Source organism: Choloepus didactylus, chromosome 1, assembly GCF_015220235.1.
Source record: "Choloepus didactylus isolate mChoDid1 chromosome 1, mChoDid1.pri, whole genome shotgun sequence".
NCBI classification, from domain to species: domain Eukaryota; kingdom Metazoa; phylum Chordata; class Mammalia; order Pilosa; family Megalonychidae; genus Choloepus; species Choloepus didactylus.
The window spans coordinates 67,789,313-67,861,401 of NC_051307.1; positions in this window are offsets into that span (position 1 = coordinate 67,789,313).

The window sequence follows — 72,089 nt, forward strand, 5'->3', positions numbered from 1 at the left end:
AGCAGAACAGTTTTGTCCTCCCAAAATGATCCTTCATGCCATTTACAGTTAATTGCTGTACTCATCCTCAGCTCTAAGCAAAAACTAACCTTTTCTTTTGTCTCTATAAATTTGGCTTCTCTAAACATTTCATATAAATATAATATGTGGTCTTTTGTGACTAACTTCTTTCACTTAGCATGATATTTTTGAGTTTCCTACATTTTGGTAGTATGTATAGTATGTTCCTTTGTATTGGTAAATATCCTACATTTTGTCAGCTCTTTACCAGTTGATAAAATTGTTTCCAGTTTGGAGCTATTATGAGTAATGCTTCTATAAATATTTGCATGAAAATCTCTGCATGGATGTAAGTTTTCATTTCTCTTGGGTAGATAAAACAAGTAGAATTTCTGGGTCATGTTACAGTTGTTCATTTATCTTTTAATAGTTTAGAAACTGGTAAACTGCTTATTAAAGTGGTTGGTCATATTATGTTCTCAATGTCTGAGGCTTGCTATTTCTCTACATCCTTGATAACATATCTTACGGTCTGTTTTATTTATTACAGCTATTCTATTGGGTGTGAAATTATATCTCACTGTGGCTTTAAATTGCATTTTCCTAATGATGATTGTTATTGACCACCTTTCCCCCAAGCTTATTAGTCATTTATATGTCTTCGTTTTGGAAATGTCTATTCATACTTTTTTCCACATTTTAATTGGTGTGTTTGACTTATAATTGACTATAAGTGATCTTGTAAATTCTATATACCAGTCCTTTTTGGATATATGTTTCACAAACTTTTAATCACTGTCTGTTGCTTGATTTTTCATTTTCTTAATGATAGCTTTCAAATTTTGATGAGTTCCATTATGCTATTTTTTCTTTTCTTTATTGAACTGTGCTTTGGGAGGCATATCTAAGAAATATTTATCTAACTGAAGTTCTTAAGGGCTTTGTCCTCTTTTCTTCTAGCCTAAAGTTTGGTTGTTTTAGCTCTTACATTGAGTATGTATTCCATTTTAGGTTAATTTTTTTGATATGTGGAGGTGGTGTCCTATATTAATTGATTTCTGTATGATAAACCAACAGTACATTATTGAAATAAATCCACACAGTGTTGTTGTATAACGCTTTTAATATGTTATTGGATTTAGTTTGGCAACACTTTGCATCTATATTAATGAGTAATATTGGTTGGTAGTTTTCTCAAAATTTATTCTTCTGGCTTTAGTATCAGGGTGATACTGGCCTCATAGAATAAGAAATTATTCTTTCCTTCTCTAAATGCTAGAAGAGTTCATTGAGAATTCTGTTATTTTCTTGTTTATTGTCTAAATATTTATAAAATTTACTAGTGAAACCATCTAGCACTGGGCTTTTCCATATGGACAGATTTTACTTACTAATTCATTTTTTCTATGTAATATGTGTAGTCTGAATTTCTATTTATTTTTGAGCCAGTCAGGTGATTTGTGAATATCTAGAAATATACCCATTTCATCTAAATTGAAAAATTCATTGTTCATAGTAGTCACTTTTAATCTGTTAGTTTCTAGCAGATCAGTGGTAATGACCCCACTTTTATCCATAATTTTTGCTTCTTCTTACTTTTTTTCTATGTTGGTCTAGCTAAATATTTGTCATTTTTTATATATTTTCAAAGGCACAAGTTTGGTTACATTAATTTTTTCCATAATTTTTGTTTATTCTATTTCCTTAATTTCTTCAGCAATCTTTATTGTTTTCTTCCTTCCTCTTGCTTTCCATTGGTTTGCTCTGATTTTTCTAGATTTTTTAAAGTAAAATTTAGGTTATTGGGTTGAGGTTTTTCTTCATTTCTAACAGAGGAATTTAAAGCTATTAATTTTTCTCTATCTGCTGCTTTAGCTGCATCTCATAAAGTTTGACACATGGTGTTTTTATTTGCATTCAGCTATTTATGTTTTACTTTTCTTGTATTTTTTTTTCTTTTATCTTTTGGTTATTTAGAAATACAGTGTTTAATTTTCAAATATTTGTTAATTTCCCAAATGTCCTTTTGTAATTGATTTCTAATTTAACAACATTGTGGGTGGAGGCCATATTTTGTATTATTTTTATTTGTTTAATTTAGTAAACCTTGTTCTAAGGCACAACCTATCCTCTATTCTGGATAATGCTCTATGTGCATTTAAAATTGCATATTCTTCTGGTTTTTTTGAGTGGAGTGCTCTATAAATGTATTTCAGTTCAAAAAGAACAACCCAAAAATCCCCCCTCCCACCTTATTTTTCATTTGGTTTTTGTCCCCATTTTTCTACCTATCCATACATACACTGGATAAAGGGTGTGTGATCCACAAGGCTTTCACAATCACACTGTCATCCCATGTAAGCTACATTCTTATACAATCACCATCATGAGTCAAGGCTACTGGGTTGCAGTTTCATAGTTTCAGGTATATACTTCTAGCTATTTCAATGCATTAAATCCTAAAAAGGGTTATCTATGTAGTGCATAAGAATGCCCACCAGAGTGACCTGTTGACTCCATTTGGAGTGTCTCAGCCACTGAAAATTTGTTTTATTTTATTTCACATCCCCCTTTTGGTCAAGAATATGTTCTCAGTCCCATGATTCCGGGTCCAGATTCATCTCTGGAAGTCAAATCCTATGTTGCCAGGGAAATTTACACCACTAGGAGACAATTCCCACAGAGAGGGGGAGGGCAGTGAGTTCACCTGCTGAGTTGGCTTATTTAGAGAGAGAGAGGGCCACATCAGGGTAACAAAGAAGCACTTAGAGGGAGACTCTTAGGCACAAATATAAGCAGGTTTACCCTCTCCTTTGCAGTAATGAGCTTCATAAGTGCAAGTCCTGAGATAGAGGGCTTGTCACACAAAGCCACCAGTCCTCAATGTTTGTGAGAACACTAGCAACAATCCATGTGAGGAAGCCCAACACCTCAACATTTTCCTGCAGCTCCTTAGGGGGGTCCTGCATATGTATTTTTATTCTCTGCCCAAATTACTTTGAGATGTGTTGTTATTTCACATCAACCTTTACAAAACTAGCAGGTCCCACTTCCTACTAAAAGTTCCATGTAATTATGGTATTTGAAAGAACTGTAAGAGTTAAATTGTTCAAGAAATACAGATCCTGCACCAATAAACATCTCTTCCCTTGGTCTCACATGGAAGTTGAAGTTTTAAAACACAGTCAGTATTGTCCTTTACTCTTTGGCCTGAATTGCCCTAGTCCTAACCAAATCTGCTTCATACATATCTCTAATTGAAGTCTGGACTCTTTTTCACCTTTTTTTTAACAGTTGCTGTATGTGCTAATACTGACATCCATATCTTCTGAGTTCTGGCTCTGAGTTTCAGGTGTCACACAGATACCCAAAGTTCCAGGGATCAATCAGGTTATGCACAAATTGATCAGTATCTCAGAATCGAGATAGCCATTACACTTCAAGAATAGATGTGACTGCTGTAAGAGCTTACAATCTAGGGACAGTATTCCCCTGATAAGCTGTGCTCTAAGGTTCAATTCTGAGTTTATATATTGTAGTTAGTCCATATTGGTGAGGCATTTTAGTGTTTGCCTTTGTTTCTAGTGTAGTTCACACAAAATGCTGTCTACAGGATCCATTCACCTCATTGCTCATCTCACAGCTTCACTCCTTCTTGCAGTTGTTCAATATTCCATTTTTTGTACACACAACAGTTCACCATTCTGTTCCTCAGTTGATGTATGCTTAGGCCACCTCCACCCCTTACAAATTATGCATACTGTCTCCATAAACACCAGTCTGCAAATGTCCATTCATGTCCCTGTTCTCAGATCCCCCAAGTATATGCCACCTAATGAGGTTGCAGAACCTTATGGCACCCACATACTTAGCTTCTTGTGGAACCATCACACTGTCCCCCAGTAAGGCTACGCCATTCTGCCTCCTAACCAACAGTAAATATGCACATTCCTCTATGTTTCTCCAGCACTTTCATCCCTGTTTATCTTTTCCCTACAATTTTATAGAGCTGTATTCACATACCATATAATTATCCACAGTGTACAATCAGTTGTTGATGGTATCATCATATAGTTGTGCTTTATCACCACAGTCAGCACATTAACGTATTTGATTACTATGAAAAAAAGTTTTTTTTTAATGAATAATAAATAATGAAATAAAAAATAAAATATCATACAATACAATGTAATAGTAGGGTCAGAAAACAACATCACTACCAAGAATCCCATATCCCTCCCTTATATCCCCTTCTCATGTATATTTAGCTTTGAATATTGCCTTTGTTCCATTTCATGGAAGCATATTACAATGTTACTTTTGACCATAGACTCCAGTTTGCTTTGATTATATTATTCCCCAATACCACCCACTTTCCAACACTCAGCATGGTTGATATTCATTTGTTCTCCCACATGCACAAACATTTGTATATTTGTACATTTAGTCACAATCATTGACCACTCCTGATTTGCTAAGTTAAACTGTCCCAGTTTTTATCTTCTATCTTTATTTACCTCAGGTGCCATTTCAGCATTACTCATGGACGTCTTTGTTCAGTGTACTTACAATATTGTGCTACCATCACACAGAATTATGCTATTTCTGGATCTATACAGTCAATCCTGCTGAACATTCTGTAGTCCTCCAGCATCAAATGCCCAATATCTACCGTCTTTCTATCTCCTGATAACCTGTGTTATCAGCTTTTAACTTTTTTTAAGTATACTCATTAATATTAGATCATATTGGTGAGACCATACAGTATTTGTTCTTTTGTTTCTGGCTGACTTCACTCAACAGAATGTCCTCAAGGTTCATCCACATTATTTTTGTTCCATGTCTTTGTTCTGTCTTACAGCTGCATAATATTCCATCATGTGTATGAACCACAATTTGTTTATCTACTCATCCATTGATGGTCATTTGGGTTTTTTCCATCTCTTGGCTATGGTGAATAATGCCATGATAAAAACTGGTTAACAAATGTCCATTCATGTTTTAACTTTCAGTTCCTCTGAGTATATACATAGGAATGGAATAACTGGGTCATATGGCATATCTATACCTAGCTTCCTGAGGAAACACAACACTGTCTTCCAGAGTGTTTGCATCATTCTAAATTCCCACCAACAGTGCATAAGCATGTCTCTTTCTCCAAATCCTCTCCAGCACTTGTAATTTTCTGCTTATTGGATAATGGCCATTATGGTAGGTATGAGATGAAATCTCATTGTGGTTTTGATTTGCATTTCCTTAATAACCAGTAAAGTTGAGCATTTTTTTTCATATTTCTTGGAGCCATTTGTATTTCCTCTTCAGAAAAGTGTCTATCCATGTCTTTTGCCCATTTCTTAATTAGGTTGTTGGTCTTTGTGTTGTTGGGTTATAGGATTGTGTTATATATTTGGGATATTAAACATTTATCTAATATGTGGTTTCCAAATATTGTCTCCCATTGTGTAGGCTGCCTTTTTACCTTTCAGATAAAGTGTACCAAAGTGTTTAAATTTGAGGAGATCCCATTTGTCTATTTATTCTTTGGTTACTTGTTCTTTGGGTGTAAGGTCTAGAAAACCACCTCTTATCACAAGACCTTTAAGATATTGCCCTACATTTTTTCTAAGAGTCTTGTGGTCTTAGCTATAATGTTTAGGTCCTTGATCTATTTTGAGTTAATTTTTGTATAATGTGTGAGCTAGGAATCCTCTTTCATTCTTTTGGAAATGGCTATCCCATTCTCCAAACACCATGCATTGAAGAGGCTTCTCTCTCCCACTTGCTTTGGCTTGACTGCCTTATCAAAGATGAATTGCCCATAGATGCAAGGGACTATATCTGCACACTCAATTTGACTCCATTGTCTGGTATAGCTATCTTTAGCCAGTACTGTGCACTATAGCTTTGTAATATGCATCAAAGTCAGGTAGTGTGAGATCTCCCACTTCATTCCTCTATCTCAAGATATTTTTGGGTATCCAGTGCACCTTGCCCTTCCAAATAAATTTGGTTATTGTTCTTTTTTTTTCTATTTCTGCAAAGTAAGTTGCTAGGATTTTAATTGGCATTGCATTGAATCTGTATATAACTTTAGGTAGAATTGACAACTTAATTATATTTCTTATTCCAATCCATGAACATGGTATGTTCTTCATTTTTTAAGGTCCTGTTGGATTTCTTTTAGCAGTTTCTTCTAGTTTTCTTTGTATAGGTCTTTTGTGGACTTTGTTATTTGTTCCTACATACTTGACTTTTTTGCTTGCTTTTGTAAATGGATTTTTTTCTTGATTACTTCCTCTTGTTGCACATTACTTGTGTATAAGAACACTACAGATTTTTGCATGTTGATCTTATAGCCTGCCACTTTGCTATATTCATTCATTAGTTCTAATGGCTTTGCTGTAGATTTTTCTGGATTTTCTACATATAGAATCCTGTCATCTGTGAAGAGTGAAAATTTTACTTCTTCCTCTCCAATTTGGATGCCTTTTACTTTTTTTTCTTGACTAATTGCTTTAGTTAGAATTTCCAGGACAATGTTGAATAACAGCTGTGACAGTGGGCATTCCTGTCTTGATCCTGATCTTAGAGGGAAAGCTTTCAATCTTTGCACTTGAGTATGATGGTAGCTGTGGATTTTTCATATATTGCCTTTATCATATTGAGAAAATTCCTGTCTATTCCTATCCTTTGAAGTGTTTTCATCAAGAAAGGATGTTGAATTTTGTCAAATGCCTTTTCTTCATTGACCATGTTCTTCTTCTGCTTTGATTTATTGATGTGTATTACCTTAATTGGTTTTCCTGTGTTGAACAAGCCTTGCATAACTGGAATAAACCACAATTGGTCATGATGTTTAATTCTTTTAATGTGCTGCTTGATTCGATTTGTGATTTTTTTTTTTGAGGATTTTTGTATCTATATTCATTGAAGAGATTGTTCTATAATTTTCTTTTTTTATGGCATCTTTGTCTAATTTTGTTATTAGGTGATGTTGGCTTCACAGAATGAGTTGGGCAGCTTTCCCTTCTCTTCAATGTTTTTTGAAGAGTTTAAGCAGATTTGGTACTAATTTTTTCATGAATACTTGGTAGAATTCACATGTGAAGCCATCTCCTCCTGAACTTTTTTTTTTTGGGGAGTTTTTTGATGACTGACAATCACTTTACTTATGATTGGTTTGTTGAGGTTGTCTATTGCTTCTCAAGTCAGTGTTGTTTCTTTATGCTTTTCTATGAAGTTGTCCATTTCATCTACGTTGTCTGGTTCATTAGCATATAATTGCTTGTAGTGTCTTCTCATTGTCTCCATTATTTCTGCAGGTTCAGTAGTTATGTCTCCTTTTCCACTTCTGATTGCATTTATTTGCATCTGATCTGCATTTTTTGTTGTTGTTGTTATTAGTCTAGCTAGAGATGCATCAATTTTGTTGATTTTCTCAAAGAATATTTCTCGTTCTGTTGATTCTCCCTGTTTCCCTGCTCTCAATGACTGTTTGCCTGAAAATATTTTAATCTCTCCCTCATTTTTGAAGGACAGTTTTGCTGTATATAGAATTCTCAGTTGGCAGTTCTTCTCTTTCAGTATCTTAAATATATCATACCATTGTCTTCTCACTTCCATGGTTTATGTGGAGAAATCTGCATATAGTCTTGTCAAGTTTTCCTTGTATGTGATGGATTGCTTTTCTCTTGCTCCTTTCAGAATTCTCTCTTTTTCTTTGACATCGGACAATCTGATCAGTTAGTGTCTTGGAGTAGGTCTGTTGGGGTCTATTCTGTTTGGGGTACACTGTACTTGAATCTGTAATTTTCTGTCTTTCATAAGGGTTGGGAAATTTTCAGAGAATATTTCTTCTATTATTCTTTCTGCCCCCTTTCCCTTCTCTTCTCTTACTGGGACACCCATAACATGTATATTCATGTACTTTATTTTTTCACTCAACTCCCTAAGCCCATGCTCATATTTTTCAATTCTTTTCACCATCTATTCTCTTGTGTGCATGAATTCAAATTTCTTGTCTTCCAATTCACTAATCCTTTCTTTTGCCTGTTCAAATCTACTGTTGTATCCCTCCATTTTGTTTTTCATCTCCTCCATTGTGCCCTTCATTCCCATAAGTTCTGTCATTTGTTTTTTCAAGTTTATGAATTCTTCTTTATGGTCATCCAGTTTCTTCCTTATATCCTTCATTTCTTTTGCCATATCTTCCCTCAGCTCATTGAATTGATTTAGCATTAGTTGTCTCAACTCCTGTATCTGGGTTGAACTATTAGTTTGTTACTTTGGCTGGTCCATTTTTGAGTGTTTCCTAGTATAGCTCATTATCTTAAGCTGTCTAAGCATTTGATTGTCTTGATTAGTTTATTCTGGAGCTCATTTTCACTCTTTTACCTAGGGTTTTCTTGTTGGTTGGCTTTGTTCTCTAACCTTTGGTGTTCAGTTCAACTAATTCTTTACCTCTGACTTAGGTTCTATTTAGTTGATCCAATTTTTTCATTGCTTGTTTTTATGTTTCTTGCCCTGCTTCTATATAACCTTTTTTTGAGAGGTTCTCCTCAGATATGGTCAACCCCAGTCAGGTTTTCACAGTCCAGAAATGCCCAGGTCTCAGGAGTAGGACATGGAATTTCTCTGATAATGAGACCTTCATGTGAAGCATTTAGACTCTGTGCTTTTCTTATCCTGTCCAGTAGGTTGCACCTGCCAGCCTGCAACTCTCCCACAGGGTAAGGGGGTATGGAGCCTTTAGTTCTCCTGATGACCCTGACCCTTTTGTAGGAGTGGCTGGCTGAAATTGGTTTCTGAATTCCAGCTCCTATTCTCTGAGTTCCCCCAAGGAGTGCTGCCACTCAAGCTGGACAACACCCTTTTCTTGATGGAGTTAGGCCCTTTAGGGTATTGTCTCCCCCACTAGACTTATTGCTTTGTCTCTGAAGGCTTTCTTAGCTCTGCTCTTGCTTGGTTCCAGCAGCCAATTGTAAGTCTTTGAGGCTTCTGTAATGGGCTACTTAGAAGACTTACTTAAAAAAATGAGAGAGAAAAGTATATAAAAAGTAAAAGAGAAACACTCAGTATAGATTATTTAAAGAAAATCCCTTTAGTCTTATTTTCTCTTCCTACTGGATCATTACTCTGAGACACCTTTCATTCTGCCCTTGCAGGGGGATGGGTTGACACAGGAGTTCTGATGGGCTATTGAAATGCAAAAATATGACGAGTTGGAGAGCAGTTGAAGAGTAAACAAGAAACCAGGAAAAATGGCTTTTCAGAGAAGGGCCCTGGCTACCCAGGTTTGCATATGTGCCTGATTCTGTTGGAGCCCAGCCCTTCTCCATATTATTTTCACCCCCAACTCCAAAAGTCTCTGTTTTTTGTGTATTTGTTCATTTGTTTGCTGTTTTTGCTAGCCCTGTCTCCTCTCTGCTGGGCTGACTGCTCCCAGATTTTCTGGTGTCTGGTCTCAGGTTTTCTATGGTTGGAGTTTTTGTTTAGCAGTCCGAGTTTACTAATCAGTTCTTCAACTGGGGCCAGGTTGAGCCTCCCTCCTGGTTCTCAGCATGATGGCCCCTCCTCTCTTGGGAATCCAGCCACAAAACAGTCCACCATAGCTGGCAGGGAGGGGCTTGGGCCTCTTGGCCATAAGAACTTACAGGTTTTGCTGATCTCAGCTGCTCCACATGTTCAAGACCATTATATGAATCTCCACATGTTCAAGACTATTGTATGATGTGATACTGACTGAACACAGAATTCCCTGAGATGTCTGTTTCACACAGTTCCTGGCTATCTACCAGCTGCCCCAGAGGAATAACTAAAACCTATACCTTACCACTCCACCACCTTCCCCTGCCCCTTGGTTTCCCTTATTTTTTTTTTTTTTAATCATCATTTTATTGAGATATATTCACATACCACGCAGTCATACAAAACAAATTGTACTTTCGATTGTTTACAGTACCATTACATAGTTGTACATTCATCAACTAAATCAATCCCTGACACCTTCATTAGCACACACACAAAAATAACAAGAATAATAATTAGAGTGAAAAAGAGCAATTGAAGTAAAAAAGAACACTGGGTACCTTTGTCTGTTTGTTTCCTTCCCCTACTTTTCTACACATCCATCCATAAACTAGACAAAGTGGAGTTTGGTCCTTATGGCATTCCCAATCCCACTGTCACCCCTCATAAGCTACATTTTTATACAACTGTCTTCGAGATTCATGGGTTCTGGGTTGTAGTTTAATAGTTTCAGGTATCCACCACCAGCTACCCCAATTCTTTAGAACCTAAAAAAGGTTGTCTAAAGTGTGCGTAAGAGTGCCCACCAGAGTGATCTCTCGGCTCGTTTTGGAATCTCTCTGCCACTGAAGCTTATTTCATTTCCTTTCACATCCCCCTTTTGGTCAAGAAGATGTTCTCCATTCCACGATGCCGGGTCTACATTCCTCCCCGGGAGTCATATTACACGTTGCCAGGGAGATTCACTTCCCTGGGTGTCTGATCCCACGTAGGGGGGAGGGCAGTGATTTCACCTTTCAAGTTGGCTTAGCCAGAGAGAGAGGGCCACATCTGAGCAACAAAGAGGCATTCAAGAGGAGACTCTTAGGCACAAATACAGGGAGGCCTAGCCTCTCCTTCGCAGCAACCGTCTTCCCAAGGGTAAAACTTATGGTAGAGGGCTCAACCCATCAAACCACCAGTCCCCTATGTCTGTGGTCATGTTAGCAACCATGGAGGTGGGGTAGGCGAATACCCCTGCATTCTCCACAGGCTCCTCAAGGGGGCACTGCATCTTTTTTTTTTTTTTTTTCCTTGTTTGTCTTTTTTCTTTTTTTTTTTTTTTTAACTTTCCCTTCTTTTTTAAATCAACTGTATGAAAAAAAAAGTTAAAAAGAAAACAAACATACAATAAAAGAACATTTCAAAGAGACCATAACAAGGGAGTAAGAAAAAGACAACTAACCTAAGATAACTGCTTAACTTCCAACATGTTCCTACTTTACCCCAAGAAAGTTACATAATATAGCAACATTTCAGTGAACTTGTTCCTACTACATCCATCAGAAATTAACAGACCATAGTCATTTCAGGGCATCCCCAGAACGTTAAATAGCTTATCTGTTCTTCTTGGATTATTGTTCCCCCTTCCTTAATTGCTCTCTACTGCTAGTTCCCCTACATTCTACATTATAAACCATTTGTTTTACATTTTTCAAAGTTCACATTAGTGGTAGCATATAATATTTCTCTTTTTGTGCCTGGCTTATTTCGCTCAGCATTATGTCTTCAAGGTTCATCCATGTTGTCATATGTTTCACCAGATCGTTCCTTCTTACCTGCCGCGTAGTATTCCATCGTGTGTATATACCACATTTTATTTATCCACTCATCTGTTGAAGGACATTTGGGTTGTTTCCATCTCTTGGCAATTGTGAATAATGCTGCTATGAACATTGGCGTGCAGATATCTGTTCGTGTCACTGCTTTCCGATCTTCCGGGTATATACCGAGAAGTGCAATCGCTGGATCGAATGGTAGCTCTATATCTAGTTTTCTAAGGAACTGCCAGACTGACTTCCAGAGTGGCTGAACCATTATACAGTGCCACCAACAATGAATAAGAGTTCCAATTTCTCCACATCCCCTCCAGCATTTGTAGTTTCCTGTTTGTTTAATGGCAGCCATTCTAACCGGTGTTAGATGGTATCTCATTGTGGTCTTAATTTGCATCTCTCTAATAGCTAGTGAAGCTGAACATTTTTTCATGTGTTTCTTGGCCATTTGTATTTCCTCTTCAGAGAACTGTCTTTTCATATCTTTTGCCCATTTTATAATTGGGCTGTCTGTACTATTGTCATTGAGTTGTAGGATTTCTTTGTATATGCAAGATATCAGTCTTTTGTCAGATACATGGTTTCCAAAAATTTTTTCCCATTGAGTTGGCTGCCTCTTTACCTTTTTGAGAAATTCCTTTGAGGTGCAGAAACTTCTAAGCTTGAGGAGTTCCCATTTATCTATTTTCTCTTTTGTTGCTTGTGCTTTGGATGTAAAGTCTAGGAAGTGGCCTCCTAATACAAGGTCTTGAAGATGTTTTCCTACATTATCTTCTAGGAGTTTTATGGTACTTTCTTTTATATTGAGATCTTTGGTCCATTTTGAGTTAATTTTTGTGTAGGGGGTGAGGTAGGGGTCCTCTTTCATTCTTTTGGATATGGATATCCAACTCTCCCAGCCCCATTTGTTGAAAAGACCATTATGGCTCAGTTCGGAGACTTTGGGGGCCTTATCAAAGATCAGTCGGCCATAGATCTGAGGGTCTATCTCTGAATTCTCAATTCGATTCCATTGATCTATATGTCTATCTTTGTGCCAGTACCATGCTGTTTTGGCAACTGTGGCTTTATAATAAGCTTCAAAGTCAGGGAGTGTAAGTCCTCCCACTTCGTTTTTCTTTTTTAGAGTGTCTTTAGCAATTCGAGGCATCTTCCCTTTCCAAATTAATTTGATAACTAGCTTTTCCAAGTCTGCAAAGTAGGTTGTTGGAATTTTGATTGGGATTGCATTGAATCTGTAGATGAGTTTGGGTAGAATTGACATCTTAATGACATTTAGCCTTCCTATCCATGAACATGGAATATTTTTCCATCTTTTAAGGTCCCCTTCTATTTCTTTTAGTAGAGTTATGTAGTTTTCTTTGTATAGGTCTTTTACATCTTTGGTTAAGTTTATTCCTAGGTACTTGATTTTTTTAGTTGCTATTGAAAATGGTATCTTTTTCTTGAGTGTCTCTTCAGTTTGTTCATTTCTAGCATATAGAAACATTACTGACTTATGTGCATTAACCTTGTATCCCGCTACTTTGCTAAATTTGTTTATTAGCTCTAGTAGGTGTATCGTTGATTTCTCAGGGTTTTCTAGATATAAGATCATATCATCTGCAAACAATGATAGTTTTACTTCTTCTTTTCCAATTTGGATGCCTTTTATTTCTTTGTCTTGCCGGATTGCCCTGGCTAGCACTTCCAGCACAATGTTGAATAACAGTGGTGACAGCGGGCATCCTTGTCTTGTTCCTGATCTTAGAGGGAAGGCTTTCAGTCTCTCACCATTGAGTACTATGCTGGCTGTGGGTTTTTCATATATGCTCTTTATCATGTTGAGGAAGTTTCCTTCAATTCCTACCTTTTGAAGTGTTTTTATCAAAAAGGGATGTTGCATTTTGTCAAATGCTTTTTCAGCATCTATTGAGATGATCAATTGATTTTTCCCTTTTGACTTGTTAATGTGCTATAATACATTGATTGATTTTCTTATGTTGAACCATCCTTGCATGCCTGGAATAAACCCCACTTGGTTATGGTGTATGATTTTTTTAATGTGTCTTTGGATTCGATTTGCAAGTATTTTGTTGAGGATTTTTGCATCTATATTCATTAGGGAGATTGGCCGGTAGTTTTCCTTTTTTGTAGCATCTTTGCCTGGTTTTGGTATTAGATTGATGTTAGCTTCATAAAATGAGTTAGGTAGTGTTCCATTTTTTTCAATGTTTTGAAAGAGTTTGAGTAAGATTGGTGTCAGTTCTTTCTGGAAAGTTTGGTAGAATTCCCCTATGAAGCCATCTGGCCCTGGGCATTTATTTGTGGGAAGATTTTGATGACTGATTGGATCTCTTTGCTTGTGATGGTTGGTTGAGGTCTTCTATTCCTTCTCTGGTCAGTCTAGGTTGTTCATATGTTTCCAGCAAATTGTCCATTTCTTCTACATTATCCAGTTTGTTGCCATACAGTTGTTCATAATATCCTCTTATAATTTTTTAATTTCTTCAGGATCTGCAGTTATGTCACCTTTTTCATTCATTATTTTGTTTATATGGGTCTTCTCTCTTTTTGATTTTGTCAGTCTAGCTAGGGGCTTGTCAATCTTGTTGATCTTCTCAAAGAACCAACTTTTGGTGATATTTATCCTCTCTATTGTTTTTTGTTCTCTATGTCATTTATTTCTGCTTTAATTCTTGTTATTTCTTTTCTTCTACTTGGTTTAGGATTGGTTTGCTGTTCATTTTCTAGCTTCTTCAGTTGATCCATTACTTCTTTGATTTTGGCTCTTTCTTCCTTTTAATATATGCGTTTAGTGCTATAAATTTCCCCCTTAGCACTGCTTTTGCTGCATCCCATAGGTTTTGGTATGTTGTGTTCTCATTTTCATTCGTCTCTATATATTTAGCAATTTCTCTTGCTATTTCTTCTTTAACCCACTGATTGTTTAGGAGTGTGTTGTTTAACCTCCAGGTATTTGTGAATTTTCTAAGTCTCTGATGGTTATTGACTTCTAATTGTATTCCATTGTGGTCAGAGAATGTGCTTTGAATAATTCAATCTTTTTAAATTTATTGAGGCTTGTTTTATGTCCCAGCATATGATGTATTCTGGAGAAAGTTCCATGAGCACTAGAAAAGTATGTGTATCCTGGTGATTTGGGATGTAATGTCCTGTAGATGTCTGTTAAATCTAATTCATTTATCAGATTGTTTAGGTTTTCAATTTCCTTATTGGTCTTCTGTCTGGTTGATCTATCTATAGGAGAGAGTGATGTGTTGAAGTCTCCCACAATTATTGTGGAAAACATCAATTGCTTCCTTTAGTTTGCCAGTGTTTCTCTCATGTATTTTGTGGCACCTTGATTGGGTGCATAGACATTTATGATTGTTATTTCTTCTTGCTGAATTGCCCCTTTTATTAGTATGTAGTGGCCTTCTTTGTCTCTCAAAACATCCCTGCATTTGAATTCTATTTTATCTGAGATTAATATTGCTACACCTGCTTTCTTTTGGCTGTAGCTTGCATGAAATATTTTTTTCCATCCTTTCACTTTCAGTTTCTTTGTGTCCCTGTGTCTAAGATGAGTCTCTTGTATGCAACATATTGATGGTTCATTTTTTTTGATCCATTCTGCGAATCTATATCTTTTAATTGGGAGTTTAATCCATTTACATTCAACGTTAAAACCGTGAAGGCATTTCTTGAATCTGCCATCTTATCCTTTGGTTTATGTTTGCCATATTTTTCCCTCTCTCTATTAATATCCTTTATTGTACCCATACCAAATCTCTTTAGTACTGAACCTTCTCCAAGTCTCTCTGTCCTGTCTTTGTTTCTCTGTCTGTAGGGCTCCCTTTAGTATCTCCAGTTAGGGCAGGTCTCTTGTTAGCAAATTCTCTCAGCATTTCTTTGTCTGTGAAAAATTTAAGCTCTCCCTCAAATTTGAAGGAGAGCTTTGCTGGATAAAGTATTCTTGGCTGGAAATTCCTCTCACTCAGAATTTTAAATATATCGTGCCACTGCCTTCTTGCGTCCATGGTGGCTGCTGAGTAGTCACTACTTAGTCTTATGCTGTTTCCTTTGTATGTGGTGAATTGCTTTTCTCTTGCTGCTTTCAGAACTTGCTCCTTCTCTTCTACGTTTGACAGTGTGATCAGTATATGTCTCGGAGTGGGTTTTTTTGGATTTATTCTATTTGGAGTTCGCTGAGCATTTATGATTTGTGTATTTATGTTGTTTAGAAGATTTGGGACCCTTACTTTTTAATAAGATATTCATAACAACTTCTTTAGAGTTTTGTCCAAATCTGGGCCCCTTCATTGTATAGTTTCTGCTGACTGATATATTTTTTTTTTTCCAATTTATGGTCCAAACTTTCCTGCTTAGTTGAAGGCCTTATAATTTTTGGTTGAAAATTAGACAATAAAATAATATAATATGGAATGTTCAAAATTAGATCCCCCTCTTCTCTACAGAGTTTGTTGTTGTTGTTGCTATTATTGTTGTTTAGTTTTTAAGACTTTTCTGGACTCAATCTATAAATTCAGTGTTCCCTGTCATATGCATCCACTGAAGGCTTTCTTGGTTAGATGATTATTCAGCTAATTATTGGTCAGAGAATTCCTTAAAAACCTTGAGACAATGTCTTCCACCTTAGCCAGGAAGCTCTTTGTACCTCTGTATATGTGTGTGTGTGTGTGTGTGTGTGTGTGTGTGTGTGTGTGTGTGTTGTAATAAACCTTCAATATTTATTTTATAATTCTGACTTAGACTTCACTTCCTGCTTGCTTAGGGTCCAATGTTAGCCAGAAGTGACTGGGGACCTATTGCATCTTTCCTGAGCAATAAGATACACACACACACACAAACACACACATATATATATGTATTTATATATTTATATTTATATTTATATATATTTTCTATATTGCTGTTTTGATGAGTAGTTTCTCCTATCACTCCTCAAGCATTGATTTAAAATATTTCATAAAAGAATACTTATTGTATAATTTTACTGATCTAAAGTTCAAAAGCTCACAAAAATAAATAGCATATTATTGAGGGGAGCAATATGAAAAAAAGAACAATATGAAAATTATAGGCATAAATTTCAAAATATTTATACCTTCTGGGGAGGAGAGAGAAATAAGAAATATAGGCTCAGAAAATACCTCAAAAAAACCTGCATGGGATTAGTAATATCTATACTCTATGCTAGATCCTGATAAATATTTTCTCCTCCCAAAACTTAGAAATCTTCTTTTATATGTACTTGTCAATATTTAATTAAATAAATAAAATTTATATCTTAATTCTCTCTAAATTCTCTATCACAACCGTGTGTAGACACTTTTTATTTTTGGAATAGGAAGTGAATGGATTTAATTTGTCTTCATACTGTCAGATTAATTTCCTCTTTGGTCACATTCTGCCCTCCCAGCACTGAATTTGGTTTTTCCAAATTCACATTACTGATCACAAAAGGAGCTGGGAAGAGAACTGGTTCATTGGTAAACATTTAGTATATCCATGTAGTTACTAGTGTTTCCTATAGACTGTGCCTTTGTGGAATTTTCCTGGGTCAAACTGCATGCAACAATTATTCCCAAATTATAAAACAGCTACAGTTGTCATTTCCCACTGACCAATAGCAGAAGAATGGTATAGAGGAATTAGGAATAGGTTTCAGTACTGACATAACTGCAATTAGGTTAACTTCAATGGGAAATATCTCTTTAATTACTATATCTTATTATTACGTATTCTAAACCTAAATCACTACAATTAAATTATTCTATAATTTTGCCTCAAAACTTGAAAAACAATGTATTTCCTAAGGTGTCAGCCAATGAATGCTAAGTCAAATTTTTTAGAGTAAATTATGGTGTTTTGAGAAGATTTTAAGAATGTTTTTCAATTTATCATCTTATCTTACTAGGCTTCATCTTTTTAAAGGTAAATTGTCTAAAAGTCAATTTAATTAACAATTTTCAACTACTTTCATTATCAACATACAAATTACTTTATCATTTTTTTCTTATTTTCTGTTATTTCAATTCCCTTTTGGTTTATGCATAAATTTCTTCTTGCTTTGAAAAAACAGTATGAAGTTTAGTTATCTCACTAAGCACCCAGAGAAACCATGATGACTGAGGCTTTGGCATTTAAGTAATAAATTAGATACTCATTATATAGCATTATGACAAATTTTATGAGGTTCATTGTCCCACAGTGATAGAAAAGCCATACTAAAAGGAGCATAATAATTGAAATTATTTTTAAGGCAGGCTGAAAAGTTTGTTAAGGTAGGTATTAAAACAGTTTTGGGAGGGAGTTGTATTGCCATTGTCTTCCCCTTTTTAGATGCATGACATCGAATTATTAAAAGTCTCTTTGGATACCAACTTCTGGATTTAAATAAAGGAGCTAAGAAACAGAAACAGCAATATAGGATTGTTTTGAATATTAAATAGGTTTTATATGTATTTACCTTATGTCATGTCTCTAAAAATGTAGGTAATCAGTAACAGATGACTATAATATTTCTTTCTTACATTTCAAGAACTGAGATACATGAGAGAAATTAAGTTGGGGGTTAGATGTGATCACATTTACTGTTATTATTATATTATGTTTTAATATATAATTATGTGTGATATATAATACAAATTATAATCATTGTTATGATACGCTTACATTAGATACATTATATACATGGAACACTGAGAGGATTGAAACAAATCTATGTTTTTGGTGACAAATCATAATAATAACATATTATTCTTACTTGAAAGAAAAATTTGAGTTGTTCAGGAAGAACAAATAAAAAAAATAATGACTATTTTGTTAAAGTTAAGCATTGTTTATTCACAATATTTAACACATTTAGCAAGAGATTGAATTTTCAGAAAGGGGGGAAAAAGTTTTCAAATAGTCCCTGATAAAGGCTCATTGTTTATGTCATTGAAAGTCTGTTAAGTTTACCATGGTTTAATTAATTTAGTAAAGTAGTTTATTGTCAATGACCCATGCCATCTCAATCACAGATTAATATTAAGAATAACTAGCACTTGGTATTGTTGGTCAAATTTCTGAGTATATGCTTTCATTGGAATTTAACTCATATACAATATTCTACAATGGTGGAGACGAACTTACTGAGAGAAAAAAAAAAAGTACCATCCTGCTACCACCTAAAATGATTTGCTTTCAGCTGATAGTAGAGGTTCTACACCTAGAAAGTCTTTTGGAGATTATGCAGTCACCAAAATTATAGACTGGGAAATGGAGAAACAAAGGAGCACAATATTAGTGTAAGGTTCTATATTCTGAGACCTGGAAAGAGAAGTTTGAGAATTTTTCTGATTCTCATTAGCTGTGTCGTCTTAGGAAAGACACTTGAACTTTTCAAGTGTTAGTTTCTTCATCAATGAACTGGACATAATAATATAATTTTCAATAGTTTCCATCTCAAAGAATATTGGGGGTGATTAATGTTTGTAAAGCACTTAGAAAAATACCTAGGTATTGTAAACACTCCATAATATGAGTTTCTAAAACACATTACACACACAATTCTCTGACACTCCTTAAGTTGCATGATACTCATTATCCTTTCCCAAATCACACTAGACACACATTAAAGCACTGCTTCTAAACCTCTAACAGGAATCTTATTATAACAGGGTGGGGCTTGAGTTTCTTCATATCTAACAAGATGCCTGGTGACGCTGATACTACTGGCCTGGGAGCATACCTTGAGGAGCCAGGCATTCAAGCTTCCCCTGTTTTAAAAAGTGCAGGAATCACAAGGATTGTATAGATCAGAGGCAAGCTGGGTACTTGAAGGATGCTTGGAGATTATGGGAGGTAAAGTGAGTTACAGAGAACAAAAGACACGTGTTGTTCTTTCTCTTCTGTTCAAAAAGACCCCTTCTAGGACTGCTGTGGGGATGAAATTCTAAGAGCTGCTCCCTGTGAATGGATGTCAGTGTCTTATTTGGCAAAGATTTTTCATTACATTTGCTCCCTTGCTGTGTAGATTTGCCAAAACAAAGAAAATAAAAACCACTCTGAATAGAAAAGTTCTGGCTCACTTACAAAATATTTGAGAATGTGTTTTATACTTTCAAAGCACTTTTTAAATAAAAATATCTATTTTTTAAATCATAGTTAGATCCAGCAACTGTCAATTGTTTCACCAAGACAACACCATTCTACAAAAAACAACAGAACAGATTTCCTAGCATATAAATTCATTTAACTTTTATGTACTTTGTGTTTGGATAAACACAATTACATTCCAGGTAGAAAAAAAAAATAATCCTTGTCTTTGCAAGAGAGGTATTTCTAACAACATTCAAATATTAATTTATAAAAAGCCTCTTTCTTCTCTTCTTTGTGTAATCAGATTCTTAGAACCTAGAAGGTCAATGTAGCCTAAGGAGTTTGGCCTTCCCAATCACCTCTCCTCCAAACCAGCAATGCAAATACATACACATACCAAAGCACCCAGAATCTCAGGCATTGGTCTGTTTCTTCACTTTTATCCACTGTGTTCAGAACACTTCTTTTCGTTTACAACTTCAAAAGGAAAATGAAGCAAACAAAAACAAAACCCTGTAAACATTCTCTAAGCTTATAAATTCTGAGCTGATAGAAATCTTGGAGGTTACTCCTTTTCCAGGGCATACAGGAATCACCACTGAAAGCATCATTGATGAGCTGTTCCACTAACATGTAACCTTTAAGAGGGCAGATGTTTTGTAAAGTCCACTGATAAATTATTCAGCATCATTAGAGTGCAGCCAGCATTTGTTGAACACTTCATTTAGGGATGGAGAACATCACTACTCAGAGGGAAGTCCAGCAATGTGGAATAAACAAACATTTGAATACACTTAGAGAAAAGTCACTTGTTTTAATTTTCACTCACCAGTTTTAGAGTTAATAACATCTTTCCCCAATTTTTTTAACAGCTTACCTAAATCTTCTCAGTGTCTAGATATTTTCCATTTCTCACATCATGTGGCTTATTTGAAGACTTTTTACTGTTCTCTACAACTTTCTCCTAATTTTCTGTGAGCATGTGCCGAGTATAACTTTTGCTTAAAATTCATGTTCCAGGCCATCTTAGATGTCATCTTTTTCGATGTCCCCCAGGTATCTCCCATTCTATATTCATAAATATATTTTTAGACTTATATTTTTTACCTTGAGTTCCATATAATTTCCTTTCGTTTTGCTTGATTTTCTCACCAATGAAAAGTTTGTGAATACTGTGTTTGTTAATGAACAAATGGATGTGTCCTGACAGCTGTATCCACTCATATGATGTATACGATGACTCATATGATGCAATAAGCATGAGTTTATTATTTCTTTCAAATTATTAACAGAAATTTTGAGCTCCTTAAGAAGAATATCATAAAGAACCTCATATCTGAAATTTATTCTCAATATGCTTGAGCTTTCTATTGGGGTCCACATTTCTTTATAACAAAATTTGAAGTGCTAAATGTAATCATAAGAAAATGAGAACTCTAAAAATACTGAGTGGTTATTTACTAGATATACTTTTGATTGAACTTTTTCACAAGAAAAAAGCTGATAGGTCAATACTGTGATCCCTGGCCCTAAAACTAAGAAATTTATTTTTTGCAAATTTGACTCAGGTTCACAAGTGTAGCTACATTAGATTAGTATCATGTCATAACCAACTTTAATAGATGGCTAGACTCAGTGTTAACAGAGGTCCAGAGACAGCTAAGATTAAGTGCTTTTCCTAATGATCATTATCTTGATCAGGACAGTGATGGTTATGAGTTGGGCATTAAGTTATGACTGTAATCTTTCTACTTAATTCATAACGGTTTAACTGTCTGTTCTATAAAAGACAAGGGGAAGCTGACCTCCATTGTCTTTTCTACCAGAGAATATCTAATGCCTCACGAGCAATGCAGGGATGTAATTGTAGGAGAATAATTCAATGTTTGACAGTTTCTGAGGCAAATTTCCTGGCTTCGTAATCTTGTATTTTTTCCACACTGTCTTATCATAAAATTACTTTGTTTTTGCTCTATATCCAGTGCAAAATGTCAGTGAACCCCAAGGCCTGCTTTCTTAATACTGTACTTTCTTCTAAAAGAATGCCATAGATTTGTAATTTTGACCTCAGTGTCAATGGTTATGAATGCTTTAACTGTACTTTTCAACATGCAAAATTAATAGAGAGATGAGAAAACAGTGAAAAGTTGAATGCATCATCTCATTATAAATATTTATGCCAATTTCAAACGTTTTCAACCATTTTACCAGTCCTTTATCTCTTCTATGTCTCAACTCAATGGCTTTGTCTTTGCATCTTTCTTCGATAACCCTAAATGATCAATTATTTACCTAGTGTTACTGTTTCATATCATTTCTTTTTCAGTCAGCTTAGCCCCTACGTATTTATCACTATCAAGTAAACCTTATGCATAAATCTTTAGAACAAACTTTCTCATGTTAATTTATTAACCAGAGACATATCAAATAATATTAATAACCTAACATTAAATTGATCAAGGCTGGGAAGTACAAATGGGGTTAGATAAATGGGGTTAAATTTATTATCTTAAGTAGGGTATTATAATAAATCATAATTTATTTTTATAGAGAAAATAAGTGGAAATATGTTAGGAAATATAAAACCTCAAGTTTAACCACTTGATAATTAGGTACAAGCTGAAGACCAATTATTACAGGAGAAAAATCTCAACCTTCCAATATATATTTTATATGTAAACCAATTATGAAGAAAAATTCAAAGTTCACCTGGAAAAATATATAGGTAATAATAATTCATAAATCTTTTTGAAAATAAGAATGAGATATTTTTCCCCATCAGATATTAAAACACAATATGAAGTTAAAATAATTTAAAAATGTGAGAATGAAACAAGAATATTCTCATAAATTGATGTGCTATAAGACATAGCCCTGAAATAGAATATATAAATGTTTACTGTAATAAAGACCATATCATAAATAAGTGAAGAAGTAATAATTATTAAATAAAAGTTTTAGGGCAAAATATTTTATAAAAAAAATTAAAATTAGATGTATCACACCATACATTAAAATTAACTATATGTGGAGTAAAAATATAAAGTAAAAATCAGATAAAATAAAATACCACTTAAGAATAATATATCAAAACATTTTTTGAAAGTCTGTCATTAAAAGAAATTATTATGAACAATATCAGATAGCAAAAAGTAATAAAGAATAGAATAATGTAAGCAATTGTATCTAACTTCTAGCTTGGGAAACAATACAATATAAAAATACTCGAAGCTTTCCATTTTACCCCATTCTGATAACAACAAAACAAAAAAAGCAAAAACCCTTCTTTTCATCCTTCTTTAGTATGCACTGCTCTGTACTATATCTCATAATACTATAATGCATATACCTATTTCCTAACAGAACTTTGGTTTAAATGTATTCAAAATTTCCAATTTATATTAAGTGATATTAGACACATTCTTCTTCAATTTGTTAGGTCTTTCTCAAATCATATTTAAGAGAAATTTATCCTGGATAAATATCATTGTAAGATTATAGGAAATCTATCCATTATCCTGTTGATTAACAGGATTTTTTCAAAGAATATAAAAGAGATACTACTGCTCACTTCTTTGACAAGACCTGGAATTATGAGAAAATCAAATTTTTGTCTTAATTTTGTATTAATTTTCATTCTTTTGAATGCTAGTGTGGTCAATAAATTGTCATATGTTTAATTGTCTAAATAGGTTTATCCAAAAATTATCTCTTTATATCCTTTGCCCATTTTATTATTGGGTTTTCTTGTGAATTGTGAGACTTACATTTGATATTCTGGATAATTACTATTTGATAACATTATAGATTTTACATATCTTCCCACAGTGTGGTTGTTCCTTGTCTTTACTTTATCATGATGTATTTTCTAAATAGACGTTTACAATTTAATGAGGGGAACTGCCGATATCTGTATTTTTATTTATGCCTTGACATTTTTTTAGTCTTGTTTATTAAACCTTGACCTAATGCAAGATCATGGAGATAGTGTTCTGTATTTTCTTCTAGAGATTTAAAGTTTTCAAACTTAGGTATTCAATCCATTTGGAAAAGCATTCTGATTATAGCATGAGGTAGGAGGTGACTTTATTTTGGTTTTCATCCTTTCCTATTGATATTCAACATCATCTGTAACAGATATCAATTTTACACATACATGTGGGTCCTTTTATTGACCCTTTGTCAGGCCAATATCGCATCATTTGATCTTAATTACTCTGACTTTGTAAGATGCCCCAACATATTCCTCATTTTTTAAATTGCCATGGTTATTTTTAGTTTATTTTTGCCTTTATATGTATATTAGAAACAGATTGCCAAGCTCTCTGAATAAATTAAAGTAGAAATTTTCTATTAGGATTGCATCATTTATAATTTGGGGCAAACAAATTTTTATAGTAATGATTCACCAAACTTATAAACATTACCACTTATTTTAATTTTATTTGTGGTATTTTATCAAAAATATACTTTTCTTTATAAAAATCTTTAGCAATTTTGATTGATTCTTCTCAAAATAGACATTTAACTACTATTTTATTGTTCCAAAATTAAATGCTGTACTTAGTAAATTGCCTTGCAAAATGTTTGATAGTGGCACTTATAAGGTCTTTTACACTGGAGAAAATGGTTTAAGTTTGTACTATCACTTGGAAGAGTAATTTTGCAATATCTAGTAAAGTTAGCTGAGAACTCTAAACTTTTACTCTGAAATTTTACTGTTTTACACAAGTAAAACAGTCCTGAATATAAACAAAGACACATGCAGAAGAATTTTTCTTACAATAAAATTTGCTAGAATAAAATATTGGAAACATCCTAAATGACCATCTATAATGAGATGAATGCATTGTGATATTTTTGTGTCATTCATGGACAACCATACAACAGTGTAAATACTGAAATAGAATTACCTACATCAGTACTTATAGCCTCAAAACAAAGGGTCAAGTAAAGGAAGCAATTTGCAACTAGATATGCACCCATAATATCATTTATATATGGTAAAAATTGAAAAATATTAATATGTAGTGCTTGTAATTATAAAAACATACTAAAATTGGATATCCAAAAAATTGTAAGTTTTTTTATTATCAAATTTTTGTTAATGATTCCCCTTTGAGTGTGAGAAAAAAACTAGGATGGTGAAGGCCTACGTAGGAGACCTAAACTTAGATTCCTTCCTTCCTTCCTCCCTCCCTTCCTTCCTGCCTTCCTACCTTCCATCCTTTCAGAAAAGATGTACAGAAATACGGCAGCCATGAAACTTCACTTCTTAGATCTCTTGTTACCCTAGCTGCTGCAGACTGAAATCCATCAGCATGTTCATGCTGAGGCTGTGCTTCCCACTAATTGCTCCCACAAATGACTGAGTGAGCACAGAGGGATGTTAAGGTAAACATATTCTTGGGAGATATCACACTTTTCTTACAGGCAACTTAGGCTCCATGAACTCCCTCATGGACTTGGCAAAACTTTCTTAGAACGTTACTGCAGTCTATGACCAGCCTTCCCCCCTTTCTCTTTCACAGGATTCAGATCTGCATCATAGCCCACTGATGACCCTAGCACCCTTTGACTTCTTCCACATTTTTCTCACCTGTGTTTTCTCAAATAAATCTTTTGCAAGTCTAATCCCATCGTGATATCCCTCTCTGAGGACCAAGATCAACAACAACAAATATGGCAAACTATTAAGACAGTGTACTGTGTACTGTGTAAATAAGCATTTGATTACATGCAATAGTCATAATTTTATAGTTTATTTCAAATGGTTGCATTATGGGTCATTTATATTTATTCTTTATAATTTTCTATGAAGTTTTGCAAACTTTTTCCATTGGGCCTTTTGTTACTTTGTGATCTGATGTCTTCAGACATCAAAATGAAACAAGATAAAAATACAACAAAATCCTATCTTCACTATGTTACTGCTTTGCTAAAATTTTAACAATGTGGCAAGATTTAATACTTTTGTCCTGAACTTTAATGTCCACATGCTCTTTCCACATATATACTACATAACTGTTTACAATGGACATTTATTCCACAAATTGGAAATCTGAGGTAGAATCACCTATCTGTTGATGTTAAAAAAATAAAAAAACACTTTCAATCATGTCTAGATCTGTGCAAATAGTTGTCTCACTATCAGTAAAGAAAGTTGCATGAAAATACTGTCACTTCTTTTTCATATACAAAAACCTGCCCTCTTTGTAAAAGAAAATAAATGATAAAAGCTTTATTTTCTCATTCATTTTGGTCACAATTTCCCCGTTTCCTTTATTATTGTGGAGACTTTATGGCAGACCCTGGGTAGGCCTGCCAAGTCTTCCCAAAGTAAATCTTTTGCCTTTACCGACTTTAGAACCACAGCATAAGCACTATTCCCATTGTGTCTCTAATCATTTCTGAACAATTTTCTTCTATCTCTAAATATTTGCTTTTGCTGTCATTCACACTACTTGCAATATCCTTTCCAGTCTTCCAGATCAATTTGAGTTTATAAATGTCTTCAAAATATATTTAAATTTTTGTCTTTGAAATATTTTTATCATGTTATTATTCTATATTTCTTAAATGATTAGATGGTGCATGTTATATTAAATTTCTATATTCACTGCTTCAAAACTATTTGTTAGTTATTTGGTATTTCCAAGTAGTAAACACTTTGAAAGAAGGGACTATGTATGTAAAGTACCTTTAAAATCTTATATACTGTATTGCTAGAATTCTGAAAAACATTGATGTTTAATTAATGAACCACAACTCTATTACTCTGGAGAGAGCTTCTAGAGAAGCATTCACCAGTAATTTAAAAGCTATTTATTGCCTTGGGAATATAAATGAGCAAAAGATCTTTGAAAAGCACTATACCAATATATACCAAAAATTTATTTAAAGTTGCATTCTCTTTATTAGCACAATGCAATTTCTAGAGATATTTGTCAAAAATAGTAATGTATATGTGGTCAAGGACATTTCTTTAAGGATATTCTTTGCAGCATTGTTTAGAATTGCAAAAATTATGAAATTAATTAAAAGTTTGAAATTAGAGATTTTTAAGAAATCAGTATTATAAACATACAATAAACACTATGGAGTTATTAAATGATAATTTAGAGGATATTTAAACACATGTTTAAACTTGCTAATGAGATTGTTTTGAGGAGAAAAGGCAGGTTAGAAATCATTGTCTACATATAAACATACACAGGATAGCCCCACAATTATTTTTTTTCACTTTTTCTAGCATGCTGTTAAACTTTTTATTAAATTTTATTGAGATATATTCACATACCATATAATCATCCAAAGTGTACAATCAATTGTTCACAGTACCATCATATAGTTGTGCATTCATCACCCCAATCTATTTTTGAACATTTTCCTTGTACCAGAAAAAGTGAAAATAGAACAAAAAATAAAAGTAAAAACACCCAAAATACACCCCTCCCACCCTGTTTTTCATTTAGATTTTGTCCCCATTATTCTATTCATCCATCCATACACTGGATAAAGGGAGTGTGATCCATAAGGATTCCACAATAACACTGTCACCTCTTATAAGCTACATTGCTATACAATCGTCTTCAAGAGTCAAGTCTACTGGGTTGCAGTTTGATAGGTTGAGGTATTTACTTCTAGCTATTCCAATGCATTAAAACCTAAAAAGGGTTATCTATATAATGCATAAGAATGCCCACCAGAGTGACCTCTCAACTCCATTTGCAATCTCTCAGCCATGGAAACATTATTTTGCTTCATTTTGCATCTCCCTTTTGGTCAAGAAGTTGTTGTAAATCCCACAATTTCAGGTCCAGTTTCATTCCCTGGAGTCATATTCTGCAATTCCAGGGAGATTTACACCCCTTGGAGTCAGGTCCCATGTAGGGGTGAGGGCAGTGAGTTCACCTGCCTAGTTGGCTTAGCTAGAGAGACAGGTCCACATCTGAGCAACAAAGAGGTACTCAGGGGGAGACTCTTATGCACAATTATAAGCAGGTTTAGCCTCTCCTTTGCAGTGACAGGCTTCATGAGGGCAAGTCCTGAGATAGAGGGTTCAGCACATCAAACTACCTGTCCTCAATGTTTGTGAGAACATCAACAGCGATTCAAGTGAGGATGCTCAACACCTCTGTATTTTCCTCCAGCTCCTCAGGGGGGCCCTGCATATATATTTTTATTCTCTGTCTGAATTGCTCTGGGATGTGTCACTATTTCACACTAACCTATACAAACCTACCAGGTCTTACTTCCTATTAAAAGTTCCATGTAATTATGGTATTTGAAAGAACTGTGCAAGTTAAACTGTTTAAGAAATATAGAACTTGCACCAACTAAACATCTCTTCCCTTGGTCTCACATGGAATTTGAGGTTTTAAAACACAGTCAGTATTGTCCTTTACCCTTGGGACCGAATTGCCCTAGTCCTAACCACATCTGCTTCATTCATATCTCTAGTTGAAATCTGGATGCTTTTCCCACTTTTTTAACAGTTGCCGTATGTGCTAATATTGACATTCATATCTGCTGAGTTCAAGCTCTGAGTTTCAGGTGTCACACAGATACCCAAGTTCCATGGATCGATCAGGTTGTACACAAAGGGAGCTCTAGAGATAGCCATTACATTTCAGGAATAGATGTGACTGCTGTAAGAGCTTACAATCTAGGGACCATTACAATAAGTGTTCCCCTGTTAAGCTGTGCTCTAAGGTTCAATTCTGAGTTTAAACATTGTAATTAGTCCATATTGGTGAGGCATTATACTGTTTGCTTTTGTTTCAGGCATAGTTCACTCAGAATCTTGTCTACAGGTTCCATTCACCTCATTGCATGTCTCACAACTTCACTCCTTCTGGCAGTAGCTCAATATTTCATGGTATGCACACACAACAGTTCACCATTCTGTTCCTAAGTCGATGTACCCTTAGGCCACCTCCACCCATTGCAAATCATGAATAATCTCTCCATAAACACCATTGTGCAAATGTCCATTCATGCCCTTGCTCTCAGATCCTCCAAGTGAATGCCCCCTAATGAGGTTGCAGGACTTTATGGAACCCACATGCTTAGATTCGCATAGAACCACCCCACTGTCCTCCAGAAAGGCCACACCATTCTGCCTCCCAACCAACAGTAAATGCATAAATCCCTCTCTCCATGTTTTCTCCAGCACTTTTATCTCTGTTCATATTTTTCCATACAATTTTATAGAGCTTTGTTCACATACCGTATAATTATCCATGGTATACAATTAGTTGTTCATGGTATCATCATACAGTTGTGCATTTATCACCAGTCAGCACTTGAACATATTGATTACTGTGAAAAAAAAGTTTTTTTTAAAGAATAATAAAAAAGATAATAAAAAGAAACATAACATATCATAAAATGCAATCTAACAGTAGGGTCAGACAACAACATCACTACAAAGAACCCCATATCTCTCCCTTATATCCCCCTCCCATAAACATTTAGCTTTGGTATATTGCCTTTGTTACATTTAACGGAAGCACATTTCAATCTTACTGTTGACCATAGACTCTAGATTGCTTTGATTATATTTTTCCCCACTACCATCCCGTTTCCAAAACTCTGCATGGTTGACATTCATTTGTCCTCCTACATGCAAGAACATTTTTATATTTGTACATTTAGTCACAATCCTTCACCACTCCAGTTTTTGCTAAGTTAAACAGTCCCAGTCTTTGTCTTCTGTCTTTACCTCAGGTGTCATACATGCTCTTAGCACACTTCTTTCTGCCTTATTCATGGACATCTTTGTTCAGTGTAGTTACAATATTGTGCTAGCATCACACAGTGTTATACTACCAACTTCTGGGTCTATACAATCAAGCCTGCTAAACATTCTGTAGTACTTCAGGATCAAATGCCCAATCTCTACCCTCTTTCTATCTTCTGGTAGCCTGTGTTTTCAGCTTTTAACTCTCAAAGTTTGCTCATTAATGTTAGTTCATATTAGTGAGACAATACAGTATTTGTCCTTTTGTTTCTTGCTAATTTCACTCAACATAATGTCCTTAGGATTCACACATGTTATTATATGTTCTGTGTCTTTGTTATGTCTTACAACTGTGTAATATTCCATCATGTGTATGTAACAGTTTGTTTATCCACTCGTCCATTGATGGACATTTGGGCTGTTTACATCTCTTGGCTATTGCAAATAATGCTGCAATAAACATTGGTTGACAAATGTCTGTTCATGCTTTAACTTTCAGTTCCTCTGAGTATATACCTAGTAATGGAATACTTGGGTCATATGGCATATCTATACTTAGCTTCCTGAGGAACTGCCACACTGTTATACAGAGTGTTGCACTATTCTACATTTCTACCAACAGTGAATAAGGAGCCTCTTTCTCCACATCCTCTCCAGCACTTGTAATTTTCTGTTTATTGGATAATGGTCATTGTGAGATCTCATTGTGGTTTTGATTTGCATTTCCTTAATAGCCAGTGAAGTTGAACATTTTTTCATATGTTTTTGAGCCATTTGTATTTCTTGTTCAGAAAAGTGTCTGTCCATGTCTTTCACCCATTTTTAAATTGAGTTGTCTGTCTTTCTGTTGTTGAGTTGCAGGATTGCTTTATATATTCTGGATATTAAACCTTTATCTGATCTGTAGTTTCCAAATATTGTCTCCCATTGTGTAGGCTGCCTTTTTACTTTTCTGACAAAGACCTTTGATGTACAAAAGTGTTTGATTTTCAGGAGATCTCATTTGTCTATTTGTTCTTTGGTTGCTTGTGCTTTGAGTATAAAGTCTAGGAAACCACCTCCTATCACAAGATCTTTAAGAAATTGCCCTATATTTTCTTATAAGAGTCTTATAGTCTTAGAACTAATGTTTAGGTCTTTGATCCATTTTGAGTCAATTTTTGTATAAGGTGTAAGATAGGGGTCCTCCTTCATTCTTTTGGAAATGGGTGTCCAGTTCTCCAAACACCATTTATTGAAGAGGCCGTTCTGTCCCAGTTGCTTTGGCTTGACTGCCTTATCAAAGATCAATTGTCCATAGATGTGAGAGTCTATTTCTGATGACTCAATTCAATTCCATTTTTCAGTATCTCTATCCTTATGCCAGTATGAAGCAGTTTTGAGCACTGTAGCTTTGTAATCTGTTTCAGAGTCAGGTAGTGTGTGACCTCCCTCTTCATTCCTCTTTCTCAAGATGTTTTTGGCTATTTGGGGCATCTTGCCCTGCCAAATAAGTTTGGTTATTGGTTTTTCTATTTATGCAAAGTAAGTTGTTGGAATTTTAATCGGTATTACATTGAATCTATAAATCTATTTAGGTAGAGTTGACATCTTAATTATATTTAGTCTTCCAATCCATGAACACAGTATGTTCTTCCAGTTTTTTATATCCTGTTTGATTTCTTTTAGTAGTTTCTTAGAGTTTTTTGTATAGGTCTTTTGTGGCCTTCATTAAGTTTATTCCTAAATATGTGATTTGTTTTTGGTTGCTATTGTAAATGGATTTTTTTTTATTTATTCCTCTTGTTGCACATTACTTGTGTATAAGAACACTACAGATTTTTGCATGTTGATCTTGTAGCCTGCCACTTTGCTGTATTCATTGATTAGCTCTAATAGCTTTGTTGTAGATTTTTCTGGATTTTCTACATATAGAGTCATGTCATCTGCAGACATTGAAAGTTTTATTTTTTCCTCTCCAATTTGGATGAGTTTTATTTCTTTTTCTTGCCCAATTGCTCTAGCTAGAACTTCCAGCACCATGTTGACTAACAATGGTGACAGTGGGTATCCCTGTCTTGTTCCTGATATTAGAGGGAAAGCTTTCAGTCTCTCCCCATTGAGTATGATGGTAGCTGTGGGTTTTTCATATATTGCCTTTATCATGTTGAGAAAATTTCCTTCTATTCCTATCCTTTGAAGTGTTTTCATCAAGAAAGAATGTTGAATTTTGTCAAATGCCTTTTCTGCATCAGTCAAGATAATCATGTGTTTCCTTTGCTTTGATTAATTGATGTGGTGTATTACATTAATTGATTTTCTTGTGTTGAACCAGCCTTGCATACCTTGAATAAACCCCATTTGGTCATGGTGTATAATTCTTTTAATGTGCTGTTGGATTCAATTTGCAAGTATTTTGTTGAGGATTTTTGCATCTATAGTCATTAAAGAGATTGGTCTATAGTTTTCTTTTTTTATGGTATCTTTGTCTGATTTTGATATTAGGGTGATGTTGGCTTCATAGCATGAACTGGGTAGCTTTCCATCTTCTTCACTGAAGAGTTTGAGCAGGGTTGGTATTAATTCTTTCTTGAATGCTTGATAGAATTCACATGTGAAACCTTTTGGTCCTGGGCTTTTTCTTGGGGAGAGCTTTTTGATGACTGTTTCAATCTCTTTACTTGTGATTGGTTTGTTGAGGTTGTCTGCTTCTTCTTGCACCAAATTTGGTCATTTGTGCTTTTCTAGGAAGTTGTCTTTTTCATGTAAATTGTATAGTTTATTGGCATATAGTTGCTCATAATATCTGCTCTAGTTTGCTAATGCTGCCACTAAGCAAAATACCAGAAATGTATTGGTGTTTATAAAGGGTTCTTATTTCATTACAAATTACAGTCTTAAGTCCGTAAAGTGTCCAAGGTAAGGCATCAACAAAGGGTACCTTCACTGGAGAAAGGCCATTGGCTCAGGAAAACCTCTGTTACCTGGGAAGGAATGTGACTGACATCTGCTTGCTCCAAGGTTGCATTTTAAAATGTCATTCTCCAAAATGCTGCTCTTGGGGTGTCTTTCCTCTCTTAGCTGCAGCTCCTCTTCAAAATGTCACTCTCAGTTGCTCTCCAAAATGTCACTCACAGCTGCTCTTAGTTCCTTCTGTTTGTCAGCTCATTTATATGGCTTTAGTGATCCAATTAATATCCACTCTGAATGGGTAGGATAACATCTCCATGGAAATTATCCAATCAAATGTTTCACTCACAGGTGACTGAGGCACATCTCCATGGAAACACTCAATCAAAGAATTCCAATCTGATAAACAGTAACACATCTGTCTCCACAAGATTGCATCAAATATAATGGCATTTTGGGGACATAATACATACAAACCAGCAATTCCACCCTCTGGACCCCAAAATGACATGACCTTTCCATATATAAAACACATTCATCCCATCACAATATCACAAAAACATAAATCATTTCAGTAACAATATGTAAGTACAAGATTCTATTAAACCAGTTACAGGCACGGTCTTCTCCTAATGCAAAATTCCCCTCTAGCTGTGGACATTTGAAACTCAGAATAAGTTATTTGCTTCCAATACATAAAGGAGGGATTTTCATAGGGTAAACATACCCATTGCCATAAGTAGAAACAGTAAGTAAAGCAGGGTTTAAGGGGCCAAAACAGTTCCTGAAACCTGCAGGGCAAATTCCATTAGATTTCAAAGTTTGAGAGTCATTTATCCTTGGGACTTGAGAAAGCAGTTTTCCCACAATTTGCAAGGCCCTTTGTGGCAATCCTTTTCTCCCCAAATGCTGGGGTGAGTGCTCCAACATATCCACACATTGGGGAGGCCACCTTCTTGGCTCCAACCTCCTCAAACATCAGGGCAGCACCTGGATTCTCTTTCATCTCTGGGGCACATGCTCAACCCCTTCAGAACAGTGGGGTGGTGGCCAGGCTCTCCCCAATTCCCAGGGAATGTGCTCCACCCTCTTTGAGGCCTGTGGCAGCAACAGTCTTCCTGAGCATTGTGGCGGAATGCCTGCCCTTGACTTCTGGGGCAAACTCACCCTTTCCACCTGTGTGGGCTGCTCTGTTCTCCTTGCCCAAGACTTCGCAACTCCAGACCTCAATCTCCATGGCTGTCTTTGAAGACATTTTTCCTTCAATTTTTTTCCTCTTTCCCCTCTAGTCCAGACTGGTCATAGCTCCAGCTATAGAGCTCTCTCAAAAATCTCACTGGCTTGGCATGAAGCATGCAGAGGTTAAAACCATCAGACAGTAGGACTTTCCACAAATCGTTTCTAGATAACTCCATTTTCAATCCTGGCTTCTACCAAAATAGTGGTTTGGTTCCATGTTTGGTTAAATCCTCAAGTGGGCTATAGCTTCTGGGGTCTCACTTTCTGGAAGTCCAGAATTTTCCAAACTATCAGTTTCTGGTTTCTTTGTACCCAAGAGTTCATTTCTCAGCTTATCTCTGTCCTGTTGCATTTTACTATAGGCTGCAAGGAGAAGTCATGCTATATCTTCACCTTTTAGTTTTGAAATCTCATCAGGCAAGTATCCCAGCTCACTGCTCTCAAATTATTCCTTCCATCTGACAACAGGACTCAATTTTGCCAAAATCTCTGCCACTTTAAAACAAGGATCATCTTTCTTCCAGTTTGCAACAACACATTCATCATTTCTGCTCAAGGCCTTATCAGAATTATCTTCAGAGTCCGTATTTCCACAAACAGCTTCTTCAAAGCAGATTAGGCCTTTTCTATCAAGCTTCTTGCAATTCTTCCAAAATCTTTCTCTTATCCATTTAAAAAGCTGGTCCAACATGTTTGGTATTTGCAAACTCAGCAGCACTCCAGTTCTCTGGTACCAAAATCTTCTGGTTTGCTAATGCTGCTGTTAAATAAAATACCAGAAATAAATTGGCTTTTATAAAGGGGGTTTATTTAGTTACAAAGTTGCAGTCTTAATTCCATAAATTGTCCAAGGTAAGGCATCAACAAAGGGTACCTTCACTGGAAAAAGGCCATTGGCATCAGGAAAACCTCTGTTACCTGGGAAGGAACATGGCTGGCTTCTGCTTGCTCTCAGGTTGTGTTTCAAATGTGCTCTCCAAAATGCTGCCCTTGGGGCATTTTGTCCTCTCTTAGTTGCAGCTCCTCTTCAAACTGTCACTCTTAGTTGCTCTCCAAAATATCACTCACAGTTACTCTGAGTTCCTTCTGTTTGTCAGCTGATTTATATGGCTCCAGTGATCCAATTAACACCCACCCTGAATGGTCAGGATAACAACGCTATGGGAATTATCCAATCAAAGATATTACTCACAGGTGGTTGAGTCACATCTCCATGGAAACACTCAATCAAAAAATTCCAATCTAATCAACAGTAATACATCTGCCTCCACAAGTTTGCATCAAAGATAAAGGTGTTTTGGGGGACATAATACATTCAAACTGGCATGGTATCTTCTCATTATCTCCTTTATTTCTGACAGTTCAGTGTTATGTTTCCTTTCCCATTTCTGATTACATTTCTTCTCTCTCTCTCTCTCTCTCTCTCTGTTGGCCTAGCTAGTGGCCCATTAATTTTGTTGATTTTCTCAAAGAAATAGCTCTTCTGGGTTTGTTGACTCTCTCTATAGCTTTCCTGTTCTCAATTTCATTTATTTCTGCTCTAATCTTTGTTATTGCTTTCCTTCTGTTTGCTGCGGGGTTAGTTTGCTGTTCTTTCTCTATTTCCTCCAGATGCACAGTTAATTCCTCAATTTTTGTTCTCCCTTCTCTTTTAATATAAGCATTTAGGGTGATACATTTCCCTCTCAGCACTGCCTTTGCTGCATCCCATAAGTTTTGATATGTTGTGTTTTAATTGTCATTTGCCTTGGGGTATTCACTAATTTCTCTTGTGATTTCTTTCTTTGCCCACTGGTTTTCTAAGAGTATGTTGTTTAGTCTCCATATATTTGTGAATTTTGCAATCTTCTGCTGGTTTTGTATTTCCAACTTCATTCCATTATGATCAGAGATAGTATTTTTTATAATATCAATATTTTTAAATTTTTTGAGACTTGCTTTATGACCCAAGAAGTGGTCTATCCTAGAGAATGTTCCATGAGCACTTGAGAAAAATGTGTAACCTGCTGTTGGGGGGTGTAGTGTTCTATAAATATTTGTCAAGTCTAGCTCATTTATCACACAATTCAACATCTCTGTTTCCTTATTGATCTGTGTAGATGTTTTCCCCACTGATGAGAGCGGTATATTGAAGTCTCCAGCTATTGTGGAGTTATCTACTTCTGCTTTCAGTGTTCTCAGTTTTTGCCCAATGAATTTTTTAATGTTCTGGCTTTGTGCATAAATATTTATGATTGTTATGTTTTCTTGATGTATTGACCCTTTTATTAATATATAGTGTCTTTCTTTGACTCTTTTAGTTGTTTTACTTCAGAAGTCTAATTTGTCTGTTATTGATACAGCTACTCCTGTTTTTTTTTTTTTTTTCTGGTTGCTGTTTGCATGATATAACATTTTCCAACCTTTCACTTTCAGCCTATTTTTGTCCTTGTGTCTAAAGTGAGTTTCTTGCAGACAGCACATAGATGGGTCCTGTTTTTTAATCCATTCTGGCAGTCTGTGTCTGTTTACTGGGGCATCTAATCCATTAGCATTTAGTGTTATTACTGTAAGGGGAGTACTTTCTTCTACCATTTTGTCTTTTGGATTTTATATGTCATGTCTTATTTTTTCTTCTCTCTCCTGTTATCCTTTCTGGAAATCTTCATTTCTACACTGTTCTCCAAACATCTCTCTCCTGTCTTTTCCTATCAGCCTGTAGCACTCCTTTCAGTATTTCTTGTAGCACTGGTCTCTTACTCACAAACTCTTTCAGTGACTGTTTGTCTGAAAATATTTTAATCTCTTCCTCATTTTTGATGGACAGTTTTGCCAGATATAGAATTCTTGGTTGGCAGTTCTTTTCTTTCAGTGTCTTAAATATATCATACCACTGTCTTCTTGCCTCCATGGTTTCTGTGGAGAAGTCTTATTGAGGTTCCCTTATATGTGATAGATTTCTTTTCTCTTGCTGCTTTCAGAATTCTCTATTTTTCTTTGACATTGGACAATCTGATTATTAAGTGTCTTGGAGTAGGTCTATTGGGATCTATTCTGTTTGGAGTGTGTTGTACTTCTTCAATCTGTAATTTTCCGTCTTTCATAAGAGTTGGGAAATTTTCAGTGAATATTTCTTCTATTATTCTTTCTGCCCCTTTTCCACTCCCTTCTCCCTCTGGGACACGCATAACATGCATATTTGTGTGCTTCATGTTGTCACTCACCTCCCTATTTTTCCATTCTTTTCACCATCTGTTGTTTTGTGTGTATGAATTCAAATGTCTGGTCTTCCAATTCACTGATCCTTTCTTCTGTCTGCTCAAATCTACTGTTGTATCCCTTCTTTGTCTTTTTCATCTCCTCCATTATGCTCTTCATTCCCCTAAGTTCTGCCATTTGTTTTTTCAAGTTTACGTCTTCTTCTTTAGGGTCATCCAATGCCTTCCTCACATCCTTCATCACTTTTGCTATATCTTCCCTCAGTTCATTAACTTAAATTTTGAATTGATTTAGGAGATTTGTTTGAACATCTTTAATTAGTTCTTCCTTCAGTTCATTGAACTGATTTAGCATTAGTTGCCTCAACTCCTGTTTCTTGGTTGAACTATTAGGTTGTTCCTTTGGCTGGTCTATATTTTCATGTTTCCTAGTATGGCTTGTTATCTTGAGCTGTCTAGGCATGTGACATTCTTGATTAGTTTTTTCTGGAACTTGTTTTCACTCTTTTACCTAGGAATTTTTTATTGGTTGGCTTTGTTTTCTAACCTTTGGTGTTTTGTTCAGCTTATTCTAGGCCTCTACCTTAGGTTCTATTTAGCTGATTGGAGTTTTTCACCTCCTGTTTTTCTGTTTCTTGCCCTGCCTCTATGTAACCTTTTTGTGAGAAGGTCTCCTAAGATATGGTCAACCCCAGTCAGGTTTTCCAAGTCTAGAGAGGCCCAGGTCTCAGGAGGAGTGTACGGAGTTTCCTTGAGAATGGGACCCTCCTGTGAGTCCTTTAGACTCTGCTTTTCCTATGCTGTCCCACAGGTGGCATTTGCCAACCCACAGTTCCCCCAGCAGTACGAGGAGTTATTCAGCCTTTATTTCTCCTGGTGACCCTGACCCTGTTTAGGGTGTGGCTGACTGAAGCTGCTTTCTGAATTCTAGCCCCTGGGATCTGAATTCCCCAAAGAAAGGTTGCCACTGGAGCTGGGCTATGCCCCACTTTCCTTCAGAAGTTATGGTCTTTAGAAAATTTCTCAGCCACTAGACTTACTGCTTTGTCTTCCAGAGCTATCTTAGCTCTGCTCTTTCCTGGGCCTAAATTGCAAGTCTTTGAGGCTTTCTGTAATGGGCCACTTAGAATAGTTATTTTTTAAACAGAGAAAAGATTAAAAAAGAAAAGATAAAAGGAAAAGAATGCCCCAGTATAGACTATTTACAGTCCTTGCAGTTCTGATGAGCTATTGAAATGCAAAAAGATAAGGAGTTGAGGGTAATTAAGGAACCATCAAGAAACCAGAAAAAAACGGCTTTTCAGAGAAAAGCCCTGGGCCCTGGGTTTGCATATGTGCCAGCTTCTCTTTGATCCCAGCCCTTCTCCATATTTTGTTCACCCCAACTCCGAAAGTCTCTGTTATTTATTTATTTATTTATTTATTTATTTATTTATTTATTTATGCTGTTTTTGCTAACCCTCTCTTCTCTGCCAGGCAGACTGCGCCCAGATTTTCCTGTGTCTGTTCTCAATTTATCTATTGTTGGAGTTTTTGGTCAGCAGTTTGAGTTTGTTAATCAGTGCTGCAACTGCAGTTCTCTCTCCTGGTTCCCAGCACCAATGGCCCTTCCTCCCTTGGGATTGTGCCTGGCAGGGAGGACATGGGCCCTCTGGCCAAAAGAACTTACAGATTTCACTGATATCAGCTGCTCCACACATTCATGAATGTTGTATGAATTATATCCAAACTCAAATTCCTCTGCAGTGTCTGGTCCATGTGGTTCCTGGCTGTCTACCAACTGCCCCAGAAGAGTAACTAAAACCCACATCTCACCACTCTGCCATCTTGTCCCATCTCCCACAATTAATTTTTATCAAATTTTTAAATTAAAAATATTTTAAAGTAGTTGAAAATGTTTATCGATGGTTATTTGAAATCATTGTAATTAAATGAGTTTTCTTGTATTCGTACATGTATATTTTCTCATTTTTGCCAACAAACATTCCCAATTTCTATAATTAAAATTATAAATCAGATAGGTATGTAAGATAATCTCAAATAATATCTATGTAAATTGGAAATATTTATGAAATAATGTAACATGAAAATCTCAAAATTCTATTTAGAAGTTGAGTACAGCCCTATATGTTTTAGTTTCCTAGGCTACTCAAAGCAGTTTTGAAATGGGTTGGCTTAAACAATGGAAGTTTATTAGCTTACAGCTTGAGGATGAGCAAATGTCCAAATCAAGTCATCAACAATGCAATGCTTTCTTCCCAAAGACTCACTGCCAGCAATCCTTGCCTCTCTGCCACATGGCAGAGCACATGGTGTTATCTGCTGGTCCTTCCCTTCTCGTCCAGGTTTCATTGCTTTCAGCTTCTTGCATCCATGGCTTTCTCTCTCTCTCTCTGTATTCATTTCATTATAAAGGACTCCATTAGCAGGATTACATCTCATCCTGAATGAGGTGGGTCACACTTTAACTGAAGTAGCTTCATCAAAATGTATTATTTACAATGGGTTTACACCCACAGGAATGGATTAGACAAGAACATATATTCTGGAGTGCATACAACTTAAAACCACCACACTGCACACTCTGGACCCCCAAAATAAATATTCTTTCTATATGCAAATACATTCACTCTATCAGAATATCCCCAAAGATTTAAGTCATTTCAATAGCAATACTAAGTGCAAAGTCTCATTAGAATCAGTCCTGGGGCACAGTTAACCTCCATTTGTGGACCTGTGAAACACAGAGTGCAAGTTATCTGCTTTCAATCTATAAAGGAGGGACAGACATAGGAGAAATATTCTCATTTACAAAGGGAGAAATTGAAAGGAAAACGGTGGTCACAGGTTCCAAACAATTCTGAAGCCATGCAGGGGATAGTCCATTATATTTCAAGGTCTAAGTGTTATCCACAGAATGATGTTTTATCATCTGGGCATGATGGAGCAGCAGCACCAACCCTTCCAAGTGCCTATGCTATGGCCTTGCTATCCTCAAACACAGGGATGAAGGCTCCATACTCTTCAAGCTTCCAGATGGCAGCCAGGCTCTCTTAAATCCCTGGGGATTTTCTGGGATACATAGAGCTCAAATCACCATACTATATAATGCATTGAAATGCTAATAGCTTCTTCTGACTGAAGGATTAAGGAGTAACTTCTGTTTATGTTTTCATTCACTGTTTTTATTTTTATTTAATTATTAAATTTTCTGTAATAGATATATATGTATTTTGTACTTTAAGAAAGGACAAGATTTGTTTTGTCACTTAGTGCTTCTGTAAGTACAGTACCTTTCCAAGCATTTAAAGCAAAATCCAATCCCTCTGTAGTTTGTTTTCAAAGTTATTTAAGTAAGTGTATGTATCAGAAAAAAGGTGAGAGTCATTTTATCCTACTTAAATATATTGATGATAAAGTCAATGCTTTTATTTTTTCTTTTTGTAGCACATTGTACAGTACCTTTGTAACCATAGATCGATAGCCCTATATATGTCAATAGAAGGAGATATAAAGGAGAAAGAAAGTTCTCGATTATGAAGACTTTAACAACTAGTGAGAGGTGACTGATTTTGTACAGCAAAAGATGTTTTGGTGACATTTTGGTTTAAGACCATTTTGTTAGTGAGCTAAAAACAAATCTCAGAGTTTTCACTTCTGCTCTTTTCAGAATCTTTATGTCTAGCCCTGAGGTGGGGAGGGGGCAAGGGGGGTCATTGTCCAATGAGCAAACTTCTTTTCTTTTGTAGTTATTTACATCTGTGTTCCTTCTCCCTGGTAAACTCAGAGAATCATTTTTTGCTTAGGTTTGTCTTCATTGAAGATCCTTTTAATGTTGCAAGCCAGATGAACTCTATCCTAAAAAAGGAAATGTTTCTCATAGAATGTGAGTTCAATGCATTAGGTTTAATTAGTTTTTTTTGGAAAGAATGAGCTCCCGACAACCCATACCTTTGGTCTTCTTCTACTTGATTATTGATCTGCTAAGAGTCACAGTGGCATCATTGATATGAGGCTGCATATTCCTCAAAGCACAACAGAAACAGTCTCTTTGATCTGGAAAACACAACCAGCATGTTTGCTTGTTATGCTAACTGTGTGCATATTCAAGAATGGAAGATTTGTTTTGTCACCTAGTGCTTCTCTAATTGCAGGATCTTTCCATATACAGAAGATGTGTTAGTGTCTAAGGCAGGATTTTTCAACCTTGGCACTATTGATATTTGGAACCAGATAATTCTTTGTTATAGGGGACTATCCTGTGCATTGCAGGATTTTTAGTAAGCAGTTTCTTGGCCAATACCCACTAAATGCCAGAGGCACCCTCCATTTGTGCATTTGTGGCAACCGTAAATGTCTCCTCACATTGTCAAACATCCCCTGGGGGACAAAACCCCACCAGTTGAGAACTACTGATTGAAGGGATATTATAAGAAACCTATGATTTCATCAGGAAAGATGGAGAGGCCAGATTGTATCCTGATTCTACTACTGTAGTTATTTCAACTTATTCATTCTGAGCCTCAGTTCTGTCAGCTGTAAAATTTGGATAATATTAATTATATATAAATTAAAAATGAAAATTTGTGTGCAATTTTTTTGTGTTTCCTAGTGAGAACACTTATTATCCAGTCAAACTAGGAGTTAATTGCAGGAGAGATGTGGGAAGGCAAGAGATAGATGGTCTTTCTCATGCCCTCCTACTGCAAACATCTAAAGTGGGGATTTGAGTGGTACTGTTCTAGCTTGTTTGCCTTCAGAGATTTCAAAAGAATCTTTCTTCTCTGTACTAGTGAAATCTGCATGGTTCATTCCATGTTTAATGTTTTCTTCATTTCCATTAAAGCTGAAAATACATGAAAACAACATTGTGACTGTCTGTGTACTCAGAAATGGACAAAAAAATATTAGTTACATTTCATTTGACTCTACTGCCAGTCTTGAGGCTTCTTCTACTGGAAGCAGAATGCCATTTCATAACCATGATAACTGTTCCAGATATGATAATCCCTTTACTTAAGGAATATTTAAGCAAACAAAAAGATATTTAAATGTATAGTTCAGTTAACATTTGTCAATTGCACACCCAGATGGCCATTAAAGCACAGTCCAATTTCTCAAAAATTTCAATCTCAGAGATTTCTCCTATGCTGCTCATATTTGACCATGGTAATTCCTTGGTTAAAGAGGTTTTTCTCAGGCAGATAAACAGTAAGTCAGAATTTGTTCAAATGTATATTTTATTTTCATTTTGTACAAACAATTAGCAGTTTATTTACATTAATACTCAGATTTCAACGAAGTGTAGATATTTCTGATGACGAAAAAAGATACTCTGACTTAAGTTATTATAGTGAAAGGTGTTGAGTCAGCCTCAAAGAATGATAAAGAGGAATTTTTCTTTTTTTCTATAAATGAAACCTAGAGTTAGAAATCTGGAAGATAAACTACAAGGCAAAGGGGCAACACCAGTATGCACAGAAGGAAGAGAGCACAGAAGTTAGAAGACATATGTCTTTGTTGTCATACCACAGACACAGAGAAAGGCTATACTCCTTGTTAATATGAACAGTAATCTGCTTATAAAGTAAACATTTGGGTAGTTAAAAGTCTGGACAGAAATTTTCTTCCTTATGTAGAATTTTGTTTCTCTTTTTCTCATGGATCCTCTGCCATTGTTTCTTAAGGATTAATAGAAAAATTTATCTCAGAAGAGTAGACACTCACTGTTTAAACCTTTAGTTAGTGTGACTTACACACCACTAGTCAGTAATTGTCTACTTTACTAACAGTTACCAGCTAGAAGTTCCCAAGAATAAAGAAAGCATATTTCTTCAGTGACATAGTAAACTCTTACATTTAAATTGGTTGGTCATAGTTGGTGTCTGACCATTCCTTTGAGTTCATTTTAGCTGTAGAATCCTGGGATATCTGAATCTGTAAATATGTCTCATTGTAGGAAATGTAGTGGAAGTAAAAAGAAAAATGTCTGACAAAAGGCAGACAGGAAAAATGTCCCTGAAATCACTTAAAAGTTGATATTGGTTCCAATGCAGCAGTCTGGCTTTATTAGCTTGAACTAGGAAAGACAGGTAAACTGAATTAGAAACTTGTTGTAGAGTAGAGAGGAACACACAATTTGAACTGGGGCTTGTGGTTAAATGAGACTCTCAAAAATGACTTCAATTAATATTCCTGTGGACACATCTGGGACATTTTAAAAAATCATCCGAAACACTACCACCCTTGAAAAGAATACTGAGTAGCCCAGTCTCATGGTAACTTTCTATCCTTCTAGATTCGTCATGCAGTTATCCACAACACAACTGCTCTTTGACGTCATAAAGCTATCCAGATCATAATTTTCCCATTTTTTTCCTTAGTCCTCAACCATTTCCATCTTTCCAGTTTAAATTTTATGATGTATCACTTCAATCACTCTCTCCCTGATGCTGTCAACATTCATTTTGATTTCATTGTCTTTGAATTACAATTAGGGAAAAGTTAAACTCCAGATAAATCTTTCTGTTTTCTATGAATCTAACCACAACTCACAAACAAATCTACCCAGTCTTGCAGATGGGTACTTCTATACATTCATTATTTCCAACATAAATTGGGCCCTGGAAATTCTGCTATGTTTTTAAAATCCATTTATCTACCTTTCTACATAGTAGATACTTGAAATTTTTCCATTCTTCTTAATTCCATATCCATCTTCATTTTTAGAGAGATTTTTATAATTATATAATGTTTTTATATAATTTTATATGATTTTATAGAATAGAGAGACTCTAACAATTAGATGAGAATTTGAACAATTTCCATTGAAACATCTACAAATTGGCTTACACTTATTTTACTGCTTCCCTACAAAGACACAGAAATGTTCTTTCTACTCATTGTCTTTGTCTAATCATAATCCTCCGCACCACAACTCTGACTCTCATCCCATCTTACAATCTCCCAAACCTCACTGGATCAGCTACCTCTTCTCTCTTTCTCTTACATGTAACTGCTTCTTTCTTGGAATTAAAATTTACAAGAAAATATTTGTTAATATTCAAGTTCCTCTACCTTAACAGTCTCCCCACTCCCTCCATGCTCAAAAGTTCATTCCATTTCATATCCAACATCAATAGCCCAATGAACAAAGAATGAATGTTCTCATGGACACAAGAGGGCATGTGATATTGGTGAAGCAAGTTAAGGGATAAATACACAAAACATCTACGGATGAGCAGGAGGAAAAGGAGGAAAAGCTTGAGTGAAGGTCCAGGGGTGAGGATGAGATCCAGATCTGTATGTACACATTTTGCACCAGATTAAGGCTTTTTGGCTATGGATTTATTTGGGAAAAAGTTGTTTCAGTTATTAGAATGCAGTGACATTTCAGTGAGACACCATGGAAATGATACTGTATCTGAAACTTCAGTTTTTGAGAAGAACTGAGTTGGATATTTCATGAATAAAAGATTTATTTTTAGTTCATAAAATTTAGGGGATTTAGTAAAAAAATCTCTTACATTTGCAAAATTAATGTTTTTATTTTTTTAAAATTTAATCTGTATGGCAAAGAGGTCAATGTCAGATTTGCTTGGATTAGTTTAATAACACCATTCTGCACTTCCAATGGAGACTAAATTCCTAGAAATAAACTTACCAACGGTAGTACTATAGTCAGGAATGCTTTAAAATTACTGAAGGGACTACTATTACCAGATATATCTATGGCTATTTATTTTATAGCCTCCTATTACTGGTTATGGATACAATAACCTTTCAATTATCTGAGGAAACTGACTGAAATTTTGTGGAAGTTCTCTTCTGTTCTCTGCTTTATCTCTTTTATTTCCTTGCCATAAAATCAAATAAAAGTGATAAATCCTTTTTTGCTACATTTTCCCATTATTAAAGACTTGCCTTAAGACTAACGAGAAAAAGAATTCCCCAACCAATCTTGGAAAATATTCTGGTCTTTATTATAAGTAATTATTTTTAGAGGCAAAATAGATACTAGATTATATGTTTATAAGGAATATTGGTAAGGACGTAAGAAGCCAAATACTATATTATAAATTGCTTTTAAAAATCAATAAGTACATTTAGATTTTGTATTTGAGTTTTGCTGGTTCTGACTTAATTCCGCTATTGTTTATAACAGGTGGGACATATATATGCATACTCATGTATGCACACATATTCTTCTAAAAGAATCTGTGTCCAAAAAAAAAGCCATAAGAACATTTTATTCCTTTTAAGTTTATTTACATATTAAGTAGGTAAGTTTTTTCCACATTTTCACACTTATCAAGCACTTTTTATTGATCAAATACTGATACTGTAACAGGAAGGATAAATATGAATTATTATACTTGTCCTTTCTGGGAAATGTACACACAAAAAGGAGGTACACTTAAAGACATAATGTTGAGGAAATGTGATAAAACAGAATAAATGAATATATAACATTCTATGAAAGAACAGATTAACCAAATTCTGCCTTAATAGGTGTAATTAGAGAAAGAAGATGGTTATCAAAGCTTGAATTATTGAGGAAATCAAATAAAAAAGGCAGAACATTTTAATACCATGCATTTAGAACATCTAAAATGAAATTAAAATTCTTGTTGAAATCATACTAAAGGAAAATATATTATGTGGGTATTGTATGTAGCATTTTTTCAAATAATTAAGTGGAAGGATTTGCCAAAATTTTGGCTAAGTGTGTGTGTGCATGCGGGCAGAGACATGTAAGGGAGTGCAGATAGATAAGGCATTTTGTTATTTGCGCACTCTATATAGATAATTTGAGAAACAGATTTAGATTATTAAGGAGAGAATATCTTTGTGGTAATAAAATATTCTTGAAGAACAGTTAAGCATAAATACATAACTGGCACAAACTACTCTCTCAGGAGGTCTCACACCATCTCACTCAACATGCAACATGCCAGCTTGACATTTTAGTGGACTCCTTGATTCCACAAATGCTTATCTTCTTTGAGTTTGTTTGGAATAGACTTTCCTAATTTATGTTGAGGACGTCAGGGACACACTCAGCAGGCATTTCCCAGCCCTTACTTTTACCCCTCCTTTTTCCTCTTGTTTGTTTGTATGCAGGAGTTTGTTCTGTTTCTGTTTCCACTCTTGTTTGTTTGCATGCAGGTGTTCAATATTAAATCCTAACTTTTTACCCAGCTGCTTGTCTGGGTAAAAAGGCTGTGTATTAGTAGAGCCCCTTCCCCAACAGGTATATAAAATCTCAATACTCAGTCACTGCAGGTGTCCCTCATCTCTGGCACTAAAGAAGCCATGCAGAGCTACTATCCATGGACCCTTACCAGAGCAGTTGGCCTTCCCAGGGGACCTGCCAAGAAGGGATCTTTTCCCCTGCTGTTTTGAACCCTTAGTTCTCTGTAAGCAATAAAGCAGTCACTTGCTGAAAGTCTCAATTGTGCCTGAGCCTGTATTTCCATGATAAACCATATAGTACCAAAGACTTCACAATAGATTGATGAATGATGCATTTTAAAAATAATTACAAACCTTTAAATGAAACTCAGGCAGGTAAACACATCACATTACATATGGACACCAACTTTGTATCTAATGCAGCAACAAAGAAACTAAGAGATGAAATTGTAATAATACAAAAAGTAATCGAAAAATTATCTGAGATCTTGTTTGTATCACACAATTATTTTTAAAAAGAAATACAAATCACAGGGTTATGTCATCAAGATGGCAACTTAAGACATCCTTAGCAACATTTCCCCTTAGAGACAGCTAAATAAAAGTTTTGATTAAATTTGCTTGGAAAGCTAGAGGATGATAGTGACTGGAGAAAGAGTTCACAAATGCTGAATTAAAGGAATTCACACACACATACACACACACACACACACACACACACACACAAGGTAGGAGAGTAGCACAGATCTTCCCATCTGGATCCAACCCACACACTTGACCCTGCACGATTTAAGAGATACACAACAGCAGTGTTCTCATTCAGGAACTCTTGCAATGGTAACTGACCACAGAGCCAGGGAAAGTGGCTTAGATTTCCACACATATTCAAACATGGGCTCCCATTGCCACCCTAGTGGTCAGCATGTGTGAGCATACAAAGTGGTTCCTCAGAAATCATAGTGACCCATGACAGAACTAATACTAATCTTTGTACACTCTCAGGCCAGTCCCTAATTTCTAGTGCATCTAAGCAGCAACAACAAAATTACCTAAACAAAAAAATCGGGTGTGTTTGAATACTGACTCCATTAGGGTCTGTGGGTTGGAATCCCCTAATATGGAGTTACTGGAGGAAAAAGCTACATGAAAAGGAGAAACCAAATTGCTGGAAAGTAGGGTGAACACAGGCTGAAACTAGAGTGAAAAGGTAGCCAAAGCATGGGAGAAGAATTGAACAAATCATACCCAATGGGGAAGAAAATTGCAAAAAAATAAAGAGAACAGTCTAGAATTCCTGAAGGAGGAAAAGAGGAAAGGAAATTCTCTCCTGGAGGGATAGCAGTCACAATTAATAGGGTAATCTTAACAGTTACTGCACATACTTAAGACAAGATGCAGATTCATAAAAACCTGAGAAAAGCTGAACTGTTAAATATGGGCTACTATAAAGTTCAGCATAAACTAGACTAAGCATTGAAGAAGAGCCTTAAGCACACAGCCAATATACAACCTAGGAAAATGGAGAAAACTGACTTCTTCAGTGGGTACATGAGAAAAATCAATTGCCCAGACATGAATAGAATCTCACAACTCATACAAAGAAACAGGGAGAGCTGAATTTCAAGGGTACACATTAAAACTTCAGAGGAAACACAAACAGTAGAACAACAAATCAAAGACAGAATTCATGGGGCTAAAGAAAATATGGACAGAAATAAACTAAGTTTGGATATAGAACCAAAGGATATAAGAAAGACAATGTGTGAACAAAATGAAGAATTAGAAAGCTTAAAAAAAGAGTATAACAATTTATGAGGATGAAAAACACAATAATGGAGATTGAAAAGACACTGCAGGCATTAAACAGCATATTTGAATGAGCAGAAGAAAGAATCAGTAATCTAGAAAACAAGGTAATAGAAATCACCCAGTTGGAAGAGTAGATAGAGAAAAGAAAGAAAAAAAGGGGAACAAAGCTTAAGGCACCTGTGTGATAACATGAAGCATATCAACATATGCATTATAAGAGTCCTGGAATAATAAAAGGAAAAAAAAAAAGGGACAGAAAGAATATTGGCCAAAAATGCCCCAAACAATATATATTATGAAAGATTTTATATATATATATATATATAATAAAATTTATATATAATATAAAATATATATAAAAATATAATATAAAATATATTTTATTTTATAAAATATATATTATATTTTATAAAATATATATAAATATATATATAATACATGTAAAAGATATATATATATACACAAAATTCATCTCCAAGAATCACAACAAATTCCAAACAAAATAAAATCTAATAGACTTACTACAAGACACTAACCAAAATGCCAAATTCCAAAGATAAAGAGAAATTATGAAAGCAGCAACAGGAAAGCTATTTGTCACATTAAAGTGATCCACAATAAGACTAAGTGACAATTTAGAATCAGAAATTAGGTAGGCAAGAAGGCAGTGGTATGACATATTAAAAGGTACTAAAGGAGAAAAACTGCCATCAAAAATCCTTAAACCAGCAAAACTTTCCTTAAAAAATGAGGGAGCGTTTAAGGCATCAGAGATTAAGAAAAACTGTGAGAATATGTTACCAAGAGACCTACCCTACAAGAAATTTCAAAGGAAAAGGAAATGGCAGGTGACAGAAGCTTGGAGTAAGGTGACGAAATGAAGATTTCCAGTAGAGGTAATTTCATGAGTGACTGCAATACCCAGAGGTATTGTATCTTCAATATATAATTCTACTCTTTATTTACTATAAGACTTAGAATATAATAGAATAAAAAAATATTTCCATGTTATTGACACATGATATATAAAGAGGTTTTATGGGATAAAAATAGCCCAAAATGGGGAATGGAAAGGTATAGGAATAGAGAATATGCATGCTATTGAAGTTAAATTGGTATCTTTTCAAACATAGTAGGTTATAGACTTAGGTTGTTTAACATAAATCCTAGGGTAACTACAAAGTATTTAAAAATATATACAAAAATGAAAATGAGAAAGGGATCAGTCAGTTAAATCATAAAAGATCATCTATGCATAGAAGAAAGATGAAAGAACAAAGGGACAAAAAATATGAAGTATAACAGAAAAATCAAATTGGCTGAAGTCCTGCCATAAAGTAATTAAACTAAATATAAATAAACTCCCAATCAAAAGACACAGATTGGCAAACGGATTAAGAAAAAGCATGGCCCAACTATATGATGTTTACAAGAGATTCAACTTAGACCAAAGACACGAATAGGTTGAAAGTGAGAGGCTGGAAAAAATTATGTGCAAATAGTAACCAAAAGACAGCTGTAGTACCTTTCCTTATATCAGTGAAAATAGACTTTAGGTCAAAAACTGTTACAAGAAACTGATAAGGAAACTATATGTTAATAAAATATCAATCCACTAAGAAGAAATTACAATCACAAAATTATGTACCTAACCACAGTTTCCTAAAATACAAAAGACAAACATTGACAAAACTAAAAGGAGAAAAAGACACCTATATAAGAATAGTTGGAGACCTTAATACACCACTTTCATCAATGGCTAGAACATCCAGACAAAAGATCAATAAGGAAATGGAGAACTTCAACAATGCAATAAGTAAACTCAACTTCATAGACATATGTAAAACACTATACCACAAAACAGTGGGCTGCACATTCTTCTTCAGTGCACATAGACCATTCTCCAGGGTAGACCAGATATTAGGGTACAAAACAAGTCACAATAAATTTAAAAAGATTGAAATTATACAAAGCATATTCTCGGACCACAATGGAATAAAACTAAAAATCAACAACAGATGGAGAACTGGAAAATCCACAAACATATGGAATTTAAACAACACATTCTTAAACAACCAATGGATTACAGAAGGAATCAAAATGGAAATATGGAAATATATTGAGAAGAATTAAATTGAAAACAAAATATAAAAAACTACGGGAAAACATTTCAGTTATTTCCATTATTGTAAAATATAACATATATACAGAAAGGTGTTAACTTTCAAAGTACAGCTCAAAAGCAGTTACATAAGTAATTTCAAAAAATATTATGGGCTATTACCTTTCTGTATGTATTAACATACTTCACAATAAGGAGATAACTGAAATGGTGGAACTGTAACCCATAACATTTTTTTAAATTTGCTCTCTAACTACTTGTTAGATTGCACTTTGAAAATCGTCACTGTTATGTTTATTTGTTAAAGTTCACAGTAAAGAAATGCAGAAAAAAACTTATGGGACACAGACAAGGCAGTGCTCAGAAGAAATTTTTAAGTCTATCTAAATGGGTACATTAAAAAAAAAGAAAAAAAGAGCCCAAGTCAGAAACATAACCTCACACTTATAGAAAGCAGAGAAAGAAGAGCAATCTAAACAAAGTGAGCAAAACGAAGGAAATTATGATTAGAGCAGAGACAAATAAAATAGATAATAAAGAAACAATGAAGGGAATCAATGAAACAGAAAGATGGTTCTTTGAAAATATCAATAAAATTGATAAGCTTTTTGCTAGACTGACACAGAATAAAAGAGAGAATAGGCAAATAAATGAAATGAGTAGTGAAGGAGGGATAACTCTAGTGACCCAACAGGTGCCAGGTTCACCCAATTGGGAAAGAGTAGTGTCTTTAATAATGCTGGGAGAACTGGATAGCCATATGCAAAAGAAAGGAGATGAACCACTGTCTCACAGCATACACAAAAATTAACTAAAAATAGATCAAAGTCCTAAATATAAGAACTAAAACTATAAAACTTCAGGAAGAAAACACAGAGAAGTATATTCAGGACCATGTGTTAGCCAATGGTTTCTTAGACTTATACAAAAAGCATGAGCAAAAAAGAAAAAATAAAACCTATCAAAATTTTTTAAAACATTTGTACATCAAAGGACTTTATCGAGATAGAAGAAAGACAACCTACAGAATGGAGGAAAATATTTGGAAACCTTATATCTAAATAGGATTTAATATCCAAATATGTAAATAACTCCTTCAGCTTAACAACAAAAAGACAAATAATCCAATTCAAAAGTAGGGAAAATACTTGAATAGACATTTCTCCAAAGAAGATATGCAAATGGTCAATAAATGCATGAAAAGGTGGTCAATATCATCAGCAATCAGGAAAATTCAAATTAAAAAAGTTTAAGATACCGTCACACACCCAGAATAATGGCTATTTTTTAAAACGGGGAAAATACAATTAATGTACTAAAGTCTATAGTTAACAGTAATGTTATAATACTCTTGCATTAATTGTAACAAAGGCACTATACCAAAGCTAAATGTCAATAATATGGGGATAAAAGGGTTATGGGATCTTTTTCTTTGGAAGAAATGGAAATGTTCTTATATTAACTGTAGTGGTGACTGCATAATTATGTGATTATACCAATAGCCATTGATTATATACTTAAGATGGATTGTAAGGTGTGTGAAGAAAACTGTTAAAAAATGGAAAATAGGAAGTGTTGCAAAGCATGTGGAGAAAGAAGTAGGAATACTCATTCATTGTGGTAGGATTAAACAATGGTACAGCCACTGTGAAAAACAGTTTGGTGATTCCTTAGAATGTTAAGTATGGGGTTATCATATGACCAGGGAATTCCAGTTCTCTGTATATACCCAAAGGATTTTTTAATGCAATTTTATTGAGATATATTCACATACCAGATAATCATCCAAAGTGTACAAAAGTTCACAGTATCATCATATATTTGGGCATTCATCATCATAATCAATTTTTGAACATTTTCATTACTCCAAAAAAAAAAAGAATAAAAATAAAAATAAAAAAGTGCACCCAAAACATCCCATATTCCTTTTCCCTGCCCATTATTTACTTATTTTTTTTGTTTTTGTTTTCTTATTCATCTGTTCATACAGTGATAAAGTCATTTTCAAGAATCAAGGCTACTGTATTACAGTTCAAAAGTTTCAGGTATTTCCTTCTAGTTATTCCAATATGCTTAAAAGTACAAAGGAATATCTATATAATGCAAAAGAATAACCTCCAGAATGACCTCTCAACTCTATTTGAAATCTCTCAGCCACTGAAATCTATTTTGTCTCATTTCTCTTCCCCATCTTGTCCAAGAAAGCTTTCTCAATCCCATGATGCCAGGGCCAGGCTCATCCCAGCAAGTCATGTCCCATGTTGCCAGGGAGTCTTATACCCTTTGGTGTCATGTCCCACATAGCAGGAGGGCAGTGGGTTTATGTGCAGAACTGGCTTAGAGAGAGATACCCAAAGGATTTGAAATCAGGTACTCAAACATATTTTCACACTGATGTTCAGAGCTACTTTATGCACAATTTCCTCAAGGTGGAATCAGCCCAAGTGTTCATCAATAGGTGAGTAATATTCAAAACATGGTGTGTATGTATATATGTATGTGTGTGTGTGTGTATATATATATATATAATTCCATGAAATATTATTTGTCCATAAAAAAATAGTGAAGTTCTGATGCATGTGATGAAATTGAAGTACCTTGAACACATCATATCAAGTAAAATAGTTCAGACGCAAAAAGATAAATACTGTATGACCTCAATTCTATTAAAGAAGCAGAATATGAAAAGTCATAGAAACTATAATACAGATTACCATGATTTGGATGGAGGAGGGTAATGGAGAGTTAATGTTTAATAGGTACAGAGTTTCTGTTCAGGGTGATAGAAAAGTTTTTGTAATGGATTATGTGATGTATGCACTACTGTGTATAACTAAAAAGATGAAAAAGGTATATTTTAGGTTGCATATAACTTACCATAACACAAAACAAACTTAGAAAAACACAAAGAGTGAACCCTAATATAAAAATGTGCTAAAGTTAATAACATAATAATATTATTGTTTCATCAATTGTAACCAAAATACCACATTAATACAAAAACGTTAAAAATATGAAACATTGTGGGTTGTATGCGTGAGAGAGATATGGGGACTCTATATTATCTGCATGATTTTTCTGTAAACCTCCAACTTCTCTAATAAAAAAAATAAATAAATAAAAACCTGCAAACTTATATCCACATTTATTCTCATAAATCACACTTAACCTGAGTCAGGTGCTCAGTGATGAATAACACAGTGTAGAAGAGATAGAGAAACAGTATCAAGCTTTGTGTGCTTTTTGCATTTAGAAAAATTTAGCTTACTTACCACTATCTCCCTTTCCCTGCTTCCTTTTCCATATCTGGTTTTCAGAACCATTCAGCCTGGTTTCAATCTGGACTAACTTCAAATGGGTTAAAATATAAAACCCAATTTATTCATTAACTTCATATGAAATAGAGTTCTGTTAGTTGGGGCAATTAACTATTACTTCTTTTGTAACTCAATAATTATAGGAATCTTTAGAGTTACCTCTTTATATACCACAACTTTATTAAAATATTTACTTTTTAGGAATTAAGGCTAGTGACATTTGAGACTTAATAAACTTTTTTGTTCTTTTAAGAAAATCATTACATACACATATAAATATACATACACATATATTACATATATGTACATATTTTTGCCATTGGCAATCATACGTTTCCTACCTGTTATACCTATGAGAAACAGTATTTTCCCCTTCTGTTTCCCTTGTCTCTTTAGGCTGTATGAGAAAGATTGATTATTCTACCTTGTCTGCCTCTTCCATATTAAAGATTAGCTTGCAAAGTGTAGTTAAATATACCAACTACATTGCCTATTATGTAATAGATTTTTGTCATTCCTTTTGGCCATCTGTTATGATTGAATATATTTTCTAGTTTTGAGACTTCTCCCTAGGGAAAATAGGGAGTGCATAGATTTCACTTGGGGTCCACAAATCAGGATTAATACATGAATCTTTGATCTGGAAGCTGGTCATAAGGAGAAGCAATCACCACACAGAATTCGTTCTCATGACACAGGTGGCTGCAGTGATGATCTTCTTCCAGGGTCAGGTGGGCAGCAGTTCTAGCAGAAGTGCCCAGTGCTAACATGTGCAGGAAAAGCTGCAATGTCTGTGCCCAGAACCCGGCTGTCGTTGTTACATTTCCATTGCAACTGTCCTTTGGTGTCATTATCTTGATGCTCCTGCTTGTGAGTACTTAAAGCCTGGAACTCAGGCATTCCTTAAGATTCTGTGAGCTACATAATAGCAGTTGACAGATTAATTTCCCAATGAAACTATTTGAAAGATATTTTGTTGTTTGCAAATAAGAACCCTAACTCATAAACTCTGTTAAGTAAAATAAAATATCTACCCTCTTTGGGGAGGGTTCCCTTTCTGGGAAAGGACTTTGTAGAAGACAAAAACAATTGACCAGCAGGGGCTTTCTGAGAAAATGGAACAGTGGAAGGCACCCTACAGGTTTGTGGATAAGCAACACCCAGTGATAAACCAGTTTCTTTCCAGTAGAGATAGTGTATCAGAATGGACAAGAATTACATGCTAATCAATGTATATCTCCTTCCCAATTTGTAAGACCCCCTATGTAAATGGAAACTTAACATCAGCTAATCATAAATGTACTCACTTGCTTTCATGTTTGCCCTATATAAACTTCCCTTTTCCATTCCCTTGGCAGAGCTCCTTTACACGAGTTTTGAATGCTGCCCAATTCACAAATAGGAAATTCTCAAATAAATTCCCATAAATGATATCTTGTCTAATATTTTATTTTAATGACTCTAACACCAATTGTAATGCATACAAGATAATTAACTGCTTCACGTTATTTAAAATAAGTGATAATTATTCTGATGGTAACAGAGATCAGAAACTATTTGAAAAAAGCACCTTTGTCTATGATATAGTGAAAGAATGAATGTTTTCATCTTATTCTGCCAGAGAATATATTTTCCCATAATTCTCACTTTATTGTACTCTCATTTTATACTCTAAAATTTAATATTTTCCAGTATGTAAAGGAAAAATGGTCACCATTAGAAATATAGTCAAATATATAATTCCAGATTCTAACATACTGTTAAAAGATGTTACTTTGCTCCGTACTAGAACACCTTTGAATATGAATCTTTGGGAGAGATGTCTGATGACAATGATGAGTATCTTTAGTTTTGAGTTTGCAAGTGTTTTCAATAAATCTTCCAAGTGGACTGCAGGCTTTTTCTTCTCTCCAACAATATACTGACTGACATGTTCAGTTTCTTTTCTAAAGAAAATTTACTGACAATGTCCTGACAACTATTACTTGTGGATATTTATATTTATAAGGAGGAAGTATCTTGTTTCTGAAGAAAAACTATTATCTTTAATATTTGGTTCTTAAAGAGATCTCTATTATGAAAGAAGATTTAACCTTACCCTCATGCCATGGTTTAAAGAATAGTGCTGATCCCAGGTAGAGAATCCACATAACAGAAAACACAGCCACAGAGAGTTAGAAGAAAAAAAGATGCAGCATTAAGCAGACATCCCAGTAGTTAAAAAGGGAAGTTTAATACATCTTTGGGATCAGTAATTCAAATCTCTGAAAGGAGAAGCAGATGTCCTAGAGCAGATGGCATGGGTAAAGAGTGAGGTGGAACAAAGAAGATTTTGGCCAGGAACACATTTGTGAGCTAAGAGCCCTTAGCCTATAATGGGCAACACCAATTCTAGTGAGAGGGAACTGGAAACAAATTAGAATGTTGTATGTTTACCTCTTACAATGTTTGTTCTTACATACATTTGTCAGTTATTTGTAGGTATATAGAGAGATGTCATCATTATCACTTTTGCCACCTTCAAAAAGTCCCAAGAAAAACACATCCTTTATATATGGTTCTACGTTAGTTACATGGTTCATGTATATAAGATATACCAATTAGAATCAGGATTCTGGTGCCCTAAGTGCGCACTCTTCTATGCTATAAGAAACAAGTTTATGTCTGCTATTCTTTGAGTGACACACTCAGAAAAGTTAAAAGTATTTCCAGTGAAGAGCTATAAACATCTTGGAAGAAGCATATTTCTCAAGAAATAGAAGTAGAAAGAGCAGAGGCAGTAACATCAGTAGAATATGTGATGGTAAATTTTATTATAAATTTTATTCTGTATAAAACCATGTGTGTAAGATGCCCCACATGTGTATTTTGAGAACAGAAACAGTCTAATATCAACTTTAAGCAAGATGGATCAGCAAATAATGGGATCAGAATCATATGACACTTTTACAGTGAGGGTAGGTATTTGCTAATTTGAAAATGGTTCTTTGCCTGATTAAACAATTAGAACAAGGATATGACGCCTGAACCTGGGTTTCTGCTGTGAAATAGAAGATATACAGTGTCTCAGTACATTATTTTTCTTCAGGAATCCAAATAGCTATATTGGAATGTGTAATAAAAAGTTGACTTAATAATTGTGAAATTAAAGAGCTAGGAAAGACATAAAATCAATTATCCCATCACACTGAATTCTGTTTCAAATGGAGTCATTGAATACATTACTTTACCATCAGATATATTGTGGTGAAGCATATTAATATAATCTATGCATAAAATACTATATTCAATGCACATGATTCATTGGTCCCTTCCTCGCTATCCATCCCTATTATAAATATATACTTAAACAACTGGTATATGATAAGTTTGCATAATTTAAAATTTTGCATGGAAACCAAAATCCATAACAAACAAGTGAGGCTAAAATATAAGTCATATGTCAAAATGACTAATAACTAGTTTTGTAATTATGAAACTAATAGCTATCATTCTTTTTGAGTATTTGCTCACAGGCAAGGTATCTTTGTGTTTCTGTTAGCATGTGTGTGTGTGTATGCATTTGTGCAAGGAGAATTAAAAAGCATACTACAGATATTATCACAATCTATAACGTCATGTTTTAGGTTTCCAACTATGCCAGATCCTTGTCAATTACTGAACACCCTTTACTTTGGATAATGTGTGATAAAATAACTGAATATTAAAACACAATTCAGTCTGATGATTACTGAAGGTGTTTTCTTCTAACTGCATTTTCCTGACCTTATTTACAAACTTCCACTGTTAGGAAGTACCTACAGAAGCAGAAGCTGTAGAGAGATGATGGCATACTTATGAGTGGGAGTATATCCTTGCTTGCTTCATAAGAAAGAGATGAGCAATCTTAGAAATAGCAGACATTGTGAAAACTTTTGGTAGTCCTGTTAATCAACTTAGAGAAAAATGGTCTAAGGAAAACTGATACGGTTACACATTTTCCCAACCCTAACCTTCCCAGATATTGCACATGGACTTTTTTTCCTAGAAAATTTCCATAATTTACAGTATTCTGAATTCTTCTAAAATGTTTGTGAGAATTTATTTAGCACTCACTATACTCCAGAGCCTACATATAGTCAACTCTTGATATACACATATTGAAAGTATGAATTAAATGTTGCAAAAATTAACCCAATATCATTTGAATGATCCTTTATATTTATGTATTTCATATGAACAACTAAATTAATTGTATACAGCTTATTATAAGTCTAGATACCAAATAAAACTATGATTTAATGAATCAAATGGTTCATTATGGGCTTAATTGTGCAGCAAAAGTGAATTATAAAATGAAATTCTCATTTGGATATATTATTCAAATTTATTACTGACAAATTGCTTACCATAACTTAATTCACTGACAGCAATATATTATTTCATTGTCACATAAAACTGTGAGATTAAAATATTGAAACTGTAATTATAATTGCATTACAAAGCCCCTATGCTAAATTGAGAATTAATCATACATTTTAAAACATACAGAAAAGTAAGCCCATATAAACTATTGTACACCTTTTGAATGGCTCATGCAACTAAGTCTATTAATGAATTCTGTGAGCTTCTTATGCAAAGCAGGAAGGCCCTCATACTACTCTGAAAGCACCTGTGTTAGCCTTCTCTTTTGGGGGTAGGAAAAGGGGTAGAATGCCTACCGCTGGCTATTTACTACTTACAAGAATCATTTGGAATTTTGTCTCACCATGGATGGTGGATATTGTGGATATATTTGTGAAAATCTTTGATGACATTCTTGTCATTCTTGAGTATATTTTAGGCAAACTCCAAATTCTTTCAAATATTTCAGTTTTGTTAGAATCTACAGTGTTTTTCTGAAAACAGAGGTAGGAGAAATGCAAAAAAAGTGACCATGGTTTCACTACATGATTTGGCTATTATGACAATATATTTCATTTGATATGCCCAGAAAGGAAAAATTTAGATCTTGATAAATTTGTTCACTTATTCAACATATATATTGAGCATCTAATCTTTGATAAGCTAGTATATGTTTTACACAAAAATGAATGTGACCTAGTCCCTAATTTTATTGAACACATACTACAATATGGAAGATATGTAGTGATACAATTTCAAAATAATCATTGAACACTTAACTCAGACCAAATACTCTTCTACGTTCTAAAATGTTATTGATGATAGCGAAAGCTACAAAAGGAACTTTAAAGTATGCTCTTTGCCTTTAGAGAGGTAATGGTCAACTTGGCAGATAAGTTGTGCATATATGCCAGGCAGTGAAACACATTCAATGAAAGAGGCATTAGGAGCTCTAGGAACGGAGCAGTTAGCAAATATTTTTATTTGTAATGACTAGTGAATGCTGCCAGGTTTTCGATACCTTGACTGTGGCTTAAATCCTCAAACTCATTATCAGAAATTCTTACTGTGGTAGTTTGAAGCTGTGTGAACCCCAGACAAACATGTTATTAAATTGAATCCATTCTTATGGGTGTAAACCCACTGTAAGTTGAACCTTTTGATGAGGCCACTTGAGTTAAGGTGTGTTTCAGTTTGCTAAATCTACCAGAATGCAGTATACCAAAAATGGGTTGGCTTTTTCAATGGGGATTTATTAGGTTGCAAATTTACAGTTCTAAGCCCATGAATATGTCCAAATTAAGGTGTCAAGAGGTAGATACCTTCTTTGAGGGAAGGCTGATGGCATCCAGGGTTGTCTGTCACATGGAAAGCACATGGCGATGTCTGCTGGTCCTTCTCCTAGTTTCTGGTTTCAAAATGGCTTTCTCCAAAATGACTCTCCAAATTGTCTCTCTTAGCTTTTCTCTGCTCTCTCAGTTTCTTCTGTCTTTTATCTTCTCATAAAGAACTCTAGCAATGGGATTAACACCCTTGAATTGGGTGGGTCACATCTCCATGGAAGCAATCTAATCAAAAGGTCCCACCCACAATAGGTCTGCACCCACAAGAATGGATTAAAAGAACATGGCCTTTTGTGGGGTACATAGCAGCCCCAAATTAGCACATTGAAAACTGTAAGCTAATAAATTCCCCTTGTTTCAGCCAACCTATATCATGGTATTTGCTGTGCTCAGGCTAGGAAACTAAAACACTTAATAAACATGAAAAGGAAGTAGCACCTGTAGAGAAGAGTTACAAATAGTTTAGTCACAGCTCTTAAATGCATCCCCATTAGTTAAGGAGATATCATACATGATTTTTTCCCCTATAAATCAATGGTCTTCAGTTATCTTGCTTACATAATCACAAAATCCATAACTACTGTAAGTCCCAATCACTTAACAAGTTGACAAATTTCCTTCTGAAGAGCAAGAAGGAGAAGGAAGAGTGAAGGAGAGAAAGGAGAGAAGAAAGGAACTTTGATTCATGTAGACATTACCTGCATTAGGAAGTCACCCCATCTTTTGGAATCCTGTGTTTCTGTTCCATTTACCAGCACAAATTCATCCCATTTCCCACTTTCCATTGGGTTAGAATAAAATCTGAACTGCTTATCATGGTCTACATCCTTAATGATCTAGAGTCTATCAATATCTCCAACCTTCATAGATCACTATTCTCCTTGATCACTATGTTATAGCCACATTAAAGTCATTCAGTTCTTTGCATCTTTGAGTTTTTATTTCCTTGACATCCTTGAATATTTTTTCTTTTCTGCCACTTTATCCCACTGGTTCTTTGAATAGCTGACTCTTCTCTTCTACCAGATTCATGTCATATTCTCTAAGAGGCACTTAATGGCATTCTTATTTAAAGTAATTCTTCATCTGTGTATCACAGCACATATTTTTTAATCTTTGTTACATGTATAATTTATAAATTTAAAATTTATAAATTCATAATTTACTTGTATTTAGACTCTTCCTCACTAGACAGAATGTGAGGAAGCAACAATAACTATCTTTTCCATAAGTGACTATCTAATGTCATTACTATGTACCTTTCATACAGTAGGCATTCAAGAAAATAGTTTGTGAGTAATTGAAACAATGTATATTAACAATGTAAATGAATGAAAGAAAGCATAAAACATAAATACTGTCTGCTTTCTACAGTTCTTTATGTTTCTAGTCTTCCTATATCTTAAAAGCTCTTTGGGATTTCCCAATTGCCATTCATTTGGAATTATTCAATTACTCTCTGGCCTTAGCCACACTTGCATTCCAAGATTTATTTTGATTATTTTGGTTATAATTATGGGTATTATTTCCACCATAAATTTGAGAACTTTTATATGTGAGCACATGTTCTGATAATATAGCAGGCCGTTATTAGTTGACTTCATACTAATCACTAATCATTTCTTCTTTGTGGGCAGAGATAGATTTTATTAACCCATGTGACTTAAGAGTAAAAATCTGATAGTATAAGCCAAATATGGTAGGTCCATTCTTCTTGGCAGTAATTGATTTAAGAGTGTACATAATTCCTTGGTTCTGACAAATGAGATAAAAGAGGAGTTTTCCTGGGGAGGGGGAGAGGCTGAGGCTTCTAGAAATTTTTCTTTTTCTTAAAAGAGAGAGACATATGAGAAGCAATCATCTTCTCTTCTACTGGTCATTTTAGTGTCTGAATACAAAATATGTTACTGCTGTTACTATCATATTCCAACTATAATATCAAGCTGAGGAAAGCTGAGAATAGCCAACAGCCAATGGCAGGGACCTGGAGCTTTTATGTACTGTGCTTTGAAACCCCTTTAGTTTTCTGTGGCTTACAGCCCAAAGCCTCTTAACAGAAACACATTACAGACAAGAACAAAACAAACAAAACCAAGACATCTTATCATATTAAAGTATGATACTTCCTCATTTCTTATTTTTAAACAAAGCGTAGTAAATTGTCTTGAATCCTCTCTGTTGAATCAGAGTTCTTGTTCAAAATACAAATCATCGCCTAATATTCTCAGGGTTTTTTTGGGGGTAATTGGTCTTATTGTACTAATCACAAATGACTGCAGATGGCAAAATGTATTTGCTTGCTCATGTATTTCTTCTAATTCCTCTTTTTGGTCATCTGAATGTAACTCTACCTACTTCTTTCAATCTGTTGGCTTAGAAATTATGTTTATGTATACATATATGTATACATATACACACACACACAATTTTACAATTAATATCTGAATGAATTTAACTATTTCTTCTATGGTTTAAAATAGGAATGCTCATAGATTTCATTTTCACAACTGCTTAGAGTGTCCTTTAGCTTATTTCTGAATTTATGGCAAGATTTTTTAAATTGGCTGACTTTCCTAGAAATCTAACGCTCTGATAACAACTTTACATTTAGTATGCAATGCAAGCTGCATACTGAGTCTATCAGTCACTAAGGAAGAAACCACTTTGATTCAAACAGTTCTTGGTTCTCTTTGATAATTGTTTAAATATCTGTTTGGGTGTTAAGCCTCCTAGAAATACTATCTCCCATTTTTATAGTAGGATTTATAAACCCCAGCCATGAAGACTGCCCCTAGATCCATTTATGTATTGTCATCTGAATGACCACAGCAAACATTCTCTGTTTCATGAGCAAATAGTCAAATGTATGCCCCTGATTCATGCACTTTTTTTAAATTACTGAATAATCAGAAAATACCCTTTGATTCATCTTTAAAAAAATCCTTTAATTTTTATTTGCATCTATTCCACAGTAAACTATTTTGTCCATACTTAAGCATTTAATACTTTGATGATAATTATTAATCTTTGCTATTTATTCCAAGAAGTAGATATGTTATATTACTTCTGAAGTTAATATAACCTATTTCTGGCAAATAGATGAAAGCAAAGACTTTTCAATTTATAGTGGCCACTTTAAGCAGAGATGTTAAGGGTCTCCTTGTTAATATGTTCACTGTGCAAGGACATGTGAAAAACAATGCAGTTAGAAGAAAAGCATAAACAATCAGCACTCAGCAGGTTAAAAGGGGAGTTGAATGTTTTAGGATTTGTTAGACTGAGGCAATTTGCAACAACAATATTTGTTGGCATTCTCCATGAATTTTTATTATAAATCTTAAATGTTAAATTGATTTTTGTAATATCTCTGCAACCCAATAATCCAATTGCAAAATACCACTGCCCTGTTATTTTAATAAATTGATAATAATGCATTTCAAATTTTAGATCTCCCATTTTAATTCTGGCTATCTATAAGCCAAGAGTTAGTGGACTCTGTTCCCTCCTTCAAGTTCAGAAGGTTAATATTAGAAATGTAGACTAAAAGCTTGTCTTCATAGCCTCAAAAATATAGGAAGCTAAGTATACCTTTCCCTGCTTTATAATTTCTTCGCAGCCCTCTTGAACCATAATGCTCATTGTGTGCATTTCAAGCCAGGCATAATTAACCTTCAGGAATACAGATTAAAATGACGTTTTCCAAAATGTCTCTTCTAAACTACTTTATTATGTTGAAAGCACAAACTAATCTATGGTGACAGATAACAGGTTTGTGGTTGCCTGGAGATGATGGTTGAGAGAGTAATGTATTACAAGGCGAAAAGGAAATGTTGGAAGTGATAAAAATGTTTGTGCCTTGATTGTGGTGATGGTTTCACAAGTACAGACATGTCAAAACTGATTTAATTGAACACTTGCATTATGTGCAGTTTAGTGTACTTCAATTTTATCCCAAGAAAGTAGAAAATAAGAAAAGAAACAAAAGATAAATTTTCTGCATCGTTTCAAATAGTCAATGTACAACACTGTACTAAACAGGACATATATAGATAAAAAGCTATTTATGTGAAAAGACCTAAGGATTTTAATAAGATATTGAATTTCATTTGAGGCATTGGTATAAAGTGATTTCTATAATTTTATATAAATTGTCATAGTGTATATATACTTTATTTTGGTTGGCTTGCTTATTCAGAATAATCATTTTGAGATTTATCCATGTTGTGTGCATCATTAGTTTATTCATTATTATTGATAAAAAGTATTACAATGTATGGACACATGTCTGTTTATTTATTGATCAACAATTGGGTTTTTAAAGTTTTGGGCTACTTCAATTAATCTGCTTTGAACATTTGTGTACAAGTCTTTGTGTGAATGTATGCTTTTATTTCCCCTTAGAAACTACCTAGATCATATATAGATGCATGTTTAACATTTTAAGAAACAGCCAAAATATTTTCCCAAGTGATTGTAGTATTTTGCATCCCCATTTGCTGTATATGAAAGTTCCATCTGTTCCACATCTTCAATGACTTTGGTATCATCAGTTCCTTACTTTTTTCTTTTTTTTAATCCGTTTTAGTGGAAGTGTAGTGGTATCACTCTTTGGTTTTAATTTGCATTTCCTTGTTGACTAATAATGCTGAGAATAATTTCCTGTCTTTATTAAGCATTTTTTTAAATCTTTGTGAAATGGCTCTCCAAATGTTTATCTTCTTTACTTACAATTTTTTTTTTTTTTGCCTTCTAATTATTGAGATCTAGGTGAACTTAACCTTGTTTAGATAAAAGTTACATACCAGACATATTTGTGGAAAATATTTTTTCCTAATGTGTGTCTTGCCTTTTTGTTTTGTTAATGGTGATATTCGGAAGAGCAAACTTTTTTTTTCACTTGATAAGTCCAGTTTATCAATGTCTTTTTTAATGACCCATGCTTTTGTGTGATATTAAGAAATCTATACCTTCCCTAAGTTCACAAAGATATTTTCCTATTTTCACCTAGAAATTTTATAATTTTACACATAACATTTAGTCAAGGATGCTCTTCTGAGTCAATGTTTTGTTTTGTTTTGTTTTGTTTTGTTTTCCAGACAGATACCACTTGACCCATTACTATATTTTGAGTAGGTTTACCTTTCCCCATTTAATCATTTTTCCACATGTGGTTTGGAGATATTTACCTCAGGAAAAAAAAATAAAAACAACCAAACATGTAAACATATTCTTAAACTTTAATGCATTTCTACAGCTATTAACTCTTATAAATAGGACTGTCTGAGGAGGTTACTTCAGTTAAGTTATGACACAGTTGAATCAGGATGGGTCTTAATCCTATTACTGGAGACCTAATAGGAAAGGATTTTTTTTTAGTTATTGCAGGTCATTTACTTGATACATAAATTTTAAAATCAGATTGTCTATTTATACAAGAAAGCCTGCTGGAAATTTGATTGAACTGGGTCTGATTATATAGCTCAATATGGAAAGAAGTGACATCTTAGCAATATGATTTGTTCTGTTCCATGAATATGGGATACCTTTCTGCTTCTTTAGATCTTTTTAATTTTGACTCAGAAAGGTAATTTTTAGTGCAGAGGTACAGGAAAACTTTTGTTAGATAAACTTTTTTAGTACTGCTATAAATGGACTTATTTTGAATTTCACCTAACAATCATGTGTTCTAGTTTGCTAATGCTGCCATTATGCAAAATGCCAGAAATGGATTAGCTTTTATAAAGGGGGTTTATTTGTTTACACAGTTGCAGTCTTCAGACCATAGTGTCCAAGGTAAGGCATCAACAATTGGGTTCCCTCACTGAAGGATGGCCAATGGCATCTGGAAAACCTCTGTTAGCTGGGAAGGCATGTGGCTGGCATCTGCTCCAGAGTCCCTTCTTCCAGGACATTCTTCTCTAGGCTGCAGCAGTTCTCCAAGAATCACTCAGCTGCTCTCAGGTTGTGTTTAAAAATGGCATTTTCCAAAATGTCTGTGTCAGCTTCTCTGGACTAGTACCTCCAAAGCATCAGCACAACTCTGCTAAAATGGCTGTCTTCAAAATTTCTCTGTAAGTTGCAGCACCAAGCTCCTTCTGTCTGAGTTCTTATATAGGGCTCTAGTAAACTAATCAAGGCCGATGCTGAATGCTGAATGGGTGGGGCAATGCTTCCATGGAAATTATCTAATCAGAGTCATCATTTACAGTTGGGTGGGTCACATCTCCATGGAAACAACCTAATCCAAAGGTTCCAACTTAATCAACACTAATACATCTGTGCCCACAAGACTGCATCAAAGAACATGACTTTTTCTGGGGGACATGATATATGTAAACTGGTAGAATATGTAATTAGTATTTGAGAATACAATTGATTTTTGTAAGTTAAACTGTGGCCTTGCTAAATTCATGTATTATTCAAATTGCTTTTTATGGATGCCCTGACATTTTAATCTGTCAGTCAGGAAGAGAGACACCAGAAGAGACATCAACCTACTACTCCAATACAGGTGTATCAGGGTCACCAACAGAAGCACAACTCACACAGCAGTGGATGGAATATTTTACTCACACAGAGAAGAGAGAGAACAAACTCATCCTTACTAGTGGGCATTGGTTCCCCATAGCCAGTGGGTCTCAATTTATGGCAAATCTGAGAAGATGTTCTGCACCCAGCACCCTCTCATGTGTGTCTGCCCTAGTGGAGGAAACCAGCTCACTCCCTGACAGAGACAGATACACCAATGAGGTGTGAGCAAAAGTCCATAAAACAAGCCCACCTTAATTGAACTGTCTCCAGTGAATATTTATATATGCTCAAGACAATAGGGGGAGGAATGTACCCACATTCCTCATATTTACTAGGGGATTGGGTTTTATCTCACCAGGCCTGCTCATCTGGTCCTGAACACAGGATGTAATTGTGGGCCCCAGGGAAAGGTGACGGTTCACAATAGGACTGACCCTACCATATGATATATTCTGCATAATGGAAAGCTTTGCTTCTGTATCCCTTTTTGGTCTTCTTCTTACCTTATTGCAATGACGAGGATCACCAGAACAATGTTGGATAAAACTTGTGAAATCGGAAATCATTGGGTGGGCTTTATACATATATTAATAAATATAGTTAAATATATTATTTGTGTGTAACTATTTTTAAATATATTTTATATGCATATGCAATCTTGAATAGATATGTGCTTTTAAATTATCTGTTTCTTCTGGTGTCAATTTTGGAAATTTATCTGTTTTATCTAAATTATTGAATTTATTTGCATAAAGTTGTTCATAACATTTTTTAATTTCCCTTCAGTGTCCACAGGAACTATGGTGATAATGAAATTTTTTATGCCTGATAACTGATGATTTGAATTTAATCCTTTGTGTCCATCAATCTAGTTAATAATTTTGTTGATGTTTACAAAGAAAGACTTTGACTCTGTTAATTGTTCCTGTGATCTGCCTGCTTTCTATTTTTGAATTTCTTTGCTCTTCTTTGTCTAATATTTTAAGGTGGAATGTTAGGACAGTAATTTCACATCTTTCTCTTCTTTTTCAGCTATAATTATTTAAAACTATATGTTTGCATCTAAGACAACTGCATTCCATGAATTTTGATTTGATTCATTTTCAATGTAACTGAGATCAAAATATATTTTTAAAATTTGTTCTGTGCCTTCATCTTCAACCTGTCATGTATTTTGTTTAATTTCCAGATATTTGGGGTTGCCCTAAGTTATTGTCCATTGTTATTGTTTTCTAATTTGACTCTGTTGTCAGAAAACACATTAAGCAATATTTCAATTCTTTTCAATCTGTTGAAACTTTTTATGGCTCAGCACATGGTCTGTGTAGGTGAATGCACCGGACACACACTGAAAAGAATGTGGATTCAGTGAATGTTTGATATACTGTTATATGTCTCAATAAGATCAAAATGATTGGCAGTATATTTCATATCTTTATGTATAGTTCAGATCTATTTTTTTCTGATTTTTTCTCTATTTTTATCAATTTCTGAGACAGGAAGATGTTAATTTTTAATATCTGTATTTCTTAGTAATAACCTGAATGCACACAAAGGTTTCTGGGACATAGTATATCATTATTACATGTACTTACAGCAAATGATAACTGTGTAGTTTCTCTTTGTCCTAATCCTTAGTCCTTGGGTAATAAGATGAATGACAGATATTATCCCATACATGCAGGGTCTGTGTTATAGACTGGGAACCCCCAAAATTAAACCTACTCATTTATATAGGAGAGAAAGGCAATAATACAACTGGAAGAATTCTGGGTTCTTAAGCTAATCCTTTGGAATGTAAATTAATATTTCCAGAGAAAAACAGGACTTTTCCAACATTATAACACAGGGTTATCTCTTGTAGTGCCAGGTTTTATTCCCACTTGAAATGTAAAAACCTATCTCCAGAAAGGCACATCTCTCTGGAATTCTCTCACTATCTAATTTGTCTTAAATTATACTTCAAAGTTAATTCTTTTTAGCCCAGGTTCCAAAGTTCAGTGGAATTTTCTCAGAAATCCCTAAATGTGCATCAACATGAAAATATTTTCTCTATAGCTCCAGAGTGTGTTACAACCTTCTATTATAATTGTGGAATTGTCTATTTCTCCCTTTATGTTGTATGTTCCTACACTTAGCTTTCTGAGGAACTACCAAACTGTCTTCCACAGTGGCTACACCATTTTACATTGCCACCAGCAATGAATGAATGCTCCTATTTCTCTGCATCCTCTCTAACACTTGTTATTTTCTTTCTTTTTTTAATAACAGCCATTCTAATGGGTTTGAAATTGTATCTCACTGTAGTTTTGATTTGCATTTTCCTGATGGCCAATGACGGTGAACATCTTTTCATGTACTTTCTGGCCATTTGCATATTCTTTGAAGAGATGTCTGTTCAAGACTTTTGTTCATTTTTTAATTTAGTTTTTGTCTTTTTGTTGCTAAGTTGAAGTTTTTCTTTATATATTGTGGAAATATTAAATCTTTTTTGGATATGTGGTTTACAAATATTTTCTCCCATTGTATAGGTTGTCATTTTACCTTCATGAGAAAGTTCTTTGAGGTGCAAGTGTTTTTAATTTTGATGAGGTTCCATTTATCTATTTGGCTGTTGTTGCTTGTGCTTTGGGTGTAAAGTATAAGGAACCACTGCCTAACACAAGGTCCTGAAGATGCTTCCCTATGTTTATTTTTCTAGATGTTTGATAGTTCCAGCTCTCATATTAAGATCTTTGATCCATTTTGAGTTGATTTTAGTATATGATGTGAAGTAGGGATCCTCCTTCTTTTTTGCAAATGGAGATCTAGTTTTCCCAACACCATTTTTTGAAGAAACTATTATTTCCTGTTTGAGTGATCTTTACCACTTTTTAAAAATCAGTTGGCTATAAATATGAGGGTTGCTTTCTGAGCTCTCAATTCAATTCATTGTTCTATATGTTTTCCTTGTGCCAGTACCATGCTGTTTGGATTACTCTGGCTTTGTAATACCTTTTTTTTTGACAGTTTTTAGTTGTGCCTGTATTCACCTTAGTTCATTAAAAACATACTTATCTTAAAGATCTTATAAATAAAGTAACAACCCACTAATGTGGGATAGATGTCGCCCCTCTCAGCATGGTATTTTCTTTGTAAAGCAGTATTTCTTATAGGAAACTTACTGATCACACAGTAGTTACAAGAATGTCTGATATAATGATATATACAATCTGAAGAAGAAAGGCTGATTGAGGATTTATATGATGTGGTAAAAATATACATATTCAAAGTTAGCAGTGTGGTAGGGGGAACAGTGGGGGAAGCTGAGGAGGCAATGGATTCTTTGAGGCTGGGCTTTCCCCCCACAAGAGCAGACAACTCACACTAAGAGACACAGACATTCCACACACACACATATCCCTAAAGATGCAGAATAAACTTTGACCTGCTACATAGACATCTACATTAACATACATGATCATTCTGTGATACACAAAAATAGTACATTATAAACCCCATACAAGTAGCAAGAAGCATCAAGTCATGTGTTCTATGTGGGATTTGGAAGCAGTTTAATTCTATTTTTTATTTTTTTTTTTTAATTTTAATTTTATTTTATTTTTTATTATCTGATTCCTGCCACCACATTTAAGTATCAGAACTCAAAGTGTGGTCCCTGGACCAACAGCATCAGTATCCTCTGGGAATTTCTTTTTTTTTTTTTTTTAGTTCATTTTATTGCGATATGTTCACATACCATGCAGTCATACAAAACAAAGCATACATTCAATTGTTTACAATACCATTATATAGCTGTGCATTCATCACCAAAATTAATTTTTCACATTTTCATTACCACAGACAAAAATAATAAGAATAAAAATTAAAGTGAAAAAGAGCAATTAAAGTAAAAAACAATACTGGGTGACTTTTTATTTGTTTGTTTGTTACCTTCCCCCATTTTTCTACTCATCCATCCATAAACTAGACAAAGGGAAGTGTGGTCCATATGGCTTTCCCAATCACATTGCCACCCCTCATAAGCTACACTTTTATACAATCATCTTCAAGATTCATGGGTTCTGGGTTGTAGTTTGATAGTTTCAGGTATTTACTGCTAGCTAATCCAATTCATTAGAACCTAAACAAGGTTGTCTATATTGTGTAAGAGTGCCCACCAGAGTGACCTCTCAGATCCTTTTAGAATCTCTCTGCCACTGGAGCTTATTTCATTTCCTTTCACATTCCCCTTTTGGTCAAGAAGATGTTCTCCATCTCAAGACGCTGGGTCTAGATCCCTCCCTGGGAGTCATATTCCATTGTTGCCAGAGAGATTCATTCCCCTGTGTGTCAGATCCCACACAGGGGGGAGGGCAGTGATTTCACCTGCCAAGTTGGCTTAGCTAGAGAGAGAGGGCAACATCTGAGCAACAAAGAGGCATTTGGGAGGAGGCTCTTAGGCACAATTATAGGGAGGCCTAGCCTCTCCTTTGCAGCAACAGCCTTCCCAAGGGCAAGTCCTATGGTAGAGGGCTCAGCCCATCAAACCACCAGTCCCCTATGTCTGTGAGCACATCAGCAACCATTGAGGTGGGGAAGCTGCATTCTCTACCAGCTCTTCAAGGGGGCTCTGAATATCTTTTTCATTGATTTTTTTTTTAATTAACTTTTTTTAAAATCAACTATATCAAAAAAAAATTAAAAAAAATACAATTAAAAAAAAGTTCCAAACCATAACAAGGGAGTAAAAAAAAAGACAACTAACCTATAATAACTACTTTACTTCCAACATGTTCCTACTCTACCCCAAGAAAGTAACCTAATATACCAACATTTCTATGAACTTGTTCCTAAAATACCCATCAGAAATTAACAGACCATAGTCATTCCTGGGCATTCCCAGAAAGTTAAATTTACCCACAATAGCTTATCTGTTCATATTGGGTTATCATTCCCCCTTCCTTAAGTGCTCTCTAACACTAGTTCTCCTACATTCTACATTATAAACCATTTGTTTTACATTTTTCAATGTTCATGTTAGAGATAGCATATAATATTCATCTTTTTGTGCCTGGCTTATTTTGCTCAGCATTATGTCTTCAAGGTTCATCCATGTTGTCATATGTTTCATGACATCGTTCCTATTTATAGCTGTGTAGTATTCCATCATGTGTATATACCACATTTATTTATCCACTCATCTGTTGAAGGACATTTGGGTTGTTTCCATCTCTTGGCAATTGTGAATAATGCTTCTATGAACATTGGCGTGCAGATATCTGTTCATGTCACTGCTTTCATATCTTCCACGTATATACTGAAAAGTGCAATAGCTGGATCGAAGTGTAACTCCATATCTAGTTTTCTAAGGAAGTGTCAGACTGACTTCCAGAGTGGCTGAACCATTATATAGTCCCACCAACAATGAATAAGAGTCCCAATTTCTCCACATCCCTCCAGCATTTGTAGTTTCCTGTTTGTTTAATGGCAGCCATTCTAATTGGTGTGAGATGATATCTCATTGTGGTCTTAATTTGCATCTCTCTAATAGCCAGTGAAGCTGAACATTTTTTCATGTGTTTCTTGGCCATCTGTATTTCCTCTTCAGAGAACTGTCTTTTTGTATCTTTTGCCCATTTTATAATTGGGCTGTCTGTACTACTGTCATTGAGTTGTAGGATTTCTTCATATATGCAAGATATCAGTCTTTTGTCAGATACATGGTTTCCAAAATTTTTCCCATTGATTTGGCTTCCTCTTCACCTTTTTGACAAATTCCATTGAGGCACAGAAATGTCTAAGCTTGAGGAGTTCCCATTTATCTATTTTTTCTTTTGTTGCTTTGCTTTGGGTGTAAAGTCTAGGAAGTGGCCACCTAATACAAGATCTTGAAGATGTTATGCTATATTATCTTCTAGGAGTTTTATGGTACTGTCTTTTATATTGAGACCTTTGATCCACTTTGAGTTAATTTTTTGTGTAGGGTGTGAGGTAGGGGTCCTCTTTCATTCTTTTGGATATGGATATCCAACTCTCCCAGCCCCATTTGTTGAAAAGACTGTTATGTCCCAATTCAGTGGCTTTGAGGGCCTTATCAAAGATCAGTTGGCCATAGATCTGGGGATCTATCTCCAAATTCTCAATTCAATTCCATTGATCAAGATATCTATCTTTGTGCCAGTACCATGCTGTTTTGACAACTGTGGCTTTATAATAAGCTTCAAAGTCAGGGAGTGTAAGTCCTCCCACTTAATTTCTTTCTTTTTAGAGGGTCTTTAGCAATTCAAGCCATCTTCCCTTTCCAAATAAATTTGATAAGTAGCTTTTCCAAGTGTGCAAAGTAGGTTGTTGGAATTTTGATTGGGATTGCATTGAATCTGTAGATGAGTTTGGGTAGAATTGACATCTTAATGACATTTAGCCTTCCTATCCGTGAACATGGAATATTTTTCCATCTTTTAAGGTCTGCTTCTATTTTTTTTAGTAGAGTTATGTAGTTTTCTTTGAATAGGTCTTTTATATCTTTGGTTAAGTTTATTCCTAGGTACTTGATTTTTCAGTTGCTATTGAAAATAGGATCTTTTTCTTGAGTGTCTCTTCAATTTGTTCATTTCTAGCATATAGAAACATTACTGATTTATGTACATTAACCTTGTATCCCACTACTTTGCTAAATTTATTAGCTCTAGTAGCTGTATCAATTTCTCAAAGTTTTCCAGATATAAGATCATATCATCTAAAACAATGACAGTTTTACTTTTTCCTTTCCAATTTGGATGACCTTTATTTCTTTGTCTTGCCAGGTTGCCCTGGCTAGCACTTCCAGAACAATGTTGAATAACAGTGGTGATAGCGGGCATATTTGTCTTGTTCCTAATTTTAGAGGGAAGGCTATCAGCCTCTC